Source organism: Phyllostomus discolor, chromosome 7, assembly GCF_004126475.2.
Source record: "Phyllostomus discolor isolate MPI-MPIP mPhyDis1 chromosome 7, mPhyDis1.pri.v3, whole genome shotgun sequence".
NCBI lineage: Eukaryota > Metazoa > Chordata > Mammalia > Chiroptera > Phyllostomidae > Phyllostomus > Phyllostomus discolor.
In genome coordinates this window covers 98,121,032-98,193,120 of record NC_040909.2, presented here as the reverse complement: position 1 = coordinate 98,193,120, position 72,089 = coordinate 98,121,032, and the positions used below count along the sequence as shown (strand labels likewise).

Genomic DNA, 72,089 nt, shown 5'->3' with positions numbered 1-72,089 from the left:
TTATTTTTAAGTAACATAGTATCTACCTGGGAGAACTGAATAGGAACAAGGGAAACACTAAGAAATGGCGTGAGTATAATGCAAAGAGGGTACGTGATTCTTAATGACGTAGACAAAGGTGAGACTGACGGGTCCCGACACGTCTCTGATCTTTGAGTGCCTCTCACCCACGGTTAGCATGATTATCAGGCACTCGGAATACTTCTGTCTGCCATGAAGCTCATCCCCAGTCTATATGGGCCCCACCCTCCGAAAGTTTAATAGCTAAATCACTTAAAGAATCTCTTATTAGTCACCAGTTACCATGTAGATGGAGCCGCTGAAAAAAAATCCAGCTGAATAATCTCATTCTAGGGGCATATAAACAGAAATTGGTTTATAACTTTCAGTTAATAAGGTTGAAAACAAACTAGAGAGAGATTAATGTACAATTCAAGTTTGTCATAATCAACCCCTAGATGTGAGCGTCTAGACAGGTAATAATAAAGATGAACAATCTTATCAGGATTATGAGGCGGCAAATTATTGAAAAAGTTATCTTTGACTTATTATAGTGAACAGAGGAGCTATTCCAGAGCTATACGAACTGACAGGGGTCAAATTCCAGAAGGGACAGAGTCACCCAATTGTTAATCACCAAAATGATGCATATCTTGGTATCTCAAAAATTATTTGAAAACACAACAAAGAAATTAATTTTGTCTATCTGGAAAAGAAGAATATGTAGGCAAATTATCAGTACAAACTTATAAGAACATGAAGTACATCGGACCCACATCATGTATTTTGTCACAATTTAATAAATACATACGAGGACCAAAGTAATGCTAATCTATTTATACCTTCACAAAACACTCAACAGTGTTTTGTGGTGAAAAGTCTATCTCGATATGGATAATGGAACTGAGAGTGACACAGTAGTTAACTAACTGGTTTCTAGAAAGAGTTAGAGAAGTAATGGTACTGTTGCCTCTTCCTTTTCTTCTAGTGCCAAATGGCGACACAGGGGTTCGTGATGCATCCCACCTCCATAAACCAGAAGATCTGCCTCGGGGTGTCTGCCCTCTGTGCTGTGCACAGGAGCCCATGAGGTGGAAAAGAAAAGAGGTAGGCATGCAGTTGTTGAATGAATGGCAAATATGACCAATGTACTTACCGAAATAATCTATCTGCTGGGTACAAGATGAATACTTCTAAATCAATAGCTTTTCTTTGCAGTAATAATAGCACTTACAAATGTAAATGGAAAATATTCCATTTGCAGAACTGACAAAAACTATAAAGCAGTGACAAGAATAGCATACGTATGAAGAACAGCACAAATATTACTAAAAGACATAAAACTAAATTGGAACAAATGCAAAGATATAGCCTTGTTGAGTGGGGAGACAATAATACAAATGCCAGTTCTCCCAAAAGTAATATGTAAATCAATGTAATTGTAATTAGTATCCCACAGAAACCTTTTATCTAAATTGGATTAACCTGAATTTTATATGGAAGAATAAATATCCGGAATAGCAAAGAAAACTATTTAAAAATCTAATGATATAGGAAGATGTAGTATAAAGCCACTGTAATAAAGCCACTAATAAATCAATGGAATAAAAGACACAATCCAGACTGGATCCCAGTGTATATGTGACAAAGGGATATATTAATTTTATGAGTATTGAATTGATTATTTTAAAAAGCATAATGTCTTAGCCAGCACTCCATAAGAAGACAGTAAAGTTGAGCGGGTCTTTACTTACACTATATCTAAAACTATCTCCAGGTGATTACAGAGCTAACTGTATAAATTAACAAAATGAAGTCAAATAGATTAAAATGCCAGAAGAAAATGTGAGAAGCTGCACATACTATAATCTAGGTACAGAAGAAAAGTTATTAGCCAAATAAGAAAAACAAAAAGCTGAAAGAACCAAAATTAGGAAGGGAGAGAATCAGGGACCGAAAAAGTGAGGGCAGGAAAATAGATTTGACAATAAGAGTTTTTTATTAGGGTAAAAGTACCATAAACAAGCATAGTGGATGTCCATCAATTTTGAAGAGTGGTTGAAAGTACTGAGGTTAATTTACATCGTGAAAAATTTTGCATTACTTAAAAGAACAAGTTAGAATTATAGACATGCTTGGGAAGAGTTCCTTGAAGTTTTCTGAGTGAGATAAAGAAAGTGCAGGAAAGTAGGAATGATATAATACTACTTTTAAAAAACAGCTGAAACATTGCCTTCTCTTTACGTGCTCCTGCATATATGAGTGTGTCTGTCTATAGTCTGTTTGTAATTACAGAGCATGAAGCCAAGCATTCATAAAGGGCAATTCTCCCAACTTGCGGAGCAGGAAAAGAGGGAGGCGAGAGGAAGCACACAAAGAAGAGAAATTACAGTCCTAAAACAAATTATTATCCCACTTCTGTAAAACTATACATATGCATATGTGTGTATGTTGGCATATACATCAAGAAAGTTTTTAACTTAAAAAACTAAACAGTAGGAAAGAAAAGGCAGGAGAGAGGAGAGATGAGTGAGAGGGAGAGACATGGAGATAGAAACAGAATCACAGGCAGGCAGGATGCCATCACATCACACTCAGACTACTTCATCTGCTGGTGAGTTTACACTTAACCCTCGCAGGTTCCAGCAATGTCACTTACTGAGATAAGTTTAGTCCGAAGTGTGAGGGTGGTTTTAGTTTTTGTAATTTTTTTCTTTTTCCTAGTTCCCACCTCTCCTTCCTTTGAAAACAGGTGAAACGTATTGCCAATGTTGAATGTCACCTCCACAGCTCAGAATTTTAGCTGATTGCATGGAACTCTGTTAAACTGGTATGTCCACAGACCAATTAATTCTCTAAGCATTTAGTAGCCTGTATGTAATCTCCCATAATCTATTAGGTGAGAGACTTCTCCTAAAAGCAAAACTAAATCCAAGAAAAGTTTGTTTTTGCCAAACAACAAACACATCTATGGCTTCTAAGTAGTAAAAGACTTGAGACTATGTTTCCAACACAGAAGAAACAATTCCTGAAACACCTTAATAAATCTCAATAATTGTTAGAACACCATGAAGTCAAGCAGAAAACAAAGAAGGATATCAATTTCTCAAAAGATCAAGGTTATAAAATTGGTTTCAGCAACCATTCAACAATTTATAATGAGATCAAACTTGTCACCGAGTATCTTGGGAAAGTAATTACAATGGACACACTTTGAGGCTATGGGTTAGCATAAGATGTCACCGAGGAATTAAGAATAATGACGATATTATCGATTTAGAGAACAATGCATGAGGAATACGAAAACCTGGGAAAGAGGTTTTAATACCCACATCAAGTCTGCCGAGTAAAATTAATATAAAACTAAAGTCAGGTTAGTATCATTCCAATAATCTATGTCCATTAAAATTTTATATTGAACCCTCCTCTCATCATTCATTCAACCTGCCTCCCTCATCTCTCCGCTTTAGCAAGAACAGAGGACAGACCGGAAAGTACCTCAATTAATAATAATCTCAGCTTTTCTTGGTTGAGTCCCTGTTCCATAAGAAGCACTCTTTATAGCCTATCTCATTTAAGCATAATTGTGATTTTATAGAATAGGTATTTCTTTCACCATTTTATGATGGGAAGATTGAGGCTTGGAGAATTACAATGAATTTGACCAAGGTCAGACAGCTAGTAAATGTCAGAGCAGGAGTCAGAGCCGTGGCCCACTCAAAATCTCTGCTTTTCCTGCTCCGCCACTTTGGGTCTCTGGTTAAATCAAGCCTGCTCTGGAGTCAGCCTCACACAGAGAAGCTATCATGTCCATAGCCATTGCTGCTTCGAGTCGCTGAACTTTCAAATGTGGCCTCCATTGTTAATTCAACATCTGTGCAGTGGATCAGAAGATGCCACTACTCACCGTCATCAGCTGATCTTCTGTAGACATTCATCTAGTGGGGGTCACTCAGCCCTCTGCCCCAGTCAGTGCGTGCCCCACCCCCACTCAGCCACCAGCAGCATCCCAGACCCCCAGGCCTCATAGGCAAGTGACCTCAGGAACTTAGTCATGACTCAAACTCATACCTTCTTTTCTTGGGAGATACAAAATGTTTTCTTTCTAAACTTAGAAAATTGTATGAAGAATATTACCTTCACAAAGCACTCAACACTGTTGAGTCACAGGCAAATGAGTCATTACAATAAGGTTCCAGAATCTTATCCCTGAACGTCGTGGGCCGAAGCACTCAGATTTCATGAGCTAGAGGCTGCTAGACCAGCACCTTCATTTTCTGCAGCTGATGGAACTGGGCTCTAAGAGGTGACACTAAGATCTTTCGCTGTGTGGCCCTGCCTACCTTTCCAACTTCCTCTCGTCCCCCTGCCATCGTCCTTGTCCCAGTTACAGCACATCTCCCAGAGCAGAGCAGCTAAGTGCAGGGGACAAAGGGCTTGTGGTCCCTGCAGTCAGGCCATGCCCTCGTTTTCGAAGTAAGGATAGTTCAGCCTTTGGTCCTTGAACATGTTTTTGTTGAGATTCTACAACATCAGGAACTTTTTAGCCAACCTCACCCGATTAATGAAGTTTAAATTCCATGTAAAACTTTTAGCCTAGGAAGTACTAAATAGTAATTTCTCTATAAGTTTATTAGCTGTTATTAGTATTTTTATCTCCTTTTCTCACCCCTTCACCTTCGCACACGCTGCCCTGTCTACTTGAAATGCCTCTCCCCAGCTTATTCACTCTGCAGGCCTTACAACATCACCTCCTCCGTAAAGCCTTGCCCTTTCACCCAGGAACAGTTACTGGCTTCCTTCCCCTCCTCTGGGCTCTCTCTGTACCTCCAGCTGGTCCTCGATTAACATCTGTCTAGTTCAACGTTGTTTCCTCATAAAGTTGATGAGATGCCATAGAAACTTAATTCTCATTTATATCAATTAGCTTATGGCAAAATTGTTTTTGTTTTATGTAGTTTTGCCATGGTTCCAAGAATCTATGAACCACATTAAGAGAGGACTTTCTGTATATCAATTGTAGAGAGGACTTTCTGTATATCAATTGTAGAAATATCCACATTATATGATAATACTTTTTCCACGTCTGTCTTCCCCTTTTCTCCCAGGCACTGAGTTCCTTGGAGGCAAACGAGGATGTTTTATTCATAGTACACATTCCTGCACTCAGCACCGTGGCAAGAACAAAGCAGATTCTCCTGGAGAAGTGAAGGGCCTGCCTGAGCTGCTGCGGGCCATGGGTTCCCTGCGTCCCTGCCCCGTGCTCTTCTCTCTGTCATGCTGCTTCTCTGAATCCCCAGGGAGTGGGGCCACATCATGCTGGTGTCCAGACCCTACAAAGCAGCCTATGCTTCTCAGGAGGCCTCGGTCACTCTGGGTCCAGTCAGGAGACAAAATCTACGCAGTGACTTACACAGGAAAAGTATAGTGCCAAGAATTACTACCCAATGGTTTAAGAGTAAACTTTTTTAAAATTTTTATTGTTGTTCCATTACAATTGTTGCCATGTTCCCCCATTACTCTCCCCTGCCCTACCCAACCCCTTCCTCCACATTCAATCCTCCCCCACCCATTGTCTTTGTCCATGGGTCCTTTACTATACATTCCTTGACTTTATCCTTCCCCTTCTTTCCCCCATTATCCTCCTGCTCTCTTCCTTCTGGGCACTGTCAGTTTGTTCTTTGTTTCCATGTCTCTGGTTCTATTTTGCTTGCTTGTTTGTTTTGTTGATTAGTTTACACTTATAGGTAGATCAGATGGTATTTGTCTTTTACCACCTGGCTTATTTGACTTAGCATAATGCTCTCCAGTTCCGTCCATGCTGTCGTGAAGGGTAGGAGCTCCTTTCTTTCTTTCTGATGCATACATAGTATTCCATTGTGTAAGTATACCACAGTTTTTGATCCACTCATCTACTGATGGGCACTTAGGCTGTTTCCAGTACTTGGCTATTATAAATAGTGCTGCTATGAACATTGGGGTGTATAGGTTCTTTTGAATTGGTGTTTCAGGAGTCTTAGGGAATAACCCCAGCAGTGGAATTGCCAGGTCAAAAGGCAGTTACATTTTTAGTTTTCTGAGGAAATTCCATACTGTCTTCCACAGTGGCTGCACCAGTCTGCATTCCCACCAACGAGGCACTAAGGTTCCCTTTTCTCCACATCCTCAATAGCACTTGTTGTTTATTAATTTGTTTATATTGGCCATTCTGACCATTGTGAAGTGGTATCTCATTGTGCTTTTAATTTGCATCTCTCTGGTGGTTAGTGATGTTAAGCATCCTCTTGTATGTCTCTGGGCCCTTTGTATGTCCTCCCTGGAGAACTGCCTGTTCAGGTCCTTTGCCCATTTTTTAATTGGATTGTTTGTCTTCTTGGTATGGAGTCATGTAACTTCTTTGCTTTAAGTATAAATCTAATATATAAGAAAACTATATGTGGTATCCTAGAATTAAGGAGAGTACCCAACGAAAGACAAACGCAAGAGACTGTCCCCTCCACATGGCTGAGGTTCAGATCTCAGAAGGTATTATAGTTGCAGCCCACTGGGTGGCAGAGAAGTGTGCTGGTCCACAGCCAGAGAGCAAGCAGGAATCAACCATCTGTGGTAAAGGCAAGCTGTGACTAATGAGCAGGTACACCATTGTGTGAAGCAAGAGGCACACCATTGTAGGCAAGAGTTCTGGGGCACCCAATGTCTGCATCGAAAGCGTTTCAGGAGATGCCCTGGGATGGAGGGAGCAGGCAAGCAGAGGCCATCGGGGTGCCAGTGTGGGCTGGGGACCTAGCGTGCACAGTGTCCGTGATCATCAGTCCAGACCAGGCTGCAAGGTCACCAAAGCACCATGCATTCTTGTGCATGACCAGAGCAGAGCATCAGTGAAGTCCTGTCACCCACATTGCTGACAGACTCTGCAGCCAGCAGCAACAGCACAAAAACCCCTTCTGCCTGCAGTGTCCTTCCAGCACCCTCTAGAAGAGAGCTGAATGACATGCTCACTGTGGAGGAGAAATGTTTAAAGTTAGCCTGTCCATTATTACAGAACATGTATTGAAAGATGAATTTGGAGCTGACAGGAAATAAATTGATAACTGGCACAAAGCCCAAATGGAAACTTCAGGGTACAATAACCGCTTATCCTAACTGTGTTAAAGTCCATGAAACTGCCAGTCAGAAGTGAACAACAGGGTTGGTCTGAAGAATAATGAGATAATACAGGTAAAAGCATAGCACAAAATATACTGTCAATTAATATTTTATTTGGTTCCCTTAATATTGTTATAAAAGTTTGCTGTATTAGTTTCTATTGCTTATGTATCACATTATGCCAACACTTAGTGACTTAAAACAACACGTGTATGGGTCTCACGGTTTCCGTGCATCAGGAATCTGGGCAGCGTCTAACTGGGTCCTCCACATCAGAGTGTCTCACAGGGCTTCAGCTGAGGTGCCGTCTAGGGCTGTGGTCCCATCTGTAGGCTCCACTGGGTGCAGATCTTCCTCCAAACTCCCTGATATGATTGTTGGCAGAGTTTAGTTCCTCAAGAACTCTTGGGCTGAGGGCCTCGCTCCTTAGTCATGATGGGCAGGAGGCCGCTGTCAGTTCCTTCCTGCGGAGGCCTCTCCCAGAGGCTTGTTGCATCAGAGCCAGCATGTGAGATGAGCCCAAGACAGTACACACAAGGCAGAAGTCAGGGTCTCCTACAAGCTGATTTTTGAAGTGAAGGTCCTTACCTTTGCCGTATTATACTCATGAGAACAAGTGACCAAGGGCACAAGAAGCAAGCCACACCTCGGGGGAGGAGACTCCACAAGGACAAGAGTACCAGGAGGTGGGGTCATTACAAGCCCTGTCAGAAGTTATCTGCCACGTTGCCTTTGCTTTTCAGTTCTACTTTTTTCCTTAAGAACGTGAAATTAACACATGAAATTATGATTGCTTTCAAACCCCTCTTAGAAATCTAAATATGTTATTCTGGTTAGATAACAATTGGTTTTGTGGAGTGAACACAAAACCAAATGCTTTACAAGCAACCCTTTGGCTACCAATCAGAAAATCTTCTTCAAGTTAGACAAGTTCAGCCATTTGAAACATTATGAAATGTTTTGAGTAAATCTATTCTAATCTCTAAATTAATAATATATATTGCTTAGCCATGCATACTTTTAAATTATTTCTCAAAGATTAATTAACCATGCTGTATTTATAGCTACCCAATATAGTTGATTACAAAGCACCATTTTCATGGTGAAAAAGTACTTATTCAGCATTCAGTCATGCTCACTGTAGGTATCCACATGTAAGGGTGTGATGTTCTAGCAGTTTACATTCTAAAAGGTTTTACCCTGATGCAACTAAGTACGGACATGCAGCAGTAACAGAACCTTATGTGACACTTTCCTGTCTCCTCACAACACCCTTCCAGGGCCAACATTCAGAAAATGATATATTAAACAAATGTGAATTCAACAGATATTTGTTAAATGCCTATCACGTGCCAGAAACTCCACAGGGCACTGGGAATCCAGTGGTTAATAAGGCAAAAAAACACCTGACGGGACTGACTTTGCAGTGGGAGCACTGGACAGTAAGTCTGTAAACAAATAAAGGACATCACTACAGATTGTGATAAGTGCGAAGAGGGAAATCAACTGGGTTATGAGAGAACGGAAAGGATAGCTTACATAGGTTGGTCAAGAAAGGCCATTTTGAGAAGGTGACATCTGACCCGAATGACAATGAATTAGACTTCCAAAGAGCTAGGAAAAAGTATTCCAGGCAGAGGGAAGAGTAAGTGCAAAGACCCTCTGTGGCAAAAGGTTTGAGTGACTAAGAAACAGAAGAAGAGACTGTGCCTGGTACGTGATGGTGAAGGGGGAGAGACTCCAAGCTCAAAGAGGTAGGCAGAGGCCCAATGTGCAGGGCCTTCTGGGTCAGGGAAAGGATTTTAGACTTCGGTATAGAAGCAATGTAAACTGATTTATATATATTTTTAAGTCTCCCTGGTGGCCGTGTGACAAATGAATGGAATTTGAAGTGGCAGGACCAGTGAGAAACCTGTCAGAGGGGACAGGTGCCAGAAGAAAGACTTGGACAAGCCCTGGCTGGTGTGGCTCAGTGGATTGAGGGCCAGGCCTACAAACCAAAAGGTCGTAGGTTACATTCCCAGTCAGGGCACATGCCTGGGTTCAGGCCAGGTCCCCAGTAGGGGGTGCTCAAGAGGCAACCACACATTGATGTTTCTCTTCCTCCCTTTCTCCCTCCCTTCCCCCCTCTCTAAAAATAAATAAATGAAATCTTAAAAAAAAAAAGACTTAGACCAGACTTGTGACAGTGGAGCTGGAAATAATGGAGTGATTTCCAAAACTGTATTTGAGAGGTTACACGTGAATGGCGAGGAGAGAGGCAGAGTTGGCTGATTCCCAATTTGGGGCCTGAGCATTTACTGTGACTGAGCAGAGCAGAGATCTGGGTAGAACAGGGACAGCGGCTTGTAGGGGTGGGGAGATCTATTTAAACCATGTTCAAGTTGAGATGCCTATTACTCATCCAACTGGAGATGTTAGCAGTAAGATTTACAAGGTTGTAGCTCAAGGGACAAAATTTGGCTGGAAATATCAGTTCTAATGGAATCAGCAAATAGGTGGTGTTTCAGACCCTGAGAGCAGATGGGACATCTGGGGACAGAGGGAGAAGAAAAGAATGCCCAGGAGCAAACCCTAAAATACTGAGTCATTTAAAGACTAGATAGTGGAAAAGGGGGAGGAGGAGGTAGAGGAATTAGCAAAGGAAATTAAACAGGAGGAAAACCAGGTGGGTGGAAAATCAGATAGGCAGTGTCAGGGAATGCAGGAAAGGAGAGAATTTTAAGTAAAAGTAATGGTACCAAATACTGCTGACCTAAACCCTCAGAACTGTCCTTTGCAGTCAGCAGGAAGGGCGTTGTTGATGATCTTGGCACAGGAAGTTTCCATGCAGTAGTATAGACTGACGTAAGGTCTGAGTAGACCAAAGAGTAAGTGGAGGCTAAGAAAGTGAAGACAAGTTGAGACCCCTGGTATGAGAAGTACTGGGAAGTGAAAGGAAGACTTGAAATGATGGCATTGTCTTCAATCTCTTTGAATAATGCAGGGTATCCAGCATAGGTTCTGCAAATAGTAGATGGAGATTGTATTAGTCAGGGTTCTTCAGAAAAGCAGAACCAATTGGAAATATATAAATATATGTAGAAAGATATATTGTGAGGGGCAGTTCCACAATCTGCAGTCTGCAAGCTGGAGACCCAGAAAAGCCTGTCATAGGGTTCCAGTCCAGCCCAAAAGCTTGAGAACCAGTGGAGGACTGAGGGTGTAAGTACCGGCCTGAGAACCAGGGGCACTGATGTCCAAAGGCAGGAGATGCTGATGGGTCTCTTTCTCGTCTCTCTTTCCCTAAACGCTCCCCATTCTCTCTCTGGCCCTCTGACTGGTACAACTCCAGTGCATAAAGCTCCTGTTTCCTGTGGTCTCCATCACCTCTTCCATTGCCCTTCCCTTCAATGATTTTAAAATTCGGCTGTCATAGCTGACTGGCCTGATAAGGATTTTGAATATGGATGACCTACTTCATCTTGTTACACAGTTGACTCGTGAATAGAGACGGGGTGAAATGAGCCAACCCCTGGGCAGCCAAAAATTCTTATATAACTTTGATTCTATAGTCTGTCCTTGGCATTCACAGATGCAACAAACCAAGATTAGGAAACAGTATTTTCCATCCACGGGAATGCAAAAATAGTTTTCGATTTCTGGCTGGTTGTATCCATAGATGCCAAATTCGAGAATAGGTTGGGCCTACTGTTTTTATTCTTTAGAATCTGTGGGTGAGTCGACCAGCACAGTTCAAATCCTGATGTTCAAGGGTAAACTATACATCGTTAAACTGCTCTACTTGCAACTTTGTAGACAAGCTTAAGCTTGTTTACGGTTGACTTGGAAGGTATGAAAGCATCTTGAGAGTCATTTGTCTAGAAGGTTACACAAGGGCACATAATTGGAACTACTCAGTGGTTTGTTTCAATTCACTTTATTTATCATTTCCACCAAACTCCTGCTGTTGTTGCAAACTTTAAATATTTTTCCATTTAATATAAATTCAACTTTCAGAGCCAGGGGCCTAAAGCAGAGTATGGACACCATTATCAAAATATTTTATAACACTTCATGAATACAGCAAGATATACCAATGTAAGAGAGAAGACCATTTCAATTCGGAGACTGAGGAGGCCTGACACAATGGGAAAATCAGTTATTCATAATGGGGCAAAGAAGGGGAAGGGTCGTCAAGGAGCACATGTAAAGGACCCAAGGACAGAGACGGGGTAGAATTGAGGGTGGGAGATGGGGGTGGGTGGGGAAGAGGAAAGTGGTGGTGGGAAAATGGACACAATTGTACTTTAACAATAAAAAAAAGAAAAAGAAAATCAGTTATTCCCTCTATCTCCTTTGAGAAACTTGCTACCATTTCTAATGAGAACAATCACAAATGTTTCTGTGTGCTTCTTCGAGAAATTATTCCTAAAAGCCCTAGCCAGGAATATGTATACTTGTGTGCATAAATAGAGAGAGACAAAAAAAAAGAAAGGACAAAACTACATAGTGTTAAGTTAAAAGTCCCTGATAACTACAAATATATCATTTTAAATTTTCCTGTACATAATATTCCATGGTTAGCAGAAACCCAGGACACCAAAGAGAATCTTGTCACTAGGATTGATAGAATTTACCTGAGTGTTGTGAACAAAGAGTCCTCTGAAAGTGATTGCTTTTCCAAACAGGCACATAAGGAATAATTTATGGGGGGAATGTGCCCTTTTCGCACTTTGGGAATTGTGGAAGAAACACCAAGAAACTGACAAGCCTCGGCTCAGCAGCTTGACCCTATGGAATTTCACCTCCTTTGTCTTAAAGAGATGATGCTCCCAACTGTCCCTTCCTTCCTTGTTCTTTTTTACGCCTCTAGATACAGAGGATCTGTTACCTGTCTTTTGATTTCCATTGTACAAGTTGCAACCTATTCTATTGTACTATCATATTTTTTTACATCGCTATCTTTTATCAACACTCTAAGGTGGTGAGAATGTTCTCAAATGATAAAGAACAATGGGATTTTTTTCTAATTTTAGTGATATATATTTGACATATAACATATATTCAAGATGTACAACATAATGATTTTGATATATGTATATACTACGATATGATTACCTTAGTAAGTTTAGTTATATATATCACCTTACATAGTTACAAATTTCTTTTTCTATGGTGAGAACTTTAAAGTCTACTCTCTTAACAACTTCCAAATATACAATATGATATCATTAACTGTAGTTTCATGCTGTGCATTACATCCCCAGAACTTATCATTGGAAGTTTGCACATTTACCCGGTCCCCCCACTCCCAACTCTCTGCCTATGGCAACTACCAACCTGTGCTCTGTTTCTGAGTTCATTTTTTCAATTCCACATATAAGTGAGATTACACAGTCTCTGTCTTCTCTGTCTGACTGATTTCACTTAGGATAATGCCCTCAAAGTCCATCCATGTTGGTACAAATGGCAGGATTTCCTTCTTTTTTTATGGCTGAATGAAATTGTATTATATGTGTATGTCACATCTTCTTTATTCATTCATCCATCACTGGGCAACTAGATTGTTTCTATGTCTTGGCTATTTTAAATAACTCTGCCTTGAACACAGGAATGCAGATATCCCTTCAAGATAGCGGTTTCATTTTCTTCAGATATATACTCAGAGTAAAATTACTGTATCATATGTTAGTTCTATTTCTTTCTTTTTCTCTTTCTTTCTTTCTTTTTCTCTTTCTTTCTTTCTTTCTTTCTTTCTTTCTTTCTTTCTTTCTTTCTTTCTTTCTTTCTTTCTTTCTTTCTTAGGAATCTCTGTACTGTTTTCAATAGTAGCTGCACCAATTTACATTCCACCAACATGATACAAGGGGTCCCTTTTCTTCATCTCCTCGCCAACACTTGTTATCAGTTGTCTGTTTGATGACAGCCACTCTGAGAGGTGTGAGATAATATTGCATTGTGGTGTTGATTTGCGTTTCCCTAATGATTAGTGATGTTGAACACCTTGTCAGGTACCTGTTGGCAATTTGTATGTCTTCTTTGGAAAACGTTTAATTAATTTCTTCACCCATTTTTCAACAACACCAGTACTTTTTAAACACTGCTGGTAGAAATATAAACAATTACAACAACCCCCAAAAACAATTTGACAAAGTCTAGTGAAGCTGAAAAAGTTCATACCCTAAAACCCAGTAATCCATTCCTACATATGTGCCCTAGGGAAAACTCTTCCATATCTACATGGAGATGTGTGTGCAAATGTTCAAGGCAATCTTATCTCTAATAGCAAAACAAAATAAACAACCTAAATATCCACTAAGAAAGTAATGGATTTTAAAAATTATAATATAGTCCTCTACCAGGATATTATGTAACCGTCAGTGGATTACAGATATATGTATTAACATGGATGAATCTCACAAATACAATGCTGAATCCCCCAAAAACAAGCTACAGAAGAAAAATGCAGTATAATGATATTTATGTAAGGTTTACCAACATGCAGAACAACACTAATAATGAGAATGGGAATATGAAAATCAGGGCAGTGATATCCTATGAAGCGGACAGGAGGACGTGTGAGGGAAGAGAACACAGAGGGGACTGTGTGTATTAGTGTTGACAAAAGAAATGTCCGAACCACTAGAGAATTTTTATGAGTTTATTTGAGCCAAATTGATGACAATTGCCGGAAAGAAAAGTCTCAAAGGATTGAGAAAATGCTCCAGAGAATGGCAGTTTTACAGCTTATTTTATACATTAGAATGAAAGGAGGAGGGTTACATGAAATCTATTGGTGGTAGATTAAGGAGGAAGAAGAAGCAAAACAGGGAAATCTCTGAGATTGGATAAAAGGAAAATTGTAGAGATACACACTTCTTTTAATTGGTGGACACAGAATAGCAAATATTTACAGTGAATGGAGGTGGTATACGAGGAGCAAGATAACAATAAGGGGATCTGTGGCCTCCTGCTCTGGTGACTGGAAGGGTCTGAAAAAGATTGCTCTGACATTTCAAAGGTTTGATATCTTAGGTGCAAGAAAGATGACAGACTGGCTCAGTTAAGGTAAAAACTGACCTTTGTCAAGGAAGCTACAGGTCTAGGATGTGACTGCCTGCCATAACTTGCTTTTGGTTAGAAGTTTTAATTTCAGACCATCCTGTGTGACTACTTTCAGCCTCTGAGTTTGTTAGGCCACCATGCAGGCCTTCCCTGAGCTTGTCAGGTTTAGCATGTGGCCCCCTTTTTAATCCTCACCTGAGGATATGTTCATTGATTTTAGAGAAAGAGAAATGGAGAGAAATATCGGTACGTTGCCTCCTGTACACAACCCAACTGAAATTGAACTCCCATCCTAGGTATGTGCCCTGACCTGGGATCGAACCCACATTTTGGTGTGACGCTTCAAACAACTGAACTACCCGCCAGGTCTGTGGCCACTTTTTCATCCACGCTGGTAATATTTTCTTTTTAAGCCAAGATATTAAACTCATGAGTGTTTGTTACATTCTTATTCTAAAGTAATGCTATTATTTATTGAGCAGCTACTCTATGCAGGACACGTTTCTTTTATTATTAGATATATTTTATTGATTGTGCTATTATAGTTGCCCCAATTTTCCACTTTTGCTCCCCTCCACCTGGTACCAGAATTCCCTCTAGAATTCCCCCCTTAGTTCATGTCCATGAGTCATGCATATAAGTTCTTTCGCTTCTTCATTTCTTATACTATTCTGAACATCCACCTATTTTGTGCCTACCATTTATGCTTCTTACTCCCTGAACCTTTTCTCTCATTCTGCCCCTTCCCACCCCCAACTGATAACACTCCATGTGATCTCCATGTCTATGATTCTGTTCCTGTTCTGGTGGTTTGTTTAGCATGTTTTTTTTAGATTCAGTTGTTGATAGTTGTGAATTTGTTGCTATTTTAATATTCATAGTTTTGATCTTCTTTTTCTTAAGTAAGTCCCTTCAGTGTTTCATGTAATAATGACTTAGTAATGATGAACTCCTTTAGTTTTACCTCGTCTGGGAAGCATGTTATCTGCCCTTCAATTCTTAATGATAGCTTTGCTGGATAGAAAATCTAGGTTGTAGGTCCTTGCTTTTCATCCCTTTGAATACTTCCTGCCAGTCCCTTCTGGCCTGCAAAGTTTCTTCTGAGAAATCATCTGACAGTCTTATGGGAATTCTTTTGTAGGTAAGTCTCTGCTTTTCTCTTGCTGCTTTTAAGATTCTCTCTTTATCTTAAACCTTTGGCATTTTAATTGTGATGTGTCTTGGTGTGGTCCTCTTTGGATCCAACTTTTTTGGGATTCTCTGTGCTTCCTGGACTTGTATGTCTATTTCCTTCACCAAATTAGAGGAGATTTCTTTCATTTTTTTCAAATATATTTTCAATTTCTTCCTCTTCTTCTTCTCCTTCTGGCACCCTTATGATTCAGATGTTGATGTGTGTAGAGATGTCCCAGAGGCTCCTTATATTATCCTCATTTTTTAAAATTATTTTTTCTTCTTGCTGTTCTGGTTGGATATTTATTTCTTCCTTATATTCCAAATCATTGATTTGGATCCTAGTTTCATTCCCTCCACTGTTGGTTCCCTGTAGATTTTCTTTATTTCACTTGGTGTAACCTTCATTTCTTCCTTTATGTTGTTGCCATTCTCAATGAGTTGTTTGAGCATCCTGATCACCAGTGTTTTGAACTCTGCATCTGATAAGTTGGTTATTTCCATTTCATTTAGTTCTTTTTCTGGGGTTTTGTTCTGTTCTTTCCTTTGGGCCATATTTCTTTGTCTCATAAAGTTGGTAGCCCCTCTGCATTTGTTTCTGTGTATTAGGTAGAGCTTCTTTGACTCTGTCTTGGTGGTGTGGCCTATTGTAGAAAAGGCACCTGTAAATTATGTGGGGCAGAGCCTTAGATAATCTCCAAGGTGCGGCAACCTGTTTCACTGCTTTGTCACTCTGTGGGGTGGAAGGGCTCTGAAAGTGGACAATGTTACTGCCTGTCTTCTGGAGTTGGCCCATCCCTCACCATTTCCAGTCAATTTGCTTGATCCCAGTATACAAGTGGTGCCCTTCCAGCTGTTGTCCTAGTGCTGAATCCCAGAGGGGGTAGGTCTGCATCTGTTTTAATTCTGCATGGGCCCTTTGAGTGGAGTCTCCTGAAAATCTGGCAGTTTCTTCTGCCACACTAACCCCCACTGGTTTTTATAGCCAGAAGTTTGGGGATTTATCTTCCTGGCACTGGAAACTTGGTCTGTGTGTTTTGGCCTGGGGCTGGGATCACTCTCTCCCAAGGTATCCCTCCCAATTTTTATCCACCACGCGTGAAGGTGGGACCATGCGTTCCACTGCCACTGCCTCTCCATGCCTCACCATATCCCTGTGCCTCTCCACCTGTCTCCTAAGCAGGGCACATTTCATCCATTATGTTATATATTCAAAACCTGCAAAACAGATATAGTCCTTTAAAGGGAAAGAAAATCCCCAGAGAAATGATTAATTTTCCATTGACCATACAGCATGAACAACAAATGTGGGGTTTAAACACAAATCTATCTAAAAATCAAATGTTATGCACTTCCCACTATGCACTCATTGTGTTGACTGATTTTTCTGTGTGGAATTGACTACACTTCAATAAGGCTTTATGGCTGACTCCGTCCCCCAACTAGGGATCCACAGATTCCTACCCAATCACAGTAATTTATACTCTCAGGTAGAGTAGTAGATTCAGAGAAGGACGGATGACACAAGTCAGATCAATGAAACACAATCCTGGGACCATTATGAAATTTGTGAAAAAGATATCTTTTAGTTGGGTTTCCTTAAGTATAGGAGACAGTAAAGTCAGTTGTTTTAAGTTGCGTGGTGGTTAGGCGGAAGTTGCTGGTCTTGTAGGCTGTTAGCTGTGGCGGCCATTGCTGTGGCCACTTGTTCAGAGCTCACTTCAGAATGAAGATAGCTCAGAGAAGAAGAAGACAGGTGAGGAAAAGAGAGAGATTCCTAACAATAACACCATTTGAGGCCTGGACTCTGCTCTAAATGACCATTCCCTTTTCTGAAGTTCAGTTTCAGTTGGTTTTCTGTCACTAGCAGCCCAAAGTGTCCTAATATATCAGTTTATTGTATTATATGCTTTCATATAACTGTAGTCCTTTCCCCATATATCAGTGTTATGGTTCAGTTATTTGAATGTATTTCAATTGTGTCTCCTCCTCTGCACAGGAAAGTCCATGAAAGCAAGAATCATGTTTTACTTTCCTCACCACAATTATCTCAGTATTTCCCAGAAGAACCAATAGGTGCTTATTACATATGTGTTGAATTAATAAGTAAATAAGTAAATGAGCAAGGGAACATAGTTCCCACTCAACTATTTTTTCAGAAGTCAATTATATCAAGTCTGTTTTTAAACATTTCAGCAACCTGTTTAAAAAGTGGCAGTAAAGTGGCACTAAAGTATTTTTTGTTTTACAGTTGTTCCAATTATTTACTCTCCTTGCACTCAACTTTTGCATTCATGAAGAAGCTCAATAGCAGAGAAAAATATTATCTACTGCCTATAATAGGCCACCTAGTCTCTCATTCATAAACAAAAGTAAACAACCAAAGATCACTAGATATTTGAGGAAGACATTTCATAGAAGTCCTGGGTGAAGAAATCTATCAAAATGTCAAACTTAAAAATAAAGAGAATGAACCCTGGCTGGTATAGCTCAGTGGATTGAGCATGGGCTGCAAACCAAAGTGTCACTAGTTCGATTCCCAGTCAGGGCTCATGCCTGGGTTGCAGGCCAGGTCCCCAGTAGGAGCCATGTGAAAGGCAACCACACATTGATTTTTCCCACCCTCTCTTTCTCCCTCCCTTCCCCTCTCTCTAAAAAATTAATAAATAAAATCTTAAAAAAATAAATCAAGAGAATGAAATTTTGATAAAAGAACAAAAGTAAAAGGCATGGAGGCTCACTGCAGAAAGTTCAAATTATCTAATATAAATTGCAGTAAGAGAGAATAGGTAAAATAAGGCCAGAAGATGGTCAAATAAATGCAAGAAGAAATTACTACAAAACTGAAGAGTGGCATAAATTCTCAGTTTGTAAGTGCCCAGAACCATATATGAAATAAAAAATCCACATGTAGACAGATTTGTGGAACTCAGAATACTAAAGCAAAAAGAACATACTACAAGGGAAAGTTAAAATAACTTATATGCAAAGGAAGATGTTTCAGATTGGTCTTAGAATTCTTCCTAACAACTAAATGTAGGAAGACAGCAAAGAATGGTTCGACCTTCTGAGAAAAACAATTTTCAATCTAAAATTATACATCCTTTTAAACTATCAGCTAGCGTGACAGAAACATTACACTTTTCACACATACAAAGACAGAAACTTTATTATGTACTTAACCTTTATGAAAAAATATTTGCTTGGAAATATTTACATTAAAAATATTTACCTGATTATGTCATGCAGCAGAATGCAAAAAGGAATCCAGGAAAGATAAACAGCAGAGCCAAGAAGCGATGTAATTAACCCAGGAGTGCCCTGACAACTAATCTCAGAAGACCAGTGAGCAACAGGAGCAAGAAAGCAATCAACCCAAACGAAAGCAGGAAGCCAGAGGTCTCTCAGGATAATGACCTCAAGAAAAAAAGCAAATTTCATATAACCAATGAAGCTGTTAAAATCCTGAAGATTTTAGTCATATGGGATAAACTTCTATCACCAATAAGAAAAAAGATAATCATTGAGTATAGGAAGGGAACAATGGAGGAAAATAGCTGTACAAAAAATTATAGTACCAAATCTTAAATTTTGCATGATTTTAAACTGATTTCTATGTAAGAAAAAGTAAATATATTTAACTTTGTCACTTGGGGCAGAATATGCATTATTCTCAACTATGCAGAAATCACGCTACCCTTGGCTGAAGCTGGGAAGCTGAAGGAAACAGAGGGCACAGGGACATGTAGGCGTGCTGACTTCCTCACCTTACCCAATGAAGTCAGGAGACACTGTGTAAGGATGAGATTGCAAGCATCCTTCCCAGCCTCACTAACAATGGCCTTGAGTTCTTTCCATCTTCTACCCATCTCGAAGCCAAACCCACATGTCACAGGATTTTGTGACAAGTCTCTCACAAGTTTGTATTCAGGATGGGATAAGACTGAAGTCATTCAGAGGCTTTCCTAGGATGGATTAGTCTTTCTCTCCATGGGGTGTCTGGTGGTCTCTCCCACAGAGTAGCCAGATTTTTATGTGGCTACTCAGGGCTCCCAACAATATAAAACCAGAAGTTTCCACACATTCTTAGGCTTAGCCCCAATGAGGAAAGCGTCACTTGCACAGCCTTCTTCTGTTGGTTAAGCAGTCACAGGACAGGACAGATTCTAGGGCAAGATAAATTCTACTTCCCAATCAGCCACGTTTTATCCACTCCAAATAGTACCAAAGACGTGCTTAAGGGAGCATTTCCTCCCAGGTATGTAACTTGGAACATGGACTTGATTGGCAAAGATTTTGACATGGTGATCTGGGAGAATCATCTGAGCTGTTTGCTAGCACTGGATTCTTGCTAGAACAATGCATTTCATTAAGAACAGATGCTGCTGCTGCTGCTATTTTATGCAGACACATTTTCCCTGACGTGTTTCCTGGGATAACAATCTTAGTTATCGAGAAAAATAGACCTTTAATTTCTTTTTGGCATGCAGGTTGGGGGGGGCAAGGTTTAAAACACAGATTAAAACGGAAGATAAAACAACACATCTGTTGTTGCTGATAAAAAGTGAAGTGTCAAAAGAAACAAAAAGCTAAAACCAAGCACACTTCCAGCTTGTTGCTGAAGGGAACTAAGGCAACAGGAAGCACTGAATTTTTATAGGATCTATTTCTGACATGTATTTCACTTGCCTGGATGCATCACCTCTACCAAATTAATGCAGTACCAGGTTCCAGAAGGGCCTTCTAAACAACTGAACTCTGCCGGTGGCCTTTATACCTTTATGGAACAATAAAGTTGATCAGAGGTTCTTGGCACCTAAATGCTTCTGAAGAAGCAGAAGAAAATATCTGATTATACCTCATTAAACAAAATGACATAAAATCACATGCTTGGGAATATTATCAGACTTGGGTAAAATCATAGATCAATTAATTCATTCAAAATTTTGTGCTGACAAGACTCTGCTACAGGGCAAATGTTGCTTACAATTTCAAAATAAAGCTTAATACAAAGCAATACAGGAGCTTTTAAAAAGGGGTAACTCCCAAGAAGGGGCGACACTATTAAAATCACAAGACCACATGCTTTCTCTGATGTGGGCTGGTGTGACACCCTCAGGAGCGGCACTAACCTGACTGCTGCCGTCCTCTGCTCCACACTGACCAGACAAACCCGCACCATCAGTAGTAAAAACCACGTATATAGTTGATTTGAGAATGCCAAATCTTTCTTCTGAATTTTCTGTAACTTGCTCTTTCTGATATGGTGACTGGCTGTCACCATCAGGTTCCCCTCTGAGCTAAGCCATTAGAGGCCTGTTAGAAACATGTCAGCAGGCTTTGCTATTTGGCCACAGTCAAGATTGTGCATCCAAATAGCTTGCTGAGATCACAGCTTGAAATGAATGAGACACAGTACAGGTACAATTTGACACAGAAATCTGGAGAATGATGTCATGCCACAGAAAAACACCTGGTGTAAAGCATTATTGCATTTATTCAAAAATGTGTCAAAGCCAGAATAATGGAGACAACGATCTCCATCCTCACAAAAGTACCTGATACCTCTCCTTGGGCACCCACATCTGCTGGTCATCACACTGTACTATGAGCCTTTGCATAAATTCACTCTGTCCCTCACAACCATCTTGCAAGAATGGCACCAATATTCCCAGTCTAATGAAGAAGGAGGGATTCAACCTAAAGAAGGTTAAATTTCTTGTCCAATATCACCCCATGGGTAAAGGCTGAGTTGGAATTTTTACCCTTTTGGTTCTGCTTAGGAAGCTGCCTCCAAAAGAGAGAGGATCATGCTTCAGTCACCACATGGCCCACTCCCTGCATTAGACCAAGGGGGTATGAAAGCCTTTAGGGAGACTTGGATGCTGGGATTCAATCCTGGAAGACAAGTAGGTCTCGTGTGGCTCAGTTGTGGGGGCATCATCTTGCAAAGAGAAAAGTCAGTGGTTTGACTCCAGTCAGGGCTGCAGTTCAGTCCAGGTCAGGGTGCATACAAAAGGCAACCAGTTGATGTCTTTTTCTCACATTGATGTTTCTCTCCCTTTCTTCCTCCCTTCCCCTCTCTCTAAAAATAAATAAATAAAATCTTTTTTTCTTTTAAATTTAAATTAGTTTAATTATAAGTACAAGCTTTTTGTAGACAGTTCAAACCAAAGAAAGCTATAAGGCAATGAGTAAAATCTTTCCCCTTTCATCTCCCCATACCCAGCAAGTATAACACCATTTTTTCAGAAGTAGCCATTATTATGAATAGCATACAGCCATTAATGCCGATGGCTATATTTCATCTTGTGTATATTTCCAGAAACTTTATCTATAAAACCCTTTAAAATTGCTTTAAACTATGTATTAAAATTATGTGTAAATCTTCTGTTTCAATTATATGAAATTTAAAACTTTATAATATAGATTATATAAACTGTGAGTATTTTAATTTAGGAAAAGACATCAACACATTCATTCCCACAATCGACACTAATGGCTGCATAGTATTTCATTGTAAAATATTCCACAATTTATTTTTCAAATAAATGGATTCATTTCTATTTTCTAATTGGCTATTACAAAAGGGGAAATTCCTAGAAGAGGAATTCAGAGTATGTAAGTGGTGAAGAAGTTCAGAGCATGGCTGAAGTGTGGAGGATGGGCTTGGAGTGGGGAAAACTTGGAGGCTAAGCGTCCAGTTAGCAGGCACGGGGTCAGCAGGTAGGGAAGGGAGAGACAAAGATGTCAAGGGCAGAAGTAGACTGAACACATGGGTGGGACCTAAAGAAGACTGTGGAGAAAGCTCAAAACAAACTTCCACTGCCCTTCCCTCAACTCCACCCACCCACATGCTACACACACACCTGTAGTCACCCATGTATACAGCAGTTCTCGTCCAAGTGGAATTCTCCCTTCCCACTTCTAATGGGGGTTTTCACTACATGTTTGAATTTTAACCCTTTCAGGTCTCCTATTCCAGCACATGTAACTGAGTGACAGTGATCATACAGCAAGCCCTGTTAACCCTCTGAAGCCCAACAGAGGTCTTCAAGAAGCTGGACCAAAACACAATTGGGGGCAATGGCCTGTAGTGCTGCTGACCCCGCTGACCCGGATTCGTTCTAATGAAGTCGTCTCATTTCTAAAATTATAACTGTCAAGCTGTCATTACTTTTATTATACCAACAACTTTTATAGGAATGTTGGGATGATAAGGGAATTGAAGGGAAGCTGGTGGAAAATATGCCTCATTTTTTGCAATCCCCAAAACTACAAATACATCCTCAAATCTCATAAAACTTTTCCTGAATGCCAATAATTGAGATGAGAAAGTCTAAGTCAAAATATTGCAGTTTAAAAGAAAAACAAAGGCAAAAACCTCAACCAGAGCAATGGAAAACATACTCAAACCTCAATAGCTCCCTCTGCTGTCTCTTTGTGTAATTTTTAAATTTTGTGTTTTATTTTCTTTATGTCTGTTTTATTTTGTAATTGTTCAATAAGGAACCACATGAACCAGGGTAGTATAAAAGTCAGTTGATAAAATCCTTCCCACTTAATATAAAATTGGAAACACCAATCCTGTACCATGAATAAGGACTATCTTATGTTCAAACTTTTTCTATATGGTAGAGGTAGGTATTGGTATAATTTAAAGAACTGCTTACATTTTTAAAATGAAAAGTTAATATATATATATGCTTCAATAACAAGGGAACATAAGTCTCTAAAAATTAAATTAATTTGTTTAAAATAAAGCTTTTAAAGTTTCACTTGTCTAGACATTTCAGTCATATTAGAGCTAAAAGCTAATGGCTTTTAAAAGGCTCTTCAGTTGAATGTGAAGAAAACAAACATGAACTGAACTAGGGAAATAAGTTTTTGTCAGTTAGGATGCAGTGCCAGAAAGAGAAGGGGGGGTTGGGGGCAGGGACACGGGGAACAGAGCTCACACACACTGAAGACTTCGTGATGTCAGGCGGTGAGCATTTTCATTTAATTCACCAAATAAATCTGAGTGGGGCTTATTTGTCATGAAATTGTTTGGTCAGTCAACAACTAAGTAGTGGGTTTGGGCACTGATTTAGAAGCCTTTGGCTTTGAAGGGGGAACTAGAAAATCTGAGCTTGAAGTTCTTGTTCTGTCACTTCACCAGTGGGACCTCGTGAAAGCCAAAACCTCTCAGTCTGTTTCTTCATCTGGAAACTGATTTGATCAAATGACTTCCCAGATCCTTCCCAGCACTGTAAGCAATCTCACTGTAAATCATGCTGCGTAGCCCCACCTTTTCTGACTCAGAGAAAATCCAGTTTAAATGAGAACCAAAGGCCATTTTAGGAGAAAAAAATGCAAGGAGAGAAGGGAGGGAAGGAAAAAGGCAGACAGGCCTACAGGCAACAGGGAGACTTCAAAGACCAGCCAAACAGAAGAGTGAAGGTCAAATGGGAATGTTATTGGACAGTCAACTTGCCATTCGGTAAAGAAAATAAAAGTCACACGGCTCTTTTTCCCCGAAACAACAAACAGGACCAACTTTTTTCTCCTCTATGCATCACCAGTTCATAGACTGACTTCTGGTTCCCACGCAAGGAGGTCACCCCTGCAGCGTTAATAGCAATAGCTCCCTTCATCACAACCTAAGCAGGGTTTTCAGGAAGTCCATGACTCACCCCACCAGTTGTCACTGAGAACTTTATGTGCCAGGCAGTGTTTATGTCAATCAAGACGACAAAGTCTCCTAACCTGTGAATCTCACAATTTACAGGACAAAGAAGCCATATACAAATAATTGCAGCCAAATTCTATGAAGAAAATGGAAGGTAAGAGAAAGAGTGACAGTGACTATTTAGATTGGTGACCAGAAACATACTCTCTGAGAAAGTTAGTTTAGTGATGCAGAAGAGAGCAAATCTCGATGCAGGCAGACAGGACAGAACCCGTAGGTGGGGATGAATCTGAAGTTTGAGGGAAGACAGGGAAGCCAGTGTGGCTGAAGAGCAGGAACAAGGTGGAAGAAAGGTGGTGTGCGTGGAGAGCTGAGTGGGAACAGGGCTGGCTGACAATGGGAGCGAAGAGTACTGCGTGGGACTGGAGAAACGACAGATTGGGAAACTGGAAAAGAGGAGTCACTAATTCCGTGACAATTTCCCCCTGCTTTTGTTACCATTACCTTTGCTTAGAGTTTGGTAACTTACATTAGTGGTCCTAAAAGATGTGCACATTACCAGACTAAAGGGGTCCATTTGCCTGCATCAAAGCTCAGTAAGACATGAACAGGAGCTGGCAGCAGAGAGAATAAGGGTTTATTTTTAGGAGCTAGCCCATGCCCAGAGACACAGGTGAGCTAATGCTTAAAGACCTGGCTCTCCTATGGCTTTCAGGGGATGATGCATTGTGTAAGGGGCAAATCATTAATCATGGTGACTAACAGCGTTAGGGTCGTGGTCAGGGTCGTGGTCTCTACTGACCGGTTGGTGCCAGGGTAGAGGGTAGCTGATCATTGCACAGGGTCCTGATGTCAGTTATGGCATCATTTCACCTGGCTTCACTGCTTTTCTGGGCTGAAACACAGCTGAGGCCTATACGTTATCTATAGTTTGCCCCAAACTCTATCTCTGTGGTCAACAGATCCCAGATTAAATAATCTTGAGATAAATAATCTTAACCAAGTTTAAATAATCTTGTTCCTAAGATTATTTAATGCTGACCAGAACCTTGATGTCCTGAGGGCTTAAAGATTACATGAGTGGTCATGCAAAAAAGGAGGCAGGTGAGTCAGGATGCTAGACAAGGCTAGTTTGAGTCAAAAGGAGAGAAAGGAGAAAAGGTCATATTAAAGAAAGAAGGCTTCTACAAGGTTACAAGCAGAGAAAATGGAAGGGACAGAAAGCCGATTGGAAGAGTGGGGAATAGGACAGATCAGAAGACCAAGGATGAAAGCAAGCATTCCCGTCAGATTCAAAGTATCTGGAAAAAAAAAAATCCTCTCACAAAAAAGGAATCAAAACTAACGTTCAGTGTTAAACCACGCATGTTCTTCTCAGACAATAAAGCACCAGATAGGGTAAGGAAATGATATAAAGTTAAAAAAAAGTTCAGTGATATGTAAAAGCTTTGAACCAATATGTTGACTGAGATGTGTATTTGACTTTGTTGGTACAGTGAGAAAGGACTGGTGTGGTCTGCGGGAAGGTGAGGGGGCCATGTATATATACAGTGCTACCTTGGTACTCATGGGAACTCGTGACAAGTGCCAGAACCGTTGAGTACTGAATGATGCATTTTCTCTCCCAAGGTGTTGTGTCTCATACAAAGATCTAGCAAGTGTGACAATTCCCAAGCAAGCGCTGAGTGCTCAAATATTTTTTCTTATCAAAATGCAATGAGTACAGGGTTTGACAAGTTCTAAAGTCAATGGGTACCAAGGTATGACTGTACAGTGGAGAGCTGCCAAACAGGCCTGACTGCTCAAAAAGTGGTTCAAAAGATCTTAAGGAAGGTCATTTACACAGAGGACTGTGAACACCAATTAGCCCATCAACATGTTCCCAGAGGAGTGGCTCCCAAAGGCAGTCTGCGATGCCAAGTTCATATGCAGTCACACTTAAGCTCTTCACACTCATGCTCTCTTGAATGTACCATCTGGTTTCCCAGAGAAAGATTACATGACAAGTGATGTTGCAACAGAATGAACAAAAAAGATGAAAGCCCAACTGCTACTACATAAAACACTAAGAGCTTTAAAAGTTTTTAGTTTCTAATATGGTAAATACAGATACAACCCGCATGAACAAAAGCTGTTTGGGTTTCTGTGTAACTGGCTCCTGAGACTTAAAAGCTCAAGTGCTGCCCAAACCAATATATTTGAGAATATTAGTATTACATATGAAGCATATATATATAAATATGTAAATATTACAAATATAACATTTACTGATAATTTCATTATTAGTAAGTTAGGAGAGTCCATTAAGACTAGATACTTGGGACAATAAATCTAAATTATCAAAACCACTCAAGAACCACTCTAAGGCAGTGATTTGTGTTTATGGCACCCATCCTGAATGGTATAAAAAACATATACAAGGAAACATCTAAAACTTTCCTTGAAAAGTGTCCAAGTTGCAACTTTATCTCCTCTGGGAATGGAAGAGATTCCTCACCTAACCATAGACATGAACTAAAGCAGGAGAGGCTGTGTCTGCCTGTATGTGAATGTGACTGCAAAACCAGCTCACAATGGTCTAAAACCTCACATCATGCAGCTGAAGCATGCAGAGGATATAAGTTTGACCTCTAGCTGCACATGAAACCAGTCTCAAACCCCACCATCTACCCCACCCCCAAACAAAGGACCAGGATGTAACTGGAACTTGAACTCTGGACCCATTTCCAAAGCCAAGGGTCCACTGCCCAGGAAGATGAGGTGTTGACACCCGTTACCATAAATGGCCAAATTCTAAGGTCCTCCATTTAAAACATGACACACCAGCATTTCTGCATACTTCTCCCCAACTCCCCCGGCCCCTTAAAAACCCTTAAATGCCCTGACTGGTGTGGCTCAGGGGGTTGGGCACCCTCCCACAAACCGAAGGTTCACCAGTTCGATTCCTGGTCAGGACACATGCCAGGGTCGCAGGCCAGCTCCAAGGCGGGAGGCGTGCAAGAGGCATCCAATTGATGTTCCTCTCACACAGTTTCTCTCTTCTTCCCTCCCTTGCCCTCTAAAAATAAATAAAATCTTTAAAAAAAACCCAACCTCCCCTTAACCTAGTCTAGCAAGATGGATTTGAGGCACCCGTCTCCCAGCTTCTCAGTTGGCACCCTCTCCATCAATAAACCTTTCCTTTCCTTACTCCCAACTCTTGACATTTTGAGTTTTGGCCTTTCAAACAGTTGGGCACATGAATTTTGGCTTGGTAACAAAACTTGGTATTAATGTCTCTCTTTAAATTTTGGGACCTTTGTTATTAGAAAGATGTTCAGAATGTCTTGTGAAATGTTTTAAAAATCCAGTTGAAACTAAATATCAACACAAATAGTTTATTTCTACATATTAGTATGCATTCCATTGGGTTTTCATGTTTTCAATGTGGCCTTTCAAACACTGCCTGGAAAGCAGATAATTAAAAAACAACCCTATCTGTAAAGCTAGGCTACAGAATTCCTTGATAGGTATTTAATGGCTAACTTCCTCTTCCTGCTGCATTGTTTTCCCCATTAAAAGGAGTAATGGGGGAGGGGGAACACCAGTTTATGTAAGCTCTGAGAACCACGACGTGTGCCTTTCCAAAGGAGTACTGGTTTACTCAAGGCAATCCCCAGGGCTGACATGGTTTCAGTGGCTTTAAATTTAGAAACCAGGAGTTGTTACTGGGTTAACTTTCTTCTCTCCTACATTTTATACAGAAAACATTTCTTACATAACTTTAGATATCTGGAATAAATATGTAAGTGGCATTTTATTTTGCTAAGTAGCGAAAGGGAGAAGTTGCCACCCCGGCATATGCTTCTTTGGGGTATTACTTTAGGCTGGTTACTTAAGAAACAGACCTGGAAGAAGCTCTGAAAACCACATAGAAGTGACCCATGGTACTGGGAATCCCAACTGTAAGGTAAACTTCCATTTGTGAGGTGTTCCCTCATTGTACCTGACCTTTCACCATCAATGGAAAAAGCAGACTTAAGACGCATAACCTTACCTTTGTTCACGTATTTTTCCTGGTAACCTCCCACTAGTGACTCTCCACCCCCATCTTTGCTTGAAGGATGTATTTAAGGTGACAGCTTCCACCATTTTGGTGAATCATTCTGTTTTCATGGGTCTGTCCCATGTATGCGGGAGGTATGCATGTTATTAAAATTCAATTTTTCTCCTGCTAGTCTGTCATGTGTTAATCTGATCATTCGTACAGCCAGAAGAATTTGAAGAGTAGAGGATTTTTCCTCCCTGACAGTGGTATGGATACTTCTTAAGTACTGTTACTTGCGAAGAAAGCATAACAGGTTATAATCACACATGCACACATGCGGTCACTGTGGAAAATGGTTAAGCTCTTTTGCCGAGGGAAAAAAGATTTTGGATTTGAGAAAATATAATTTAGGTTAAATCTTAAAAAATAAACAACATTAAAGAATGGATATTGTTCAGGATAGATTCATAAAAAGTGATTCAAAAATGGATAAAGGATAGATTCATTAAATGCTTCCTTAAAGCATTTAATTGGAAACAGACACATACTTTAATTCACCAATTATTTGAGATAGGACCAAGACTTTTTCTTTGAATAGAAAGCTCTCGGTTTGAGTGCCTGATGTCTTTTTTCTATAAACCACACCTCCCTTTAATGCATAGTCTGAATTCCCACAGAGAAGTGAAAATACACTTGTCAACTCTTTGTGTCGATTTCTGATTTTCTTGCCATTTTTAGTTTTGTTTTATACCTAATTAGAAAACTCACCTTGATCAGGTATTTCCAAACCAGTCAACTTAATTTTCATGGAAACAACTGTCATATTTTACCAGTTTACATGATTAAATCCAGCTGAACAAGTACAACTGGAATAATCAATTTTAGAAAGCACAGGTGAGTCCTTGCAAGGATACAAACATGTGCAAACTAGGAAACCGCTGTGAGATGCATGACTACTTGTGCTCTCAGTACTGAGCGCTTTACAGAGGAAACCCAGTCAATACAGCAGCCAAAGCAGAAACAGTAAGCTTAGTCTAGTGGGAAACTAGTTGTTAACATGCAACAGTATTATGCTGAAGCTTTATTTGTAAACTTTTTACTTCAAGATATAATCTTCCTTTTGGATATATACTAGAAGAGTTAGAACAGCCATTCTATTTTATGTCAAATTATCTTTTTTCTAAAGTTGCACAGTATCACCAATGACACATGGAGGTAACACATCCACATTAGTTTCCATTGTGAATTGTTACTAAATATTCATGATGGAGCTCTTACAATTTACTAATACACTTAAGTAAAATTACTATCAACAGGCACTTGTAACAAGAAAAAGAAAAAAATTTCTTCTTGAACTAATTTTCGTCTTTGGCTTGTCTTCCATTGTGGATAGGTTTTCTTGTTATTTCCTGTTTGCTTTCCTTTTGGTCTAATTTGCCTTTGGTTCTGCCATTTTCTAGCAGGATAAACTAACTCTATGTTGTAATATTTTACTTAAGTAAAGTACGGTTGACAGTCACTGAAAATCCTGGAAACCAAAAGTCGCAAAAACAAAGATAAATAATAATTTAACTAAGATTTATTCAGGCAGTGACTGGTCTCTGGATCTCAATGATATAATATAAATTGAGAATAATCAACATTCTGTAACCTTTAAAATTGATCAAAGCTGTAAATATTACCCTAAGAAATCTTCAATGGCAATCAATAAATTCTAAGTTCTCCTTAAGAAACAAGATAGTTAACATTTGATGACAGTTAACATTCGAGGGCTTGCTTGCCTCAGGCCCAGTGTTTCTGCTAAGCACTTTATATTATTAATTCAACTTAATCTTTCTGAAATAGGTTCTATTGTAATGCCCTAATTTTTTTTTAATCCATAAGGAAATCTAGCTTAGAGCTAGTTTAGTGGACCCACGGCTCCAGAACAGGTTTATCCGACTCCAAAATCAATGCTCTTACCCTTGCTGGGTGGCTTAATTGGTTAGGACATTGTCCTGATACACCAAGGCTGTGGGTTCAATCCCCAGTCAGGGCACATACAAGAATCAACCAAAGAATGCACAAATAAGTGAAACAACACATTGATGTTTCTCTCTCCCCTACTCCCCAAAATAAACAAGTTAAAAAAAAAAACACCTCTATGCTCTTGGCCAGAATAGTATGCAGCAGCCTAATGAGTACTTCAAAACCATTCCATTAAAAAAAGTGCCACTTAAATCACCTTTTCTTTATAAAGGAATGCACCACTCTAACCATATTACTGCTTACCGCAGGTTTTTCAACCCAGCCATATTTAAATGACCATCCACTCTTATCTCTACGTTAAGATCAAGATAATTTGACATAATCTGAATCTTCTCTTTAATACATTCTTAATCTTTTATTAAAATCATTGCCCCACTATGCACACAATTAGAATTCAGGGAGTAGGTATGAGTATCCATTAAATTCTTCCAATATACAATTTTCTGTTGAAAAATGAGGATGGGGAGAGAGTGGGAGGTTCTAAAAAGATGTAAAAGGAAAATAAATGTATTCATACATAAGCCTGTTGAGATGAGGCTAAGCAGTAATAAAACAGATTCCTGTATTCCCCTTTAAAAACACAAGGATAAGTGTTATAATTATCCACTCAAAGGGAACTTTGTGACTTCCCTCCAAAGAGTAGAGAGCATATGAAGGGGTGGGGGGGGTGGTTGGAATGGAGAAAAAGACACTATCTCAGCCAGGTGATCAAGGTCAGGATCAATAGGCACATGGAAGTAGTATGTAACCTTGAAAATAATGTGATGGAGATGGCACTTATGTGGTATTCCTCCCCAAAACTCATAGCCGCAGTCTAATCAGAAGAAAAGCACAAGACAAATTCCAAAGGAGGGGCATTCTCTAAGATATCTAAATTGTATTCCTCAACACTGTCAAGGTCATCAAAAACAAGTCTGAGAAATCATTACAGCGCAGGGGGACCTGAGGAGGCATCATAACTAAAGGTAATGTGACATCCTTGCTGGCATCCTGGACCAGGAAAAGAACATGAGGTACACACTTCAAAAAGTGGTGAAAATGTATCAATAGTGGGTATTGTAACAAATGCACCCATCACTAATGTAAAATACAAGTAACGGGAAGCTGGATCAAGGCACAGGGGGACACTTCTTCCGCAGACCTGTTCTAAAAAAAATAAAGACCATTTAAAAAAATAAAAGTATAATGTAAAATGGCAGAATCGAAAAAAGCTTGGATTTCTTTAGCACACATTCTCTTGCTTCTTTTCACCAATACTGCAGAAAAGATGGGGATTTTGTACACCAGACTTCAAAAGTAAAGGAAATAAATAGTGGCCGTATTTTATCAGACTCAATGAATAAAATACAATTTGAAGTATTCATTACCTACATTCTGAAAATAAACAAAGGATGAATATTACAAGTTATATTGGTTCCCGAACTTATTTACAAATATGTCATAGCCTTTCAAAACTGCAAAGAACCTTAGATGCATTCGATGCCTATCTTCTGGAATTTACTGAGCACTAACAACAAAAGAAATGATTTGTCCAGCATTATTCTACCAGTTAGAAGTAAATGAAAGTCTGGTGTTTCTACTCCCAATTCTAAGATCTTCCCTTACACAATAATCCCATTGTGGTTACTGATGCATCAGAAAATATCCAGTGTTTTAAAATAGTATATGAATATATAAGTCTCTGTGTATTCTACCTAAGGGGTATCTTTGTAAGTGGAGTAGCTAGAAGGGATGGGGAACCTTACAGTGATATAAACTCTGCACCCATCTTCCTTACATACTAAGCTTTACAGAAACAATTCATATTTACCTTTAGTCCCAATGTTGTAGAGGTAACGAACTATAGAGCAGTCAAACTCTGACTTTAGTGCACTAGTTATAAACTCTATTTAAACCGCCACTCCTCGGTGATATACAGGCAAGTTCTGCTTCCTACTACTGACCAAGAGGACTGAGGAAAGCATACATACACATTGAGATTATGCAATGGCAAGTACTGTGATTTGAAAGCAAACCTTGGTCAGTTAAGTTCTGACTGCAAGCATATTTTAGTCCCTAGACTAGAAATGCTAACTAAATCCAGTATCCCTAATCAAGATAAAGCCAAGTCAGTTAAGTAGGGTCCCAACTAGAAATGTAAGTGTGCTGATGAGACACAAACCCTCTCATGATGTGATCAGTAACAAGGAGGCTTCTGGTGATGTGCAGCGTGGGATACTTGGGTGACTGTAAAACTCTGCCTCAGTCACAGGTCAACAGTGCTATATGCATCTGGCAGGTTTTGACATCACAAAACTATCATCTCTGGTTTTCCCATCTGAACAAGTACCCTAGAGAACCCAGAAATAATCAGTGTACCATCCAGAGTCACCATGATCCTCTTCACGTAAGTTCTATCCCAAAGGACAATGTCCAGATTGCCAGAAAAGCATTCCTTAGTGCCAAGAATGGGGTATCAGGGTTATTAGACAGCCGGTGACACTACTTCTATTACCTGAAAGTATACAGGCCTCTTTCTCTTTGGCTCTATTAGTTTAGTATTAAGAGGATGTAATTCAACAAAATCACTTAAAAAGGATAAAGATTAGGATGAACTGTTATCCTCCCTTTCTTTAACTTCCCCACTTAATTTAAATGGCCAACTAAAACAAGTGATATAATCTATCTGTGCCTGAAAGTATGTCAGTCAAAAAATCCAGAATAGAGTTGACAAAAATGTTATGTGTCTAGCCAACAGTACATATTTAGAAAGATAAAATGGAAAGAACACAGATATGAGTGAACAATTTTTATTGAAACCCTCAAAGATTAAAGAGGACCAAATGGTGAGTTTGGGTACCATAACAGAAAATCTCACCCAACTGTACCATCATTCACAGGAATGAACAAACCCAAACACGACAAAATTCAAATTCTCATGTAATTGCTACAAGTGAATGTAAATTAACTAATCATTTTATCATAACCTTTCTGTAATCACATGAAAAAGAAGGGAATTTACATGGCATAACAAAAGATATGCAAAACTTAATGGAAACACAATTCTCTTAATTTTCTCAAACTTACTTTTACAGGATGCACTTGAAATGATTAAATAACTTAAGCTGATTTTTTTTATTGCAAACTGTTTTTAACATCAGCTTAACCTCCATGCATGGTATTCAAAAAGAACACAGCCTTTGAATTAGAAAGATCACTTAAGTTAAAATAAGGAATTAAGTATTGAAATGAGGAAAAGGCTGGGGTTTCTTTTAAAAGGAATCTTCAAGTACCAAATAAGTATAGAGAAAGAATACTAATTTTGGTTACATTTTCCCCCTTACTGTTAAATATACAAACTATTATACCTTTCAAAATAAAATACCCACATAAGATAACTTTAATAAGAAATATTCAAACCAGATCTTGGAAAAACATTAAGCAAAAAATTTACTGGGCCAATCAATCATGTCTTAATTTGTGATTATTCAAACATATGATAAAGTGTTTCCTGCTGTAGAGCCCAGGTTCTCCCCCTTTTGGTCCCTACAGTTAAGAAACATTCAGTTAGTTGTGCTATTGAGACAACCTGTGATAATAATTTCACTTAGAGGAAAAATATTTGCAATATACGTATTGACAAACCAAGTAGGAAGAGAAAGTAGGTGCTCTGAAAAAACCATAAATGAAAAAAAACCCTACCGATTGTAAAGTTTTTATTTCCAAAGGAATGCTGCACCCATTTCACTTAATATTAGAAATCCAGGTAAAAGGCACTGGGATGTACTCCTCACCATGAACAGACTACTCAATTACATTTGACATTTCTGAGTCTGCTGTGGCAATTGGTCTGCCTGCTGAGTGTTTCTGTGACAATTCTTACATAGAAACCAAAGGTAAATCAAACGAGTTTCAATCCATTTAAAATGTAACTAGTTTTATAAAAATATTCAGAGTTGCTAATAAAGCACCAAGAAAAAGAGAACCTCAGAGCCAGGACTCAGATCCTTTCTGTGAGGTCACCCCTTGCAGTTTCTCTAATAGGACCTCCAGAGTGACAACAGTCATCTTTGACATGTCCTACCTATATAACCTTAGGGATGTAGAACATTGCTGTGGCTACTATACCCAAATGCCAATTTTTACTATAAATAGTTAAGAGACATGTTACAAGATAAGATTTCATGGCTTACTCTTAAAAAGGTAAAATAGGTGCAACTTTCCTTTAAGAAAGTTTTTATTTTGTAATATACCATTAATATTTTAATGTTCCCTTCAGTAAACACTGATATAACTACAATGGAACTACCAAAGACCTGTGAAGTAGCTACGATTATCTACAAATACTGCATTTTATTTCACGTGAATGCAGTATTTGTACATTTTAAGAAAATATTGTACAAAAAATTATATAAATGAAAGCCTCAAAGAAACATGTCACTAAATTTCTGAACCGATGTGATCAAAGATGTAAATGAAAAGGTTTCTAAACATGATGTAAACATAAATGGAGTAATGCAAAACACCACGGTATTCAAATCTACTGTATTGCTATTTTCACCCTTCTCATATCTTTCATCATAGCTTTCTCCTTTTGGAATAATATAAGGGACAGTACATTATCTTCACAACTGTAAGCCATCAAAAAATTTAATACAGATGCTTGACACATTTAATTTATACAAAATCAATTTGCTTCAAGATACAAAATTAATGTTGATATGTAATTAATGAGAAAAATAAGATGTTAAAAAGATAACTAGAAGAATACCCAGATATATGCTGTATTCCCATTTATATAGATCTGATCAATAAAACATCAACACATTCACTTAGATACTGATTTAATCCATGGATCAAGGCCATATTTTCAAAGTATTTTAAGAATGCCAGGACGCTGCAAAAGCTGGAGAAAATAGCTGAGGAACAGTATATGCTTGCTAAACAAGAACTATGTTTATTTAGCTAGTGAATACCTAGAGTAATAAATTTTTACTTCATGATAGCAATCAGGCTCGCAAACACCCAGAAATAGGAATTAAGGGTTTTAAATGTAGTTATAAAGGTCATAAAAAGTCTGATTAGACTGAGGTACATTTACTCAAAATTTTGAGATTCATTAAGTGGTAGCAAACAAAATAATTCCTCAGACAAATGCACATTTTTCAGTATACATATTATTGGGGCGAGGAAGGGAGAAGAATGTGCATTAACTGGTGAAATCCACCAAGCTGCATATCAACATTCTGTTACACCAAACAGTTTAAAGACAAGGGTAATGTTCTAATATAATCTCGGATTATGTCTCATTTGGCTAAAATAGAGCTTAAGGTTGCTTTGCCATATTAAAAGTTTACTACAATAATTCTTCACATAAACATTTAGACTTGAACTCCAGGACTAAATATGGCATGATTATTTTGCTTTTAATCTGTCAAATAGCTAAAAATCGACAATTTAAAAACTACAACAAAGAAAAGTTGAAGCAGTGTGACTCTTACATCATTGAACCACTTCTAATGGTTAACTGTTAGTATTTAACAAATTCAAAGAGTTAATGAATCCTTGCATTCATTCAGTCTTCTGTGCCTTAGCTAGGATGCATAATTACAAAAGACAGCAGATACTGGTAAAAGCTTCAGGACAGAAAGTGCTTGACGAAGTTACAGTTCTCAAGTGTGTTTGGTGAGAGTATAAGGGCAGATGCGCTGATGAAAACCATTACAAGAGTCAATTCTGTGTTAAAGAGTTCAAAGATGTCACCTTAAGCAGAAAAAAAGCTTTAATAACGTCTTCTTTGACTTATTAGGCATTTCCAGAGTCTACATCATTAGTGTTGTAATTCTAACAGGACATCTTCATATGGTTATTGTTTGTTTCTATTTCTCTCCTGAAAGAAAAACAAAATCAACAAAAAAAATTTTAACAAAATACCATCACTGTATAAAGATTTAAATTATATTCACATATAATGTAAACCCTCTCCATAAAAAGTTCTTCAAATACTAATTCAAGTAATTAGTTAAAACTGATTTACTATTACCTATACACACCACAGTGGAAGATTACCACAAAACATTTTCAAAATAAAAAATAAACTTTTATTTGCAGACAGTAAAGGCCTTCTACATAGCCCTATTTTCACACAGCATTTTGGTTAAGGTGAGATTACAGTAATATCTTTTTAGCCCTTCAATGACTTTCTGATAGTAAGGTATATCAAAGAGACTAAAAGGAAGCTGTAGCAATTTCAAAACTATTGGCTCAGGTAGGTTAGGACAAAAGGATAACTGTCAGTGTTAATAAAAAAAAATACTTAGAATCACAAACTTCCTCTATATCATATCCTCACATTCAGCGTAACTTTCCACATCAAGAAACATTAGAATTCCTAAGAAATTAGAAACACCTTTAACAAAAGTTGAACTAAGTGATGTTTTCCTGTTTATTAACCAAATATATTTACAGTACCTACAAAACTTCTGTCTTTCAATTGAATGCATCCTATGGTTTGTTTGTACCACCTTGTTTTAGTGGTCTCAAACCTGTAACGTTCAGAATCACCTGGACAGCTTGTGGAAACACTACTGGGCCCCCCAAATCTGAAGCTGAGCCTGTGAGTTTGCAGTCCCAACAAGTCAGAGGTGATCTTAATACTGCTGGTCCAGGAACCACACTCTAAAAACCACTTGTTTTTAATTTAACACAGTATGAGTCTTTGTTTTCACTATGCCCATTTTATTTTTCATGTTCCATAATAAATAAGAATATACTTTTAAAATGGTCAAATTAGTTTTCTGTACTCTGAGACACCATCAAAAAATTAGAGAACTTTAAGTTACTAAATTCCTTTTTTTTTTTCATTTTAATATAATCCTAAAGTCTGAGTAGCAGTATTTAATACAGAAAGCTAATAACTAAATGCCCTATTGCATAACTACAAATAATATTATTTCATAGACACACAGTATCAGTGACATATTCTGAAACTAAAGAAAAAAACAAAACAAAAAGACATAGCCAGCAATTAATCATGTTTCAAATGGATAAACAAAACCAAAAATCCAACAACATAAAGAAAGGAAAACTACAAAAACATTTGGTGCCAGGAAACTTAAACTTTACAAGGCTCTAAAGCTTTAAAGAAAACAGCCTAAACATAAAGTTTAGTTCTCAGAAGAAGAAAACAGATTTGTATGAGAAATTCCAATGCTTGCTTTAAATAGCTAGATGAAAAACAGAATTATAGATGAAGCAAGAGGATGCAACAGCACACTGCTCATACTTCCCCATAAAATGACTGATCGATACTAGAGAAATTCATTAACTCCACAAAAAGGCCCAAAATTACAGAAACAAAGGCAACACTACTTAAGGATAAATTAGAAAAAAATAGAGGTTTAATTCCAGGGAGAAGATCATTTATACAAATGAGGGTTATGTCTATTTATATAAAAGAGATGCTGTTTCAGTTTGAACTATAATCAACTACACATTCTAATAATCAATAAAATATACAGATTACAAAATATTTAAGATATCTACATATGTAATACATAATCTCTAACTCAGTGAACAAAAAAAATGAAAATAAAAAGAAACTTCAAACAAGACAGAAAAGGGGGGTTTGAAAGACCTAGATTAATTAGAAAGCACAAAATAAGACGGCAAAAATATACATTTACACCAAGCAGTCAAAAAATGTAGAATCATCAATGAAAACACAAAACAGCTCAGATTAAAAAAATAAAAAACAAACCTCTAAGTCCAGTTACACATGATTTACAAGAAACTTAAAACATAAGAACAAAGAAAAGTTAACAGTAATAAAAGCAAACCAGAGACTGACATCACTGTATTACTATAACACAAATGGATGTCAAAGTGAAAACCACTGTAGATAAAATCACCACCACATACTGAGAAGAAACACGTTTTTAAAACACAGAACAGCATTTAACTAAAATTACAACTTTACATATATTAAAAGTTGTCAGAATTACAAAGAAAACCTGAATTTTCAAATTATAACAAGAGAATTTAACACATTTCTCTTACTAATTAGTAGAGCAGACAGGTTAGTAAGAATACAGGTTAAATATACAGAATACAGGAAACAGCACACACTGAACCACCACAGAAAGTGACTATATGCCAAAGAGTACAGATCACATTTTCTGACATAAATTTTAGAAGCAAAACAGATAATCCCAACCAAAAAAACCTTATCCGCATGTGGAAACCCTAACAGTCTGCTCCAAAAATCCTAAGAGAAATCTGAAACATTTTTACATCAGTACAATAATAAAAGTGTTGCATCTAAGTCCCTCCAATGCACTTAAATATGTATACCTGAAGAATTTTTTAAAAAGCTAAAAAGTACTGAGCTCATCATCCAACTCAACATTAGAAAATATGTAACAGTACACCCCCTGAAGTAAGAGGAATGAAAGAAGACTGCGGCAAAAAAACACAAGACAAAAAAAGTAAAAGAGAACCAAAGGACTAAAATTGAAAGCTGGAGTAGGAGAAAAAACCCAACAGTAGAAATAAATCTCTTGAAAAATGAGTTAAAAAATCAAGCATAAAAGATATCATGAAGACAGATACAGCTAAAAAATAAAAATATAACTGCCCTGGCCAGGTGGCTCAGTTGGTTGGAGCACTGTCTTGTACGCCAAAAAGTTGTGGGTTTGACCCCTGGCCAGGCAACATATAGGAGGCAACTGACTATGTTTCTTTCTCTGTCTCTCTCAAATTAATTACCATATCCTTGGGTAAGGATTTTAAAAAATTAGAAAATAAAAGTAAAGTGAAGATGTAAAAAGAAATAAAATAAAAATACTATTAATGTCAATATGCCAATATGCAGAAAAGTTTTAGACAAAATGGACTTCTTAAAAATAAAATTTACCAAAACAAATGAAAGAATATGACTTAAAACTAAAAAAGTTTAATCAACAATTAAAAATCTACTCCAAACAAAAAAGCCACCAGGATCATACAGTTTTACAGGTGCATTTGACTAACTGTCCCAGAATTGATAATTAGGTAATTCTAAATTTACACCTGGTCCGGAAATAAAAAAGAGCAACTATTTCCTGATATATTTTGAGGTTAGCAATACTTTGATACTAACATTGTCAAGAAAAGCATGAAAAAAATAGCAGTCCAGTTTCACTTGTCACCAAGGACCTCTTACCAGCTGTTCTGCTGATAACAGAGTGTAGAAGAGCATGGCAGGGAGCAAGGAGGCCAGTAAGAAGGCTAGCACAGAAGTAGCAACTCGTAGACTGGGGTGAAAAATGCAGAGTTAGTGGAAGTGCTTGGAATTGGAATACATTTTAACAGTGGAGTTGACGAAACTTACTGACAGACTGATTAGATATGGGTAAGAAAGAAAAGTACTAAGAACAAAGAATGAGTCCAGTACTCGTGGCCTAAACTGGAGAACAGTGGTACCCTCTAAATGATGGAGACAGTTTGGGGTGGGCAAAGAAATGAGTTCTGTTAAATTTAAGATACTTATTAGACAACTAAGTGAAGTCACCCAGCAGGCAACTGAATACATGAATCTGGAGGTAAGAGGAAAGGTCCAGGATGGATATACAAACTTGATAGTCTTCAAGTATAAAAATGTCCACCAACAAATCTCAAGTACTCCGGAAGTCTACAATCAATATCATGGCTTTTTAAAAAACTTTTTATTTGTTTATCCTCACCCAAAGACATATTTTCATAGCTTTTTAAAGAAGGGTAGAGAGGGAAACATTGGTGCGAGAGACAGCAACTGGTTGCCTTCTGAATTGAGGATGGAACCTGCAACCCGGGTACGTGCCATGACCGGAAATCAAACCCACGACCTTTCAGTCTACAGGACAATACTCCAACCAACTGAGCCACACCAGCCAGGGCAATACCGCTGCTTTGTAACAGGTTATTACACAGTCAACTTCGTAATTACACTTCTTGCTGTTTTGTTGGTAACACAGGGAGCACAGAAAGCTGAACTACACAAAAGGAGACATAGTCCTATACACCTGGTGAAGGACTAAGCCTCTCCTGATGCTTCAGAATATGGCACTTCAAACATGTACAGGTTTTCGTGATACAGTTTCCAAAGTACTTCACAGAACTCAATTTTTCTTTTAATAATGACTGACAATTCAAAAAAGCAATTTGCAGAGGGATCATTTTTCATTAATAGAGCTGGGTCTAATAGAGACAGATTGAGATTTGAGTGCTTTTGATGAGAGCCTCTGGCATAGCACTTCTTCCTCATCCTGAGCTGAGCAAAGGGCACTGGAGATCAACAATCACAAGGCTGAAACCCAGAAATTGAAATTGGCCCGTGGAAGTAAACTCCAGAAGGAAGTTCACCTGCCAACCAACGTGTTTACTTTTTCCTTCCTTTTGTTTTTTTTTTTTTTGACAAAGCTTATTAACAGGTGAGCAAACAAGAGCCAGAAAACAGAAAACGAAATTTTCCTTAGTGCCTTCAGAGGGGCCAACAGCTTGCCCTTAACATTACAAATAAAAAAATAACGTATTCCTCTAATCAACAGTAGGTTTATCACCATTAACAATATTTCAGTTTTCATTAAACAGAACCTGGTCACGAATGAGCCACCAGGGAAAAAGTTAACTTGTGTTTCTAAGAAAACAAACCACGGGAAAGATGAGAATAAGCACTCAAAACAATACAACAGAACTGCTAAATGAGGAAGTGAAAATCTGGGGAGAAAAAAAAAAAACAAAGCAAAAGCAGGCACTTGAGATCTAAACGTCACAAAAACAAAGATCTTAGCTTCTTTAGAAATCTGATTTTCAAATTAAAAATTTCAGTAGATAAATTAAACGGGGAAATGGTCATTGCCTCATTTGGGAAGTAGAATATTAGGTGCAAGAACTATGCCAAATTACATAGCACGGAAAAAAAAAGCTGGAAGTCACACATACACAAAAATAAGAGAAATGAAGAATAGATCCAAGACAAAATGAGTATTCTAGAAGTAGAAAAAAGAACAAATAGAAGTGTTAAATAAAAAGTTCACTGATTCTTTGACACACCTCCCTGCATAAGATAAGGCTTTTCTTCCTCTGGAGTGTGGGCTGGACACACTGACTGACTTGCTTCAAAGAACAGAGTACGCAAAGAAGAAAAAAAGACATTTACTTTGGAGAACCCTAGCAAACACAAACTGAACAGAGTAATCAAAGTTAGTATCACCAACAATAAGTTATATATGATCAGATGAGAAAGACACATAACTTATGTGGTATTCTTCCCAAAATCCCACCACCTCAGTGTGCACAAGGAAAGACAGAGAAACTGTCATAGCATTAAGAGGACATGACAACTAAATGCAGAGCTGCTGTTCCAAACTTTGGAACATTTACATAACTTCTTAAGTTATATAAATGTCTAATCAGTATGTCCTACACCTGAAACTAATATAATGTATGTCAACTAAAAAACTGTTTAAGTATGTAGTTTAAACTACATAATAGTACTACATTATAACAATAATTATATTATTGTTGTGACAAATTTCTTAGTGTGGATAAGTGTACTATGATTATGTAACATGTTAATATTAGGAAAAACCATAAATATAGGACACGCAGAAACTCACCACATTCTCTTTGCAACAAAATTATTTAATAAAGTTTTTAAGAATCCTAATAAAATTAGAAAAATACAACTCCCAAATATCATATTGCTACAGAAATATGAAATACATGTATGTTCTACAGGGTATAGTTATTTTAATGGCTGCCCTGCTTCTCTTTTTATTGTTAATGAAATGTGTTCAATTCTGCCCAAGTTAAAACCAGTGAAGTATCAGATTATGTATTTAAAGTTTAAAAGAAAAAGGTGTACGTTTCAAAAAGACTAAGTCTATAAACAAACAAATGAGAAAAGTTAAAACATATAATAAATTTAATTCTTCAGGAAAATTAATGACTTACCAAAAATGAAATCTGCATAGACTGGCTGACAGAACTGGAAAAATTCATGCTAGAGAGCAGAACAAGGGCCATATCGCATAGATAAAACCTCTAACTGTTCAAATACCTACATATTTGTCCAGAGCCATTAAAGCGCTATAATACTGAAACAAACACAACATGCACTGTTCCAACAACATGACAGATCCTTTCGCGCTGAGAGCAAAATACAAAAATTGTAATGAAAACAGACCAATTCTGCACTGCAAAATTTAAACCAAAAAATAATCAAGGGAACAGACAATGATTATGCTTTGGAGGTTGTTTTTGGAAGTCAACTCTTCAAACTTTGAACTTAGGCTTCCATCTAATCGAGAGTGTCACATTCTTCATCCTCAGCATGAGCACACTATAATAACTGCTTTAAAAGATTCTAGTGCTTAAATGTGTATTTATAAAATAAAATATTATTTCAAGTTTGGGAAAAGAGATGTAGTCTAGTAATATATACTATCAACTAAAGATCAAATAGCCTCCAAGGGTACTACAAAATGTGAGGGTTGGAAAGAAGTTCAAACAGTGAAGAGCAGTGCAGTCACTGCACATGTTACTCTGAGTGCTCCAAATGAGAGTAAGGATATGGTTCAAAGGCTTAGGGCTAACTCATGTTTTGAGCTGTGATTTAGCTTCTGCAAAATAGTATCACTTAACACACTAATTCTTTTTAATGCATAGTCTTATTTTGGTTTTAGAGTTTACACTTAATTTCACACTTAAGTAACACTATATTAAAAATAAAATTGCAAGAAAAAAGAAAAAAGCACAAAGATCAAAAAGAAATCAATGGTCTCTACTTGCAGACATGATTGTTAGGTACAAAATCCTAGATGTTCCATTAGGACTACTAGACTTATTAAGTGAATTCAGCAACATCACATGATACAGGACACTTTTATAAACCAACTGGAAAGTAAAAATGAAAATGCAATCACAGGAACAATCAAAATATACTTAGCAATAAATTCAGTAAGACACATGCTGGCCCTCAACACCACAAACTACAAAAATGAGAGAAATCATGTTTGTCTCTTCAAACAGGCTGAGTTTTAAAAAGGCGGGGGGCTGTTTATCTTTAGTAACTTTTAATATTTATCTGTTGAATGAATAAGGAAACCCTGTATATGGTACTATAGGTTGACTAGACATGTGCTAGAATTCTCAGGGGGAAAAAAACTGATCTGGGCCCTGGTACGCACAGAGGCACTTGGAACCAAAGCAAAAGAATCCATGTGCAATTCTATTTTAAAGCCAGATTGTTTAAGCCAGACCTTACAATAAAATGAACATGATAAAATGATTACATTCCAAATTGATGTTCACAAGTGAAACTGTCCACTAGTTGCTTTTTACATCCTAGTTCTTTTATTATATATCTGATAACCTTATTTCAATATTGACTGTCGAAAGTATAAGATACTCAAGTTAACACACCTGTCAAGTTTTCTGCCAAGACAATAAAGTCAGTTTCACTCACAAATTAAGGATTGTAATATATAAACACCATTCAATGGAAATAAGTTCTGAGAAATGTGTCATGATGTGAACTTGTCATGGTATATGAGAGTACATTTATACAAACCTAGATGGTATAGCCCAGTGGTCCCCAACCTTTCACGAGCAGAGAGAGAAGAGAACTCAGGTGGGGACTGCCAAAAGGCAGAGCTCAAGTGAGTTTCCCTCCCGGCCCAGTTCCCAACAGGCCACAGACTGGTACCATCTGTGGCCCATGGATAGAGGACCCCTGATATAGCCTACTACACACCTAAGCTATGTGGTAGTCTACTGATCCTAGGCTCCTGTCCAGCACATTACTGTACTGAATACTGCAGGCAATTATTACAACACAAGGGTGTACATTTGTATATCTAACACAGAAAAGGTATTTGATATAAAATATAAAAGATGGTATACCTATGCAGGGCACTTACTATGAATGGAACTTGCTCTGGGCAAGTCAGTGAATGAGTGGTAAATGAATGTGAAGGTCTAGGGTATTACTATATACTGCTGTGGACACTATAAACACCTGCCCACAAGCCTTCCCCCTGCTTCTTCTGACAGCCAGAAGAAATAAAACACTGAAGTGGTCTATGTTGCTCCATGAACAGCGGATATGAACTGGACTGATTAGCAATATCAAGAAATCAACTAAGGCATACATCACCATAATAGTGACCATCAGGAGGAAGTGAAAGGTGGTCTGAGGATTAAATAAGAAATCAAGATGGAGAGATAAAGGAACACAGGGGACTGCCATGGCAATGTGGTTCTGAATGCTGGAGCAGTGGTCAAATTAAGGAACAAGCATTGTGATATTCATAAAAAAGAGGGGAGGAGGTATCTAACATGAAAAGGGCATAGAACTAGAATGCAACAGCCTGACTTTGGAAATTTGTTTTTGGTTCCACTGGCTCTGGCACAAAGGGGTTTCTCTAGAATTAAACTGATGTTAAAAATAAAATTTATCTATGCTTTACATCATTACAGTCTGAAAATACTTCCAAAGTACAAGGACAGGCTGGCTCCACACTACAGCAGGAAATGCAGCTGTACTATAATCTCATGACAGCACCATTATATATGCAGTCCATTGTTGACTGAAACACATGCACATGACTGGATAGTAAATTTCTAAATTAAGAAATATATGTCAAACTTCTAAAATAAACTATTAATGGGGAAGATAATTCAATAATGTAAGTTTCCTCCTGAAACAAAACTATTTCATATTACTTACAGTTAAATATATACGTATGTTCCTGAAGTGATCATGTATTTTCTGAAGAAAAATAAATGAAATAATTGAAACACCAGTTTAATGACTGTTCAGACCACTGTAGGTATGAAATATCTCCCAAAGATATATAATTAATCCAGTAAACTACTGGTAGTTTGTTTATTAAAAACCTCATAAAATTCGCCCTGGCTGGCGTAGCTCAGTGGATTGAGCTCGGGCTGCGAACCAAAGTGTCACAGGTTCGATTCCCAGTCAGGCCACATGCCTGGGTTGCAGGCCACGGCCCCCAGCAACCGCACATTGATGCTTCTCTCTCTCTCTCTCTCTCCCTCCCTCCCTTCCCTCTCTAAAAATAAATAAATAAAGTCTTTAAAAAAACCTCATAAAATTCTTTATCAACACTAAACATAACACAGACACCATTAACTCTCCTATGGGACAACAAAATTGATCTGAGAAAATAAAAACATTATAAAATGTTAATTGAAGCACCTCCTCTTTTCCCACGCCTGGCTTATCAAAAATATTTACCAAGGTCAGAATACAGTATCACTGCAATAAAAAAGAAATCATCTTGACTATTCAAAATATCACTCAATGTTTTACCAAAGCTCACTTAAACATGTAATGTAAAGGTTTATGGTATCAAGTATGAGACATCCTGGACCAAAACCTGTTTTCCAGAGAAATATTTTTCAAAGTTTACAGTAAACATCAAAGGAAAAGCAAGATTTTATATACTGAATTTTTTTCTGTATATCATAATCAATTCATTAACCAACTACAACCATAGAAAAGTTTACCAAAAGGTAATCGAATAGACTTCAACCTAAGAACTACAATGATTAACAGGAAAGCATTACACCACATGTCCTTCTTGAGAAAGTACAGATGATCTCTGACAATGGTTAAGTGTTATGAACACTTAAGTTATAATGTTATGAACAACATTAAGTGTTCTGAGCACATTTAACGTAGGCAGGCTATGATGTTATATAGGTTAGGTGTATTAAATGCATTTGCAACTTACAGTAGGTTAACTGGGACGAAACCCCACTGTAAAAGTCAAGGAACATCTATACATATAGAACTGCTGTCACAGGTATAATTATTGTTGAAGTAATTTCTTACACATCAACACAAACTTGGTAAGTTTGAAATAGACCTAACATCATCTCATCTCAGAATCAAAGTTATTACAATTGTGCAAAAAATTCTATCAGGTGCTAAAATGTATTCTTTGGAAATACCCAACAATATAAAATCACATACATGACCAATATACCTGTAATATGCTAGAATTAAAACCCCCAGCAGCCGCACATTGATATGTCTCTCTCTCTCTCTCTCTCTAAAAATAAATAAATAAAATCCTTAAAAAAAAACTATTTAATAGAGAGTTTATTGTAATTATGCCTTGCTTGTCCCTGCATAAATTACAGGGCTCCTCTTTTCCTGAGAGAACAGATGTAGGTAAATGCCGTATTTCACATAAAAATTACAGGCAAGTGGAAATTTCAACTATTCCTATACAAAATTAAAAGAGCTAAAAATTTCATCTCAGATTTTGTTTTCTGATTAATAAGGATTTATGAAAATCAAATAATATAGTAGGATCTAAATGACTCACATTCAGTACAATGAAAGTGCAATTTCAGAAAAAGGATTATTAGTCAAAAGTAGAATCTAATGCTATTTAGATTACTTGAATTTATAATAGACAAATATACTCAGAACATTATCAGTTCTTTGTTTTTCCTTCTTTTATTTTCCAATTAAACCAGCTTTATCATCAGACACAATACAACATAAACATCAAGCTGAGGTTAAAAAAAGCCCCCCATCTTCCACTAGCCCCTTCTATTTTAAGTTCTTCTGATGGGTTGCCACTGACTTTAAGTAGCATACTAATACTTAAAATTCTTGATTTAACAATTCAGACACTATCAATTCCCACTGTAGACAATGAGTAATTTATCACAGTTGAGTATTTTATTCTCCTCTTCTTCCTCTCTATATTAGAAGCCATACTTAGTTCTAATGACTGTTCTTATGACTTTAAATAATATGCTTAAGGCACAACTGCTTCTGTCTACAGAGATACAACATCTCTATAAACAATTATCTGTTACCTTCAGAAAGATGAGAAAGTTAATGCATTAATTTACCCTTCCTCAAATCTTTCCTTCCTGCTCCATCTCATAACATTTTATCTACCCATAATTAAATCTGACATACTATTGTCCATTTCTAGCAATGGAAAAACCATTTATTTAACTTGAATGATCAAGTACATAGTTCCTAAATAAAGAAGTATAGTAACTAAACCAATAAAGAAAAATTCTATGGCATTCAAACTTCCCCCTAAAAAAAGACTTTTCTAAGCTTTTATTCATTTAACAAATGTCTATAAAACACCTATTATGTGCCAAGCATTAGGTACTAGGACTTCACCAGGAAAAAAAAAAAAGCAAGTCTTGCTCTCATAGAAATAACTTATGGTCCAATGAGAAGATTAGTTAGACACTGTTCTCTTAAGCTTCCTTCGTATCTCCAAAATCAGTGGTTCCCAAGTGGGAGCTCATTTCATTTGTCAGGCTTTAAAGAGCACAGTGCCTTTTAACAGAAAGAACAGAGATGCATATGGTATTGACACATACTATATTCACAATAAAGACCCGTCTGATTCAAAATGCACCTGGAGCTGCCATTGAGAAATTTATTTGTTCCAGTATAATCAGCTACCAGGTCTTATCTTTCCTGAATTTCTTTTTCATTCTGTTGAAATAGCTCAAGTGACTTTCTCATTAAAGGCCTCTGGCTAAGCTCTTACACACCTGAAATCTTTATTTTGCACTGCCCTCAATCACAGATTTTGACACTCATCTTTAACAATATAATGTACTCCATTCCCGCTGCTCCAAAACAGATTTTACATGTTCAGTATCCAGAGCTGTAGATGAGAATTCCCATGACAGTCTAATTCTCTTTTTCTACTGCTCCACATTTTTAAATTTCATTGATTCAGAATCCTGGATCATCAACTAGATCTAGAACATGAACATCTTTATTAATCTGCTTGTTCACTGCTTTTTTATTTTGAGAATCCCAGTTCTCATTTCCAAGAATATTTTCTGGCTTTCTTTTCCTTTTACATATGAATTCTCCCTAAAAATCAAATCAAATTTTGTTCTATATTTTAAATTAACTTCTGCTCTCTGAATTAAATATTTTAGTGGGTTTGTCATGGTTGTTCTTTCAACAAGCTTGATATGTTCTTTTACCAAACATATCAGAACTATGTGTTCAAATCTAAATGTGAAGAACCACTCAAATACTACAGAAACTGGTATGGATTTCTCCTACAGTTTTAAGTTTCATCTATACCCCTCTCACTGTAAAACAGACAGCCTGACTTTGTAAGTTTTATATAACAAGACAGGATATGTCTGGTGGGCTCCCCCACAGGGTGCTTTCCTGGCAAGGCAAGCTGGGGAATTCCTCTACTGCCCAAGTAACCAGAACAAAAAAGAAAAGGTAAAGTCAATACAAACAATGACAAGACAGAATTAGCTTTTTAAAGTCCTCATCTATCATACGTAAGCTCAAGGTTTATAAAGAAAAACATGAACACAGTAAGAAGAAACGTGAGATAAATACAGTTAACCTTAATGTAAAATTTTAAAGTACAAAACTTCTATGAAAACGCACAGGAAAAGAATCTCCCCAAATTTGAGGAAGGCAATTATTTGAAGTCAGATTAGTATAAACCTTCTAAAACCGTTATTATTCAAAACTGTTTTAGCTATTCTAGGCCCTAAACCTGATCTTAGCTTGGAACCAAAAAACAAAACAAAACAAAACAAAACAAAACAAAAACACACACACAAAAAAAACAAAAAAGTCTTACAGGACACTATGGATCAGCTAACAGAATACTGCAGTTATGTTAGGAAATATACATGAAACTTTTTTGGGGTAAAGAGCCATGATGTATAAAACTCTAACATTGTTAAAAAATAATCATAAAGCAAACAAGGAAGACTGTTAACAGGTGAACCTGCATAAAACGCATACTAGTATTCTACATACTATCCTTATTCTTAAAAATAAAGTATAAATTATATCCAGATAAAATGATTAAAAACGAAGAGATTCGCTCATATTGCCACATGCTGCTATAGTTCAATCATTCCACCATATTATTATAGCACCAATGTGTTTCAACCATTTTCCTGCTGACACACACTTTGGTTGGCCACCCCCCCCATTTTTTTTTTTTTTTTTTTACCATTATTGCCTGTGCTTCAAGAACATTCTTGTTTGTCTCCTGGGGTACATGGAAAGTTCTTCTTAGTTATCTGTCCTAAAGGAAAACTGCTGAATTACAGTGTATATGAAATGTCCAGCTTCATAAGAATACACAAAAGTGCTTCCACACATGGCTCTGTCAATTCAATGTTCCCATCTGCAATTTTATAAGAAATTGTGTTGATCTGCAGTCTTCCAATACTTGATACTATCGAATTTCTTAATTTTGCCAAATAAATGAATATATTTTTTCATTATAGTCTTGATTTGCATTTTTCTAATTATTATTAAGACTGAATATCTTTTTATATATTAGGCATTTTTGTTTCTTCTCGTGAAATGACTATCCATGTATTTCTTGGCCCACTTTTCACCTAGATTATCTTTTTCTTAAACTAACTTATAGGAGTTCTTCATTCTTTTTATTCTTGATACCAATCTTTGGTCAGTTGTGTTCAAATTTTTCCCAGTTCCTAATGTCTTTAAAGAATCTTTTGATGAACAGATTTTAATGTAGTTAAATTTTATCACTCTATTCTTTCATGATTAGTGTTGTTTTATATCTTGTTTAGGAAACCTTCTTTACCCAAGATCTGAAGAATATGCATCTGAGAGAATGTAATCTTCACGTATCAGAAGCTTTAAGGAATTTCAGCTACAATAAGACTAAAGGGGTCACATTAAAAAAGAAGGCTAAAAAATTAAAAAGTATAACAAGTAAAGAGAATCCTACCAAAACACCACTAATTTGTCCTTTCGACAGTGCCAAGGAGAACCTAGAATACATACCTTTCCTTCATCATTGGGGTATCAAGACTATTTTGAAAGCAGTTTTGCTGGAAAGCCAAAGTGCAAGTACACTAAAAACCTACAAATGAAAATCTACAAACTCTACCTGGACAATAGGTAACAGCCCCAGGAAGAAAACTGGGCGAAGACACAAATGTTTAATAACCCAAATGTTTTAAAATGCAGGGAAAACTTTCCTGATATGGTGGTTTCAAATTCAAAGGAATGTCAAATTTCACCTTCCAGCTTATCCATTGTGCTCGCTTTCCCTGCATAGGCTGATTGTTTATCTGGTAAAGTCATGTACATCATGCCTCTCCCATCTCACGCAGCTAACACCAAGCATTCAAGTACAAAACAAACAAACATCAAGACCAACAAAACAAAACATCCACACTATTTTGGGGCAAATATCTGACCTGGATGATCGATCCTCTTCTTTGTTCAATGATGAGAAGGGGGAAAAAAGCCAAAATGAGTTAAAAGGATACTAATAAAACTATCATGAGTCCAGGTGATGGCTGCCACATATTAGACTTGGGGGAAGAATGTAAATACAAAGGAATAGTACAAGACAGTTTTGAAGGAATAATGGAACTATTCTATATCCTGATTGTGGTGGATATACAAATATGTTAAAATTCATAAAACTGTACAGGAACTACTCTGTATCCTGATTGTGGTGATGACACAAATACAAATGTGTTGTATTTCACAGAACTGCACATACACCAAAAACCGTGATTTTTACCCTATGATTAAAAAATTTCTAAACGAGTTATATACAAATATTTATAGAAGTTTTATTTACATTTTTCAAAAAACCGGAAACAATCCAGATATCCTTCAACGAACTGATGAATAAACTGGTAAATCCATACAATGAAATAGTACTTAGTGATAATTAAAAGGAACAAAGAATTGATACACAAAAAAACAAATAAATTGAAGAGCTATCATGCTGAGTGAAAGAAGCCAGTCTTAAAAGATTACATACTGTAATTTCATTCATCTAACATTATGGAAAATGCCTTCTAAAGACATGACAGATCAGTAAATTAGGGGAAGGGAAAGGGGGGCATGTGACTACAAAGCAGCAGAAAGAAATTTACAATTTTACTGTATGTAAATGTAATAAAAGAAACAAGTTAAAAGGAATATGAAAGAGAAAGAAGTTTCTAAAAGGTATCATTATAGGAGGCAAAAACAATCTGTGAACTCATCTTTGTGCCCCCCAAAATCAAATGGACTCTGGATCAAGGAATTCAGTTAAGAAAACAGCCAACAGATGTAAATGAGAGCCAGACTGATAATATAAGCAAATGTCACTGTAGAATTCAAAACCTCACAAATCACAAGATCAATACAAAGCAAATTATATCAATACCATGAAAGTTCCAATTTAAGAAATTCTCCAAATGCAGAAAAAAAAAAAATAGTAAAGAACCAATGACACTGAAGGACAAAGATTCAACATATTTTCGTATTAGAAAAAATAAAACAAAAATAAAATCCTGGATTACAGACGAAGAATTAAGAAAAATTTTAACAGAGACTCATATTGGGTACATTCTACATACAGGTCTACACTACAAGAATAAAGAAAAATCTTTTATGCACACAAAAGGCTATTTCAAAAGAAAGAAAACTTAGGCTGGCCTCAGACATCTCCATAATATAAAACTATAAATATATTTATATATGTAATAGAAATATGAAACTATAAAGCAAAGCCTGAATGAAAAGACTGTGGCCCCAAAATTCTATAGCCAGGTAAAGTGTTGTTCACATATCATGGCCAAAGAAAGATTTCTTTTTTGCACTAAGGGCTTAATAAATATATTACCAAATTATTCTTCCTAAAAAAAGTAAGTTAATATAAGATTCAAAATAAATATGCCAATGGTGGATTAGACATAAAAAGACTGGCAGTAAACAATTTAAATGTCAAATCTTAAAGCTTAAATCACTGTTGAATGCATGATTACAAAACAGTAATATAATGGTCATAATTCCTAGAACAATTATATAATAAAAAAATACGACTAGGATTAAATTTTACATTGGGTAAAGAAGAAATGTAGAAAGACATAAAAGGATGACCTCTCCTTAGCAGTGAGAAAGGAAAGTTGATAAATATTTCCTTGCCTCGCATCTTTCTCCCTGAGTAATCTCATTCCACTTCCACTGAATCATGTTGAATAAGCAGCTCCCAATCTGTGACTCCCACATCTAGCTACCTAACCAAAGAGATCTCAGTCGGTATTTCTCAAAAGCATTTTAAAGTCAGCATATCCTAAAACAAAATCTTCATCTCTATCCCACTTTTCATATCCCAAATCATTTTTCCTGACCCACTATTTGTAATGGCAGTTACAAAAGGTTGAACAGGGCTTTAAACATTAAATAGTCATCTGTTTAATTCCAAAGCAAAGTTTCTGACAATTCAGTTCAGGAATCACTAGCAGCAAAATCACCAAGGTGCTTGACTAAAAATGTACTCTACCAGATCCCTTACCAAATATATCAGATTCTCCTGGAGTGGGCCTCAAGAATCTGCATTTTCAAGAAGCACCCTGGTTGATATTTTAATGTGCCCTAAAATGTGGGAACTACTGCCCCAGGACCATTATATTCCAACATCATTCGCCATTAATTGAAATTGATCTTTCTGCAAAGATCAAGAAGCCACAAGATGCTTATTTTCATACACACACAAATCTTCTTAAAGTTCCTGTTTGGCTTTAATTTCTACGTACAAGCTTTCCATAATTTATTGGAGAAACTTCTACTAACTTTATACCTTATTCACTTGAAAATAACTTTAAATGTATCATGTATGGAAAAATCTACTAGTAGCCTACTCTATCCTTTCTCTCCTTTTCTCCTAAAAATAGCACCCTCTCCCCCACTCCATACCAATTGTCTTTTGTAGTTTGAAACAGTAACATCCCCCAGCCTGTCTTGTTGTGTGCTTTATGGTCAAATCTGGCCAGTAAGATGCAAGCATGAACAGTGAGTTCGTAACTTCTTGGGAAGTTTCCCTTCACATCTCACAGACGTAAATTAATAGCGTCAGAAATCAAATCCAACAGTCTGCATCTAAAGCCCATGTCTTTCCAACTCTTGGCTGCCTTCCTAAAAGTCAAATCTTTACTGTATTTTGTACAAGTACTCTAACTACACGATTATAAAAATGCTTCAGGAGTTTTAGGGAAAAATATTTTATTTCTCATAAATACAAAATGAGTAATAATCAAACATGTATTTAAAAGCTGTTTCAAACTCCAGACACATTTTGCCATAAAATTAATGTTTGAGATGGGAGTTCCTTGCCAGTTCTTAAGCCTGTTTAATTACAACTGCAGAATTCATTGACGAACAGGACTCAATGATCTTTATCACCTGAGGAGTATGAAGAATAGGCAGGAAGCAAATTCAGAGTAAGGGTTACCCTTGGGAAGCAAAGGGGAAATGTTTCAAATATGGCATCACAGGCTTTCAAGGGTGTTTATAAAGTTGTTCCTTAAGCCACTTCAGAGTAAAGTTCCTAAACTCAGAATGTAATCTTAAAAGGCATTAAATAATACCCATCCATGCATAGCACCCCAATAAAGACCCTACACACAAAAATTACTGTACTCTTACCCTACGCATGGCTTCCTCCTCTTCTTGACGCTTTTCATAATGTGCAAAGTCATCAAAGATTGAGGTGGTATGCTTGAAAGTAGCAATTATTTTAAGCACTTGCTTAGCTTTTTCTAGGGGTACCTCTTGAGTGTCCCTTGAATTGGTAACTGGTTTGTTGTCATTATTTTCTAAGCGAATATGCCGTAATTGGTTATTGGGAACATCTTTGACAAAGATCCACTTAACTTCAAATTTGCCCTTCCACTTATCCTGAGACCAGACACCAGCATATGCATTGTAGTCCACAACAGACTTCATTTCAGCCACTCCACAAAAATGTCCACTGCCATTCACACTGAAGAGTAAATAGAGTGGGCCTTTCCCATTCAGGGAACGGTAAGCTGCATCCAAACGCTTATTACCATGCTCAGTACTACACCAGATAGAGTACTTAATGGAACGGTGAATGTCATCCTCAGAATAGCTTTTAATTATAAACACACGTCCATTCTTCAGGTTCCAGTCAAAGTCTTTGGGATTATAGTTGTTTATGGCCTTTAGCTTTTCCAGCACTGGATGCACTTCTACACTAGAAGGTGAAGCGCTGACAGGAACAACACCTAAACCAAAGTTTTCACCGCCCGCTCCATTGTTCTGGTTGAAGCCAGCTCCCCTATTCCGAGGAGCTACCCAGCGGTTCTGCAGCTGTTGCTGTTGGGGCTGCACTTGGTGAGGCTGGGCCTGTGGCTGAGGTCCTTGTTGCTGCTGTGGTTGTGGTGGCTGAGGCTGCTGTTGAGGCAGTTGGCTTTGCACCAATGGTGGTGGTTGAATTAATGGCTGAGGCTGCTGGATTATAGTTTGAGGAGGCAGAACTGGTTGGGTTGGTGGAGCCTTTACCACAGACCCCTTTTCATCCCAAGTTCCAATATTCATGTTGTGTTTTATAGGAGGTGGTGGCACAGCAGAACCCCCAATTCCCACATTGCCCTTGGGTTTAAGTTTCGGTTGAGGTTTGGCAGGCTTTCTGGCAATGGCGGCCCAGGAGGTTGGTTTAGGTGCTGCACTGCTAACTGGGGGCACACTATTGGTTGCAATGCTAGTCATACCACTGCTGCTCAAGGCTGTACCTACAGTTTTTGTCACTGCAGCTGTCAGGTCACCACCAATTTTCAGTCCAGTCATGCCTTGCTCAATACTGTTAATGCCGGGCACCTTACTCAAAGTATCATTGCCAAATCCAGCCTGTCCATCAGTAATAGCTCTCCCAAGAGAACTAGGTGGATAGCCGTAACTGCTACTATAAGCAGAACTTTGCGTTGATTGTCCCTGAGATCCACTTGTCCCCCATGTAGAGAAATCAGCATTACCAGGAAAAAAGTTAAATCCATGCTGACCAAGAAATGGAGGGGTATTTCCTAATGCCCCAGGTTGACTAAACACACCATCTGGTATATAATGATGTTCTCCATTACTCATTTGTCCATAGGTTGTCAGATATGGCATAGGTTGGTCTCCCGCCGTGGACCATGCTGCTTCCCCAAGAGAATATGGAAATCCAATGGATGGAGCATAGTAACTAGGCATGTATGGATCTGACATTGGTGGATAGCTGTTACTCTGGAAAACAAAAGATCATAATCAAGAGCGAAATTTCCTCTGAAGGGTAGGGGGAAAAAAGACATGTGAAAAATTAAAATCAAATAGTTTTAAGTAAATGAAAAACAAATCTACCTGATCCAGATAGCTAAATTAAAATTTCACGTCTAATTTTATTGACAAAAAAAATAGGCTGATGACTATTTTTATTTTAAAGTATTATATATAAAACCGCAGGATTTTTATTTCAGAGCAGGAGGTAGTGGTGGGTTGATTATTTTTGTTTAAGGGCCTAGTCCTGTACCACAATTTAAAAATACTGTAATTTCAGTGTAACAAAGTTGATTTATACATTTTGTAGACAAGAAATGACCACTTACAGCCAGCTTTATTTTAAGCAATTGATGTATCCAAAAAGTCATAAGCAAGAATTAAACAAACCTGGAAACCATGCCATTAGGAGAGAAATTAGTCTATCTATATTATGGAATCCACTTCAGCAATTAAATTTTCTATCTTTATTAAGAAGAAAACAGAGAAATACACTCTAATAAAAAAGATTCAAGATTATAACTATAGCATGATTCAAATCTGTTTTTGTTTTGCCTTGTTCATTTTGAAAAAAATAAAATAAAACCAAATCCTTACTATAGTTTCTTAATGGTGAGATAATAAGTGCCTCTTCTTTGTAGTAGGTTTTCCAAATTTTACACAATAAACTTATCACCTTCCTAACCAGAATTTTCATTCGAAAACAAATTCCTGTATTTTTTCCAGAATTACTGCAATTATATCAACTTTTATTTTGAATATTAACTAATCATTCATTTAGTTATTTGCCAGAGACCAAGGTACCAAATTCCATTTTAAAACTCAAATTGTTACTACACAACATGAAAAATAAAATATTATAAAGATTTCTTTGAAAAATGCAGTTCTTATGTCAAAAACAGGTCTGACAGATTTTCACTCTTTGATGTAGGTATGATTTTTAAAGCTTCAGACAGAGCTTTAGAATTTGTAGAATTTAATAAGCAGGGTGAAAAAATTAAGCTAATATCCAGTTAGGACAACTAACTAGTGTTCCCTTTGCAAGGGTCAAATTTTGAAGGTGATTATTCTAAATTTCTGTCAATATTAATATCCTGAATTCTCCAGAGCAAAGTATGTAATCCACTTTTATTTTGCCATTACTCTCTTAGGACTACTCACTCAAGAAAGCACATTAGTACAAATATTAGTACAAGTATGTGCCAAACATCAGTCATACTACTTGGAATTTATTTATTAAAAGCCAATCATTGAAAACTGAGATGCTTTATTGTTACTATTAAATTTCTTGTAACACATGTTGCGACTGTTACAAGTACACTGACTATGAGAGAGCTAACATTTTGTCTTTTAAAATGATTTTGTTATAACAAAAATAAAAATAACAAGAGAATCAAACAAAGGCTGCATTTAAATTAACAATTATAACACAGAATTACGGAGTTATTTCCAGTAAAGCTTGGGCTTAAACAACTCTCACTTCCCACTTAAAAAAAAATAAGACTTTAAATACACTTGATATTAAGTATACTTTACTGCATTCAAAACTGAAAATACACGTTACTATTTATTATTTTAGTTAAACATATTCTTTAACTACAATGGATAACTACTAACTATATTTAAAAATATATTAGTATAAAGGAAATGAGGAGCATCTGTGAATCAACCATAGTAGTGCCATTATTAGAGATGAACAGTGTAAATATCGACTGTCCTATACAAAGACAAATACAAGAAGAGCTTGAGAGGAATTCAAAATAACCAATGGTTTCCAACAAAAAAATATCTTTTTAAAGAAACTGAGTAAATTTTACTAGCCATGAAGATGACTCACACACAAGTATAATCCAATCACTGAATTATTTACTAAAAATTAAATACCATAATGTTTAAAGTCAATTTGATATAACTCTGAAAAGCTTAATGAAAATTAACAGTTCAGCCAATATAAATGAATGTATAATAGATTAAAAGATTTTAAAATTGTCTTTTTTTAGTTTAAAGTTACTGAAGGATTTATTTGTTCATTCATTCATTCTAACCTAACACTCACTGAATGACTACATTGTGAAAAACACTGGTAAGAGGTACTCATTCTACAAGAAAACCTATAGCTAAAGACACATAACACAGGAAAGTCAATAAATTCTACATGAGGAATTTAGGAGAGTAGGAGAGCTGGGATAAGTATGGAGGTAATCAGTTTCAAAGTTTTAATTTAGAATGTTGGCAACGAAATCTAGACTCAATAAGTACTTACCTGGCTATAGGAGTGGAAAAGCAGACCAGGTAGAGTTTTATCATTTTTCATAATGAAGTATTTGTAAAACTATACTCATACCTTATTCTCAATATTCTTATTTCACCACCACTAATGCTGAATTCTGCATAATAGTTACACATTTACTTCCTAATTTATCTATACCCATTGTGTAATTCAGGGGTCAGCCAACAAAAGACCGAAGAACAAATACAGGGGTGGCAAAAGTAGTCTTAAAGTTGTTCGTATGGAAAAAAAGACACGTGGGTTATGATTATTATGACAGCCTCGTTAATTATTTTATGTATTCACAACTGTAACCCTACTTTTGCCTACCACTATATTTTAAGCTTGCAAGCCAAATAGTCTCTTGGTTGCCACCAATCTTGAAAACAAACAAACAAGCAAACAACAACAAAAAAAACTTTTAAAAAAGGCTGCTAACTCAAGGGTTTTCTCAAAGAAAATGGCATGGATTGGATTTGGTCTCTGGGCCACAGTTTTGTCAACTCTGTTTTAACGGGTTCGGTAACCTGTGCCAATTCCTAGAAACAAAAAAGTTCCCAACCTCTACTATTAGATTAATGGGGAACAAATTTCTGCCAATTCTTTCTCCTCTGGGGCTAAAACAGGTCCAAACCCTTTGGGGTATGAAGGCTTTGATTAGTTATCTTTTCAATTATTTTAAAAAATCATGATCTTTACTACTTCCCTGTAAATCAGTGGTTTTGTCAAGAGTTAAGTTTAAATTACTTTAAAATGTGCTGCACTAGTCACACCTGCCTATCAGACAGACAGCTCAGGCTGTTAAGAGACATGTTACTGCACGTGCAGGACGACACAGCTGGCCCCACTACTACTACCTAGAGTCCTCGAGTACACTTGATAAATGGCCTTTCTCCACTTTATCAAACGCTAGCCATTTATTTCCCAATTCTCTCAGGAGTTTTAGCTGAATGAGATGTTTGTTTCCTTAGCTCTATAAAAGCAACTTAAGCAATCTCCTTTCAAAAAGACAAGACTTCAGTTTGGATTCTAGTAAAAACAAAATGGTGGGAACTCTTTAAAGTTAAAAAAAAAGATATGATCAACACATTTTGAATTGGTAGAGCTCTGATTATAATTGGAAATATTTTTAAATGCTTTGCTAAATTTTTAATTGCTAGCTAAGTGGAATATCAATTAGAGAAATGCACCTTGGTAGTGGAGAAAACAGAATTTCCACCCACTGATAATGGAAAATAACTCAAAACTTACTTTCACCTTTTACTTAAAACCTGGTTATAATGAGCCATAATCAATTTCAGTCTATGCAAAGTAATCACTTTAAATAGCTCATTTCATAATTTGGAAAGTGGTAATAATGAAATCTTACTATATTCTTTAAGGAGCTACAACCTTCAAACAAACTTCAAACAAAGTAAAGTTTTTATTTCCCCCACATTCAAAAAACTAACTGGGAGGTAAAATAATATATGCATATAAAAAGTGATACAATAATCAGTGGATAGAATAAACATACTGGTGAAAACAGATGCACAAACCCTTTACCTATAGCATAAACTTAAAAAAACACAGCTAAAGAGGCCATTAATAAAAGGCTGAAGTGAAAGAGCGAGGCAACTAAATTCTCATCCTAGCCCAGGCACTTACCATTATGAAAGTAGCCAAGTTACAACTCTGAATTGTTTTCTCCTCTATTAAAAGAAAATAAACATACATTGCCTGGGACCTAAAAAGTGTTCAATTAACAAGTTATATGTATTAATACAACTTAAGCTGCCTCTTTAAAATGTATCTTAATCATAACACACATTTGTATAATTTCAAAACTAGTCCAGACCTAAGAAGTATAAAGTCATCAATGATGTGATGTAGTAGGCAAGGACTGGGCTCAAATTCTGTACTCTCACTTTCTATGTCAGTGAACTCCTCAGATCACTTCATTTCTCTAGCCCTGTTAACTTCTCATCAGTAAATTGGGGATAATACCTGATGCTCTAATTAATTGTAAAGATTTTAAAAAATTGCAAAGTGCTACATGGTAATACAGAGTTATGCATTTACCTTAATTTCTTTTTTTGGAAACTAAAATACAGAAGATTAAAAGTTCTCCCTTAAAATTTTGAAACCATTTATAATTGTTATCCCTAAGCTGGTAGGTGAGTTGTTTTTCTATTATCTCAAAGAAAACTTGAACAATAATAAAAAGTTTATGATCACTGTTCTGACCTCAGGGCATTTTAATACAAATCAATTATAACTGAACCTTTCAGTTAAGGTAACTTAATACCCATTTTTCCTTCATAAATATCCAAACTTCCATGAAATAACATTGTACAATGTTTCAGAAGTTCAATAAAAAGGTTGAAGCATCATCTACCAATAGCACAGAGAAAAACAAAACTACCTTCCCTTAAGAATTAGGTACTTCAGCCTCCAGAACTCATTTGTAAATTAACAAAAAGTGAAGTTTAGTCTACTTTTAATGCTTATCTGTACATTTCTCTAGTACTTTAAAAATATTATTGTACTTTTAAAAACATGATTTATTCATACCTAATCATAAGAATGTCATAAGAACAATGTATTACATATCATACTCAATTAATGTGATATTTCATCAACCATAATTCTTAATTCCCTAATTCTGAAGATAACCTAATCTACTCAATCAATAAGTACTTAATGAATGTCTCCTACGTGTCAGATTAAAGTACTAGTCATTGGAGACATGAAAAACAGGGTCTCTGACCTAGAGGACTTCACAGGTCTAGTAGAGAAGACATATTTACCCTACAATCTGTTAAGTACTGTAATGGAAGTACAAACAAAGCAAAACAAACACTCTAGCACAAAGAGAACAGTGCAAATAACTGGGGAAATCAGTAAAAACTTTAGAAGTAACAGATATCTGAATGTGTCTTTGTGTGTAAATCATATATACTGAGATCATGAAATATTTGTATTTTCAGAAAATAATAATAAGCCCTATTTCCTTGAGTAATTAGACAGAGAAAGTTAACCAAAGTTGAGGCAGGAAGGGATGTGTTGTGAAGTTGAGGTCAAGTCTTTAATGTAACAATCGTATAGCCAAACTTCAACTTTGAGAAGACTCCTGAACGTAGAACTATCTATTAGGAAATCATTGGAACAGGCAGAGATACTGAAAACCTTAACTAAGGGCAGGGGCAGAAAATAACAAAATTCAAAATATATTACTTTCTTACTTGTTTACACCTCTTCCTGATAAACATGACTAGGAATTTGTTTCCCCATATACACAAGCAGACGAATGCAAACTTCATTTTTCCAATTTATTCTTCAAACTTATATGGCACCTTTAATAGTATCAATTAAACCTGAATTTTCCAATCAACTTAATTGCCTTGTTATTCTGAGGAATTATAGAGAACTATTTTTTTTGTATTGCTGACCTTTATTTTTACTTAAATGTAGTCACCTTTTGCCCTAGCTGGTGTGGCTCAGTGGATTAAGTGCTGGGCCTGCAAACCAAAGGGTCATGGATTTTATCCCCAGTCAGGGCATACGCCTGGGTTGCAGGCCAGGTCACAGGTATGGGGTGTAGGAAAGGCAACCACACACTAATGTTTCTCTCCCTTTCTTTTTCCCTCCCTTCCCCTCTCTCTAAAAATAAATAAATTAAATCTTTAAATATATATAGTGATCTTTTAAGAAAATTAAAAAGGTTTACATAGCAAATATTTTACATAAATGTAAACATGCATGTCTACTTCACAATTAAGCAAAAATTTAACTAAGCACAAAGCTTTAAAAATCATTAAAGAATGAATGACACATTAAACCCAAGATAGAATTAACAGAAGCAACAAAAACACACATTTTATAAAGCTCCAATTGGTCTTGTCTTTCAAACTACTGGTTAAGGCCTGAGTTTCAAAAATCCTACCTTCCTTGTCAAACAGAAACATCCAATTTGGCTGTACCTATTATCTATCTATGTAACAGAGCACTAATTTTCAGACCTGAAGGACAGATATTCACTTGTAAGTTACTATAAAAATTATTTCCTAAGGAAGTGAACAGTAGAAACTGTAAGAAATATGCTGCATCAGAAGGTCAATAACCTGGTTTAAAGTATCCCTGGGTTTGATGTAAGTATAGAAAGCAATTTCAGTTAACCCAAAACATTAAATACCTTTTCAGGCAAAGGATTCATTTTTCTTATTTACAATATTAAAATCATATGATGGCATTCAATTATGAAGTCGTATTATGTGTTTAATTGAAATTTTAAAAAATTAAACAATTACTTCAACTAGGTCAGTAGAAGGACCTATAACTACTTGCAGAACTTTAAATCTGCAAATAATTACTTGATATATTTCACCAGTAAATCCAGTTTCACTAATCTGCTTTAAAAAGGTCATTTTTTTTTAAAGATTTTATTTATTTATTTTTAGGGAGGGAAGGAAGGGAGAAAGAGAGAGAGAGAAACATCAATGTGTGATTGCTGGGGCCATGGCCTGCAACACAGGTATGTGGCCTGACTGAGAATCGAACCTATGACACTTTGGTTCGCAGCCCGCGCTCAATCCACTGAGCTACGCCAGCCAGGGCAAAAAAGGTCAATTTTTATAAATTGTTCTATTTCATCTAAGTGATTACAAGTAACTTACAAGTAAGTCTTACACAACTTAAAGATTTCAGATAATTTTCCATTATCTCTAAAAGATCCATTTCTCAATATTTTTATAATTGTAGTGCTCTTTAAAAAGTAATTATGTGCCCTGAGTATAATTATTTTTAGTATTACAGAAAGGTAATTGCTGAAAACCTATTGGTTAGTACTCACAAGAAAAGAGAAGTAAAACATAGCCTTACTGGTATAAAATTTTAAAACCTCCCATTAGAGCATGAATATATTGATTCGAATATCATGAATTAAAATAATGATTTGATTAGTATAAAGCATAAGACCTTCCATTTAAATAACATTAAAACGAGTCTTTTATAGATGTTTCTGATAACATAAGGAAGTTTTTATGATACAATTTAAAAATCAGGTTCATTAAGATAAATGCACTTCTATTCTTAAAAAATAACTTTCCAACACTTAAAAAAATTTTACAAGTGAAATTCTTCTGCAAAATTCCAATTTAAAAAAGATAGGTAAGAAGCAGAGCACAGCTCTGGTTACCACAAGGGTGGGATCAAAGGTACCCTCCCCCAGTCTCCCCTAGGCAGACCTGAAACACCTCTGCGGAATGCCAAATAACCAATCTTCTATGCCCCTGTGACAAATGAATTATAAAATATCTGTTACCAAGTAAAACTAAGATTCTTACATACCAATTTTCAAAAATCTACAATCCACTAAAATCCCCTGAAAACAGTTTGAACAATTAAGACAAAAGATCTGCATTCTATATCCTTGTCTTAGAAATTCATTTACATTTTAATGAAGTAGGAAATCAAGTAGCAAAAAAAAAAAACCCATTTTAATTATTTAGATCAAAAAACTTCTCAAACTAATCTGATCATAAAGACCTTATGGGGGAAATATCTACTATACCTTGTAATATCAGAATGTCTCAAAAAAGTTAGAAAACACTGCCAAAAGGGATATTAACTGACCCAAACACAATATGATGTTTCTTTTAAAACTTGCATATACATTGCACAGCAAATGATCTTCCCCTATTTTCCAATGATACATTCTTTTCACAATCCCCAGGTGGAAAGTAAATTTATTGAGATCATAAAGATTATAATATAAATGTGAAATGCACTTTTCATTCTTAAGAGTAGCCAAACTTTCTCAGATTTTATCACCCATTTTTCTTCTTTCTCATGTGTTTATTCCCTCTCAACACATTCTAGGAATATAGATCAACAGATAGAAGGGGGAGTTCACAGAAATTACCAAGAGGTTAATCAGTCTGAAATTAACCATGGCTCTCCACCATCCTAAAAATAATTCTACATCCCACAAATGGAAACTACTTTTCCTTCATATTTGCTCTAATACTGTGAAGTTGTGTGATAACATTTGGTTCCTTATACTTTCATAGTTTTAAAAAAAATAGAGGTTAAGATTTCAAGATTACATTTTTTCGTATTTTTTAAGCAAAGTAAACAAAAGCAGCTTTATTCCAGAATGTTCTCCTAAAGAAACTAGTTAATAATAAAACTTTATTTTTAAAATTTATTTCAAGTAGCAACATTTTTATTAAGCAGACAGAAATGGTATGGAGATCAAATACCACTTTTTATGTCTAAATCCTAATACTCCTTCACGAGCTTTATAAAACATCCAAATACAATAGAACCTCAAAAACCACCAATTATTTAATGAAATTCTCCATGGCTACAATATATAAGCAAGTGTTTATAAAGTCTTTATTTCATTTATCTATCTCCCTACCTATCTATGTATTCCCTACATTTCTAGGTTATATTAAAATTTTATCAGTGAAATTCAAATTGGAATGCCTTATAAAGAAAACACTACACTGAATGAAAAATTTCAGGCACAAAGTATTCTTCTCCCACAAATTTCTAGCTAATAAAACCTTGTAATTTGCTTTGGCTATGAAGATATGAAAGTAACATGAAAGGATTAAATTCATTCAACATTCAAAAAAACTAACTACAATATATACAAAAAATGTTCATCTTCAAATCTTTGTATTTCATAATTTAGTTTCAGCTGTTTGTAATTTTTAAGAACTCTCCTGTGCCATAAACCTATAACTGCTATTCACTATTATGCAGGTACACTAGATTTATTAATGTTATGGTTAGTCTCATTAGATTAAAATATCTATTTGAAAAATCAAATAATACTAATATAAGCTAAATTTCCTAAATATGAAACTATCAAACTTACCTGATTTGTCTGGCTGCTTAAGTATGGCTCAAAATCATCATCATTTACAGCATCTTTTTGATGAATGGAACCGTTTTGTACTGAAACTAAAAAATATGTTTGTATTAGATGTGGTGTAATTATCATTATGAGAATCACAGAACAATCTTAACATTTTCAGTATTCTTCAAACCAAGTCACAAAAAGTTATCCCTGAGCTCTTTAGTCTTTTCACTTAAAAAGTCTTTTAAAGATTATCTTAATTTTGGATACAAATATTTATGTGCCACCCAAAACTTACAAATCTTGTATAAATAAGCCCAAGATTAGAGAAGTACAAACTATATATACACTTCCCATTACCAAAAACATAGTAAATATCCCAATTTCAAAACTGCAGCAAGCAGTTAAAATGTTCAAAGGATTCACTAATGCTATATTTGAATCTAAGATACTACTTCAGATAGTGTTGTACACAGATTTCTGTGTGTTCTCTAACTTTGTTAAATCTATGACTTAGTCCAATAAAGGTAAAGAATAAACTAACTTTTTTGTAACTAAAGTTACAATAAGAATCTTAAATGTCTCCAGTTAAAGCGACTAAAATTAACTAGAAGCAATATCACAATGAATATAATTATGAAAAAATCTAAATAAAAAGAGCTTTTATTCTAAACCAAAAAATTATGAAGACTTTCACATGAAAGTACAAATAAAATTCAGACACTAAAGATAACCATGATTACTTTTGCAACACACAAGAAAACCAATAAGAACAATTTATAATGCCATATTTGTTCAGAGATAATTTCCATAAATGCTCTACACTTACTATTCTCTTGACACTGTCAGGGTGCTCTGAGCAGACTTGAGGTAAAAAGGTCTTGGGTTTGAATCCCAAGTCCAACACTGAGAAGCTGGGTGAGCCATCTCTAGTTAGTGACTTATCCTCTGTAACTCTACTTCTCTGTTCAAGGAAGATATTAATAGTACCTATCTATGTCACCTGATCAAAGTATTCACCGATAACATGCAATAATCTTGAATATTATTACATAAAACATTACAAGATCTACGTAGGACTAAAAATTACTTTAGGACTCACAAATTTTACTAGGCTAAAACTTGACGTGCTAGCAGTGTCTACGTAAATATACTGATATATAAGAAGTTGAACCTTTCTGATGACTAATCTCAGAAACAACAAAACCCGCTCAATATCTGGGATTTATTACTTAAAAAGTGTCATGAAATATTATAAATTAAGGCTGGGGGCAAAGGATTTAAGTTGTGTTCCTTTACAATAGCATACCCTTTTTATTTCCCTAATGAGTTTAGATCACCTACTATGTAGTAATACTGAGTTGACAATGACATGGGAGCAAAAATAGGCAATATGCCTTAGTTCTTTGCATCCCACTAAATAGCAATCACTGAAAGAAATGATGATAGGTTGTGAAGGCTTCAAAGTAAACCTTAAAGACTACAAGAGAAACGTGGTCAACTTGATCTCAAGTGGTTTAACTTTGTATGATAAAGACAGCATCATAGCCAAGGTTGAGCTAAATGTACTCCCCAGAATTTAAGTATGTTAATAATCACTAGAAATGAAAATAGAGGTGGGCGCCTTAGGTTATCTGGTGGGCTTATCATGTCAGCCCAAGAGATTCTAGCATACCTGTTCTCCTTTACCACTGGGTTTACCACTCCTTTATGGAAGATAGTTACGCATAGTCTATTACCTCTTGAAAAATAATTCTTCACTACACTTTTGGATTATTACTTTAGTACATATTTGAAACAGCTACCCATGTCAAAATCACAACTCTGTTTCTCATATTTGTTAGATTCTCACAAATGTAATCTATATTGCTAGTATAGTAAAAAATGCTTACTTAAAATTTATTTAAATACATACTACACTGCTATTCTTATTTCCTGTTCTATCCTTTCTCTTCTTGTAAGGGTCGCTGAGACTAAGAACAAAACATTCACACACACTAAGTTAATAGTCTACAGTCATTTATAAGTGATGCATTAATTGTCTAAGAAATCCTAAAAAAATTATTCAAGGAGTATGTCAATCTAAGGAAATGTTCAATTAAAAGTATTTTATGCATACTGACAGGTAATTTGCATTCAATTAAAATCTGAATAAGAAGCTAGCTCTTGAGTTTCAGAAGCATACATTTAAGAAATTCAACTGTCTTAAAAAAAAAAAAAGACTTTAGTTTTTGAACATTACTTAATGACAATCTAATGTCTTGGAGACTGAGAGCCATTAAACAGTAATGAAATCCAAGCCTGTTCCACAGTCTGTACAAGTTCTTCAGGGAAAAAAGAACAGTTGACTTACATGATTCTTCGCCTGTTTCCTCTGCTCTATGAAGCAGAGTCAAATCAAGATAGAACATGGGCCTTAGGAGCCAGATGATTCTTTGCTCTGGTCTGACTACATCAAGTTAGGAAAGTCAACAGATCTGTGCATCATGTTTTCCCACCTACAAAAACAGCGACAATACCATATACCCTCTATCTCCTTATAGGAATGTTTTGAGGATTAATAATAAAATAAGGCCTAAAATGACAGTTAGGTGCTTTGCAATCATTTCCAGAGGGGAGGTGGGGAGAGGTTACAAAAGAATATTGCCAAAATACAAGGCATTTTCAACTACTTTTCTGAAACACTGAAAGTGCTAAATTTAACCTAATTCTTTGAAACTGCAGTTGTACCAATATTGGGAGGGGAGAGAGGAGCCAAAAGATAAATTCCTTTCCATACATTTATCTATTTATAAACTTAAGGGATAGGAAGAAGCAAGCAACAAGGCCTAAGGCTACCTGGAGTATAAGATCTGACACTTTTCTCTGTGATGCCTGCAGGAAAAGGAACAATATACTGATTCCTGCAAGCAAAAACTCTCATTAATAAACAAAAGTGATATAAAGTCATTTTTAAATTATGGACCAATAGGTAAATAATTACCCTTAAATTTCTACTACCCTTCAGTACTACCTCAGCCAACAATAATAAAAATAATTCTAACAGGTAACATAGAGACAACAGATGAATTTAAAAGAATTCAAACTTATAAACAAGTAAACCTAGGACTATTTATATTACAAAAGCATTTTTGCCCTCCAAAGATACTGCTATAGAAGTCCCTTTAAATTTTAGTTCCTTTAGTGCACTTATGTTATTAATGCAGAAAATCAAAGACACTAAAGCCAGGTGTAAAGCCAATGCTGTCAACTAATGACAATTCAGGGAAGAAACACAACATCTCTGAAATTACATTAACTGAAAAGAATCCTTTCAAAACTCTGACAACTCCTCAGGGACACGTATTTTTCATAAGTTTGATAAGTTCTGAATTCAAGTTTAATACTCATGTTCTTAAAATACTGAGGCTGTAGTTGAAGAAAAATAACTTTGCTTTCTGCTTCATAAGTAAACGGAATAACTGTAAAACAATTTCACTAGCTTGAAAACCAAGTCAGCTAAGGCAGAGTAGTTTTTCTCAAACACACACCATTATCTATTGGTATCAGTTCATTGGAGGTGTTGCCTTGTCTTTTGTAATTCTCCCTGTAGAGGCATACAAATACAAGTAATGTATATGTATATTTATGCACTTGTAGTATCCATCATTTTAAAGCATCTTAAATGACTACCAATACTTTTAGGGCAGTAGAGTTTTTCCCTACCACCACATCTTAGGCAATAGTCTTCTGGCATCCTAAAATTAGATGAGGCAAGGAAGGTGATAAGAAACCAGAAAATACAGTGACTCCTAGAGCAGTGGACTATTATAATCACAACAATCCTCATAACATAGAATAGGATTTACAACCAGAATTATTACTTTTATTTTACAGATGGAGGGGGAATTCTGATCAAAAGATGCACTGTGTTCAAGTTCACTTGGCAAGTCAGTGGCCACAAGGAGTATTAGAATACAGATCACCTAGGAATCCCAGTCCATCATTCTATCCATGAATGAGATTATGAACTGAACAATAAAGGAGAAAGGAAAATTGCTGTAATGAAGAACCATCCAAATACATACTCTGTATATGTCTAAATACATCTAACAAACAGAAGTGAAAATACTGATAAAACAATTTTAATGACTAAGAAGTATTTATAGCCAATATACAATATTATTTATATATAACTTATAATATCAAAGACTATGTTATATATCAAGATATTAATGGCTTACTAAATAGATGCTCTTATTTTGTTTTGTCGAACAAGTACTTCATAGAACTTGCATACTTACCTCAAAGCAGATAACACAAAACACTTAGCATTTGAAATAGCCTTGCAAAGTGCCACCTCCCCACAGATCTAGGATAAAATAATTTATGCTAGGCAATAATAAGCACAAATTTCACATATCTCAAAGTCTGTATACTTCCTAATAGACTAGCAAGAAATAAGTCATTCTTTTTAAATTTACAAGTTAGTTTATGAAAACTCAGTTAAAATCAACAATGCCAACTTCAGAGGTTTATGCTCACAACATAGAAAATGGTTCTAAAATCAAAAAATTAACTCTAAAAAATTAAATTCTAGAATTTAAAATTTGTAAGGGTGTACATACTCCAAGAAAATACATCTTTAATCAAAACAAAGCAATGCTCCTTAAACGGTGCCATATATCTGGTATGCACAAGTTCTCAAATAAATTGTACAACTCAAAGAAAATTAACTAAGCTGTGTATACAGTACCTATCCCTTTCAAATTTGCTATAGTATATAAAAACCTGAAGATTAAAAAAACCTAAAGAAACATTTTGCTACTGAAATAAAAAACAGGAAGCATAGTTCTACTTCATCTCATTTCAAGCCCTATTTACAAACTGTTACAAATACATAATTCTCTGTAATGTTATTTAATTGGCACTGTCCCAAGAAAGCAGTTATTGTTCTATGCTCAGTCAAGTCACATGATCAATGTCATGTTTCAGTCAGCTGACTATATTACTACAGATTAGTAAATACAAAATCCACTTATTTTTAAAAATGCTTTACCTTCCATAGAATTTCTCTCTCTCTCTCTTTAACTAAATAGTAAATCACATAATCCTGGCAGGAAATTAGTCCTTTCTAAAATAACAAATTGAGTCTCACCTTGCAATCTTAACTACATAACAACATGACATGCCTGGTCAGTCTTGATCTCTAATGTAAATGACTTCAGTAGCATCAATGATTAACAGTACAATTTGCACTAGTATAACATGGAATACTATGGGATTGTATGTTCCAGTGTAACCCACACGTCAGACAAAATATCTACTTATCTACATACGTACATAAGGATTTCTTGTGGCAGAAGTTACATAATACAGATAAGTTGCAAAATTAAAGAAATGTCACTGCATTCATAATAATAGTTCCTGAACTGAAATACAACTAAGTAGAAAACTATTTCTCGCACCACTGTTCTTTCTATAAAAGTGGCATCAAAGCATGGAACTACCTTAAGTTTTGGATAGTATTTGGCTGCCTTAGTCACGATGAATGTTTCCCCAATCCTACATTTCAAAAAAAAATAAAAATAAAAAAGGAACAAAAACAAAAAGGGCCTCACAGTTTAACAAATAACATCAAACCAACATTGGTGAATTAGAGAAAATTATCCAAACTCACCCTTATTTCCTTGCCCTTTAGGTCTCTGTGTAGCAAGACGAAAGGTGTCGTAATGAGAAGAGAAAAAAAAAAGGAAAAGTGTTAATCAAAGGCGTTATCAAAGACGTTATTTTAAACAATCCGCGTAGGAGTAAAAGCCACCGTATCTTCCATAGCCACCGACTTCCCAACCACCCCGTCTTTAAACCTCCTACCGCCACTCGGGTCCCTCTCCCGAGCTCGCCCCGGGTTCAGCCCCACGTCTGCCGCCCTCAGGATGCGTCCTAAGGCCCGAGGAGCAGTCCTTCCCCCACCCCCCGCGGCCACCCGCCTCCACCGCAGACAGGGCCAGGGCGCAAGACCCGGCCAGGGCGGCAGGACCGCAACTTGCGCCGGGGGCACCGTTATGGGGCCGGCAGCGGCGGCGACGGGGAGGAGCCGAAGCCCCACGCGAGGGTGGAGCTCCGGGGCTCGGGCCTTCGCCGAGCCTGAAGCCTCGGCTCCCTCACCTGATCCACGCTAGTGGCTGACATTCTTCACCGCAACCCGAGAGCTGCCGCCGCCGCCGCTGCCGCCTGGGCCTCTCCCCGTGCACTCACAGCAGTTGGAAGCCGCCCTCGGCCGAGTGACCGTTCCAGCCGCCGCCGCTGCCGCCGCTCGCTGAGAAGCCAGAGAGAGGGCCTCGCGCTCGGGAGCCGGTGGAGGGGGCCCGTCTCTTCCGCCTGCACCTTCGTCTTCCCCTCTCCCTCTCCGCTTCTCGGGCCCACAATGGCGGACAGACTCTCTAGTCTCACTTCCGCTCCGAGCCTCCCTGACCTTCCGCTCTCCACTCTGACGTCCGCGCTCACCTCGCTCTTCCTCCCCCACCCTCCCGCCACCGGTAGGGGCTCCGCCCCCGCACACCACGTCACCGGAGACGGGAGCCGCGCGGCCAACCCGGGGCGCGTGTGCCGAAGAGGGTGCGCTTCTGTGCGGGTGTGAGTGACAGCGTTCAGGGTCGCTCGGGTACCTTCCTTCCGTCCAGCACCGAGGCTGCAAGCCTCTTTGGGGCGGCGGCCTCGGGAATGGGGGCCGTAGCGGGATTCGGGGCCTTCTAGGCAGGAAGTGGGCCTGGGAGGGAGGCGCGCTGCCAGGAATTGTAGTAGAGCTGGGACGGCTGCGCCCACCGGGCGGCGGAGTGGACGTTGGTCAGTTGGCACGCCTTAGCAGCGCCCTCCGATTTTGGGCGAGCTGCGGTGGCCGGGCCTCCACTGGTGCCTCCCGAAACTATCTAAAGCCACGTGTGCGGCTTAGTAATTCAGCCATCGTCGCCCTCGGGACAGACTTGCTAGGACGTCCACACCAGCGAGCACGTGCGGCGAAAGTTACTGGGTTGGAGCTCTGGGCAGTGACTCGTCTAAAAGCAAGTAGGAGGTGAGCTGGCAAGTGTTTGTTCTCTCCAAGTCCCAGCAGCATGACAGGAATATTTCACAATTCAGCTGTAACCTGTGGAGCAGACTTTGCCACCCAATTCATGTATTTGTGTTCCCCTCCTGAGATGTTGATTTTGATGAATGAATAAAGTTAATTTGATAAAGATAAGTGTAGTGGCAAGACGTTGTTTTTCAGCCCTAAAAGGACAGATGCTTAAAGTAACTGATCAAGTTACTTCTCTGCAAATTGGCAAAAGCAAAGCGCTAACAGGCAACAGTTTGAAATTTGTTGAAATAACATTTGTAGTAGGGGCAAAGATTCTTTGCCTAACGGACATGATGTGGATTCTATATAAAGTAATCATTTAAATAATCAAATTCTTCCAAATTCATCCAATAGGTGATTATAAAGTTGACGAATTGTAGGATTAATTTTTTGGTGTACAATGCAACACGATTTTAGAAGCACTGATTAATAGAACTGGAACTTATCTTTAGAGTCCGCTATTTCATATCTATCACCAAGAGGCATTCTTCAGATCTGGTCAGTTTCCCATGCATTCCCATTTTGCTACATGTCCCAGGGACTCACTAACTTTCAGTTCAGGCTGAGCTGTCTCCATTTCCCAAGATTCCCCCACCCTTCCAGTTGTTTCTTCATCTCCCCAGTTTACTCTCCTCCACTCCCAGACAGACCTTTTGCATTTGACAGAATTTGCTACT

At 37.0% G+C, this 72,089-nt stretch overlaps 1 protein-coding gene across 5 annotated transcripts; it reads right to left on the bottom strand.

Moving 5' to 3' along the window:
* Nucleotides 1-32,867: 32,867 nt before the first annotated feature.
* On the bottom strand, nucleotides 32,868-70,854 carry YTHDF3 (YTH N6-methyladenosine RNA binding protein 3). 5 transcript variants are annotated; one of them, XM_028533802.1, is made up of 6 exons: nucleotides 70,464-70,819; nucleotides 69,976-70,000; nucleotides 66,670-66,814; nucleotides 64,335-64,420; nucleotides 53,569-55,167; nucleotides 32,868-35,961 (listed from the first exon to the last, which is right to left on the bottom strand). In XM_028533802.1, the coding sequence occupies exons 3-6, from the start codon at nucleotides 66,725-66,727 to the stop codon at nucleotides 35,938-35,940; spliced, it is 1,767 nt and encodes a 588-aa protein (XP_028389603.1). In that variant the 5' UTR covers nucleotides 66,728-66,814; nucleotides 69,976-70,000; nucleotides 70,464-70,819; the 3' UTR covers nucleotides 32,868-35,937. The 5 variants fall into 5 exon arrangements, with proteins under 5 accessions (XP_028389603.1, XP_035887054.1, XP_028389605.1 ...); XM_036031161.1 differs by lacking the exon at nucleotides 70,464-70,819 and adding an exon at nucleotides 70,170-70,271; XM_028533804.2 differs by lacking the exon at nucleotides 66,670-66,814 and having other exon boundaries at nucleotides 70,554-70,854.
* Between the last annotated feature and the right edge of the window lie 1,235 nt (nucleotides 70,855-72,089).

Bases quoted from the DNA above. Each gene is read 5' to 3' on its own strand.
- YTHDF3 (XM_028533802.1), bottom strand. From the start codon at position 66,727: ATGTTCTATCTTGATTTGACTCTGCTTCATAGAGCAGAGGAAACAGGC. The intron at 64,421-66,669 runs GTAAGTCAACTG...CATATTTTTTAG, and splicing joins GGAAACAGGCGAAGAATCAT to TTTCAGTACAAAACGGTTCC. The intron at 35,962-53,568 runs GTAAGAGTACAG...TTTTTCTTTCAG, and splicing joins AGGAGGAAGCCATGCGTAGG to GAGAGAAATAGAAACAAACA.